Source organism: Crocuta crocuta, unplaced genomic scaffold (genome assembly GCF_008692635.1).
Source record: "Crocuta crocuta isolate KB4526 unplaced genomic scaffold, BGI_CrCroc_1.0 scaffold77, whole genome shotgun sequence".
NCBI classification, from domain to species: domain Eukaryota; kingdom Metazoa; phylum Chordata; class Mammalia; order Carnivora; family Hyaenidae; genus Crocuta; species Crocuta crocuta.
Window position 1 is genome coordinate 551,303 of NW_027532172.1, and position 70,181 is coordinate 621,483.

At 49.8% G+C, this 70,181-nt stretch overlaps 3 protein-coding genes and 1 long non-coding RNA gene across 5 annotated transcripts in view; 2 read left to right on the top strand and 2 right to left on the bottom strand.

Moving 5' to 3' along the window:
• Positions 1–2,332, bottom strand: part of MED26 (mediator complex subunit 26) — a 51,418-nt gene extending 49,086 nt beyond the window's left edge. The window contains 1 exon segment of the mRNA XM_077777129.1: positions 2,258–2,332. Within this exon segment, the coding sequence (XP_077633255.1) occupies positions 2,258–2,329 (72 nt within the window). The 5' untranslated portion in view covers positions 2,330–2,332.
• Positions 2,333–2,534: 202 nt separating this feature from the next.
• LOC144242413 (uncharacterized) lies at positions 2,535–6,323 on the top strand. The gene is made up of 3 exons (XR_013338337.1): positions 2,535–2,668; positions 3,521–3,842; positions 6,077–6,323. It is a non-coding gene; the product is annotated as an uncharacterized LOC144242413 (long non-coding RNA).
• A 13,668-nt stretch (positions 6,324–19,991) lies between these two features.
• SMIM7 (small integral membrane protein 7) lies at positions 19,992–32,587 on the bottom strand. 2 transcript variants are annotated; one of them, XM_077777288.1, is made up of 5 exons: positions 32,392–32,582; positions 32,268–32,309; positions 31,730–31,782; positions 26,545–26,635; positions 19,992–21,128 (listed from the first exon to the last, which is right to left on the bottom strand). In XM_077777288.1, exons 1-5 carry the CDS (start codon positions 32,415–32,417, stop codon positions 21,113–21,115), a joined length of 228 nt encoding a protein of 75 aa, XP_077633414.1. In that variant the 5' UTR covers positions 32,418–32,582; the 3' UTR covers positions 19,992–21,112. The 2 variants fall into 2 exon arrangements, with proteins under 2 accessions (XP_077633414.1, XP_077633413.1); XM_077777287.1 differs by lacking the exon at positions 26,545–26,635 and having other exon boundaries at positions 32,392–32,587.
• Positions 32,588–33,388: 801 nt separating this feature from the next.
• TMEM38A (transmembrane protein 38A) lies at positions 33,389–47,862 on the top strand. The gene is made up of 6 exons (XM_077777299.1): positions 33,389–33,537; positions 40,997–41,153; positions 41,360–41,544; positions 43,760–43,847; positions 45,375–45,492; positions 46,240–47,862. The coding sequence occupies exons 1-6, from the start codon at positions 33,414–33,416 to the stop codon at positions 46,477–46,479; spliced, it is 912 nt and encodes a 303-aa protein (XP_077633425.1). The 5' UTR covers positions 33,389–33,413; the 3' UTR covers positions 46,480–47,862.
• The last annotated feature ends 22,319 nt before the right edge of the window (positions 47,863–70,181 follow it).

Here is a 70,181-nt window from a genome sequence, read left to right on the forward strand (position 1 = left end):
TAACTGGTCAAGGTAGAGAAAAGCGGCTGGGTGGTGGCACTGCCTTCTTGGAGCTAGCTCACACTCACTTGAGCCCCAGTCAATCCAGAGAAACTGCAGAATTACGGACGCACCACCTCTGTCGGCAAGCTATTCTGCCACAGCTCCAGTTTCTATGTGGGGTTCACTTCAAGCCACGATCCTGTCAAAAGGTTCTAACAATGCTCACTGACGGTCACAGGCAATGGCAGCATGTAAAGGAGGCGCTTTCCTCATCACTTGTATTTAGAGACCGTTTCCCAATTCCATCCACCGCACTCACACAGTAGGGCTCTATGTATACCCACCACTGGAGTCCCCCCAGACAAGCCGTATGACAGGTGAAGGCTGTGCCATTACAGCAACCGTGGGCTTCTATGAATGTAACATTTCTGTACACACTAAACTACAAAAATCTGAGCTCTGTCTCCTCCCTCTTCTGGCTAACCCCCCTTCCTCCTCGCCCTCCTCTCCCTCTAGGAACCCTTTAGATCACAGCCTGACACAACATTGGAACCCCTGAGGTCACTGCCCCAGCTGATCTACAACATCATGACCGCCTGTCAAAGCGCCTCCTGATCGCAAAGCTGTCCTGGGTGGCATTAAGGATCAGTGGTAATATGTCAGCAGCCTCTCAGATCCTCTGAAGGCAAGCAAGCACGTGGAATTCAAGAAATTACACTCTGGACAAAAGACGCAGAAGTCACCAAGCTTACATTTTTCATGCCACTTGTTTTATTCTCTAATACTTCAATCTTGGGAACAGCAGCGGCTCCAGTTACTGCAAAAAATTCTGGAAGGTTTTATATAGCTTGTGCCTACTCCACCCCCAAAGTCATAACAAAAATGTATACAACGTTCGTTGAAGACAATTACCACCAAGTCGATCTTAATGGGGCATGAAGATCAGAGATAAGAAGATTACTTAGGATACAAAAACCGGAGACTTACAAGGATCGTAACTCCCCAATTTCTACCAAAATTATACAAGCCAATGTGAATTAATCCAAAAACACTGGGGCTAAAGCACAGTGCTAGGAGTAACTAGTCAAGATGATATAAAGGAAAAACAAAAACCATACAGTGAAAGAAACCTGAGTTACCTGGCCCAAGACGATTTTTTCTTGGACCCCCAGCATATTAAAAAGTGATCTCCAAGGCCACTTCCTGGTCTCCCAGCAAATGCAAGGGCTCATTCCATACCTGGATGCCACAACATCTTCCTACGCTCAACCTGTTCCTGCCACAGAAGAAAATGACCCCTGCTGCCAACAATCCCTTTGAGAAAATATGAGAACACTAGGAGCCTTCCCCTCCACACACGAAGGGGGGCAGATAAGATCCCTCTGCAAACAGTAGCCTCGGTGGAGGACCATCTAAGAAAGCAACACCCTGGGGTTGACCCTGACCCTCTAGGTGACAAACCACCACCCCAGACCCTCAGGTGGGGGGAAGTAATTGCCAAAGGAGAGATCTTGAAGGAACAGGAAAGAAAATAATCACCTCTGATTCACACCAAAAAGCGGGGCTCTGGCTTGGTCTGAGACGCAATGGGCATTTAGGCCCAGAAAGGCAACAGAAAGGATCCCACCCTCCCCACGATCATCTACCGTCGGCAGCGATTCCAGGAGGGACCCGGCAAAAGCAAGTCCACTGGCAGAACCAAGGGGGGGACTCTCCACGAGCCCTGGGCACCCAGCTAAGGGCAAAGTAGGCTGTGGGGGTTCCCTCTGAAGCCAGGAAGATGCTTCCAGCCGGGAGAAGAGGAAAGGAGGACTTTCCTGATCACCCAGAAAGCCAAGACACAGGCGGCACAGGCACCCGAGTCATAGCCCGGACACCAGTTGCTCCACAGCCTTTCTCTCTCCCCTCCCCCCCGCCGGGAGGACTTCCCGGGGGTCGCGGGTCCCCGGGGAAGGGCAAGGCGGGTGAGCTCCGTAAGGAGCAGCAAGGGTCGTATATCTGGAGCGGAAGAGAAGGCAAAGCTCTGGCCTCAGTTCCCGTCTGCTCCCTCCGCCCAGGCCGCACGGAAGCCTCGGCCTCACGTACCAAGCGCCGCCAGACTGCCTGACCTGCCCCCGGTTCGGGCCCGTGGGGCGAGAGACCGGGATGGCAGTGGCCCTCGGGGGCAGGTGGGCGTCGGGCGGGTTCCCCGGAGCCCCGCGGGCGAGGGGCATTGGGGAGGGGGAGGGTCCCGGGCCCACGCGGCCTCCGTCCCGGCCCGCGCACGGGTTCTTACGTTGCTCTGAGGGTCGATGGCCTGCAGCAGCCGGTCCCTGATCTGCTGCGGAGACGCCGGAGCCGCTGTCATTGCCTGGGCNCCCGGGGCCCCCCCGCCGCCAGAGGAGGAGGAGGAGCCACCGGAGCCGCCGCCGCTGCTGCCGCCGCCTCGAGAACCAAACTCCAGTGAGCTGCCCCTGCGCGGAGCACTCTGGGTAACCCGCGCCGCACGCAGCGTCGGCGCCACGCTGAGGAGGTTGGGGGATGGGGCGGGGGGGGGCGCGGGGGGGGGGCGNACGTGGGGAGCTGAGGTTTCCGACGGAAACTAGCGCTGCGCGCCGTCCTTGAACCTGGGCACTTAAGGCGGCCGCCTCAGGGTTGGCGGCGGAAGAACTCATTGGGGAGAAAGGTCTTCCCCGTACCGAAAGAGGTGACGGGAGTCGCGGGCGGGAGAAGTTGCCAAGTTTTCCTAGACTGGGGTCCCTAGCCCCTCGATCGCCGTTCCTGGAGACAAGTCCACGTTGCGATAATGCGCGCGGAAGGGTCATCTTAGAGGCGCGTAGGGACGCCCCCACCCCTCAAAGGGCGGGGGTCTGCAGTGCTTCGCGTGCTGTGATCACCAACACATGAGACAGCGAAGCGCCTCTCGGGGGAGCCGTCGCCCCAGCTAGGAAAGCCCTAAAGCCAGCCCCGTGAGCCCACCGACCCCAACGTTGCAAACGTGTGTCAACACCAGGGGTTCTCATCCTGGGCACCAATGACGTTTGCGGCCGGATCACTGTTATAGGGGCCGTCCTGTGCATTTTAGGATATTCGGCATTCTGGGTTTCTACCCACTAAACGCCAGGAGCACTCAAGTCAGGTCAACCAAAAATGTCCAGTCATTGCCAGAGGGCCCCTGGCGGGCAGAACGTCCCCCCATGTTGAGAACCACTGGTTTAAAAGACCCACCCTGCTTTGCGTGGAGATGCTGGAAAAATGAAACCCTCATTATCTGAGCGACATTTCACAAAGGAAGAAATTGAAGCCCGAGGTCACCTAGAGTTACAGGTCAAACCAAGAATTAAATGTCAAGTCTAGGGAGTCTCCTTCCTCATATCCACTTTACTGCCTTTTTCCCCTGCTCTCTGCTCGCTCTCCAGTGCGCGCTCCTACCCCCTCCCCCGCACCCCCGGAGTCTGGAAGCCCTGTTAGAAACACTGTTATAAGAAGGGGTGAAAAGACAGGCTGAGTGGATTATTAGCCACAGCCTCCAGAGAAATAACTTTTTTTGTTGTTCCAGGAAGACCTAGATTTAAAACAGGAGTGAGGCAGCTGATGAGAACCGCACACGCGCCTTGGAGCTGTGCTACACCTGTTACACTTGCATTTGTCATGCTTCTGGGAAGCGTTTTTATTTGCAAAAGCGGCTGTTTCTGCACGTGGTTGTGGCTGCCTCCTTCTGCACATGTGAAAAGTTTTACATCACCCTTGTGGGAGAAAATAAACATGGGCAGAAAACTTCTTTTTAATTTACCCCCTCTCCCTCCTCGAATGAGGCGCTTTGTGCACATGGTCCAGGTTGGAAATCAGCCCATTTGGAGATACTCTTTATCTCGCCTCAGGTAAGCAAAATAAATTAGCTGTCCCCCAAGCATATTCTGGTCCTGCCTTTCTTCCCATTTCTCACTCAGATGTACAGTATCTTATTTTTTTAATCAAGGACCACATAGACATAAGCGATTTGTTTTGCATGGGCCAGGTCACTTAAGGAAAAAATTGGAAAGCACTCAACTTACCTGCCCTTTTTAAAATTGGGAAGTTGGGGCGCCTGGGTGGCTCAGCCGGTTGGGTGTCTGACTTCAGCTCAGGTCATGGTCTCATGACTCGTGGGTTCAAGCCCCACATCGGGCTCTGTGCTGACAGCTCAGAGCCTGGAGCCTGCCTCGGATTCTGTGTCTCCCTCTCTCGCTCTGACCCTCCCCTGCTCATGCTGTCTCTCTCAGAAATAAACATTTAAAAAATAATACAAAATAAAACTAGGAAGCAACATTAAGACAACTTGGGTTCTGCAAGGGCACCGACTCCACTCAGTGTCCACATTAGAACATTGCTTATTATATGTTTGTGAAATAAGTGAATGAACATCTCACCAATACCGGACAGCTGCATACACACACCCAGACAGAGGTATTCTGATCAGTTCCATAGATGTGACACACGGTGGGGCTCCATAAATATTTAACAAATGAATGAAATATTAAGTATAATAGTATATACACATTAGGATGCACACAGACACGCAGATGAATATATAGTTTTATTCCACATTTAACATATATGTAGCAGTAAAAATTTGATCGCCACTCCATGGTAGTCTTGAAAACGTTAGCTTCTCTTAGGTCCAGGAAAGATACTACGGTTCACCTAGCAAAGGTAGTTTTAGGAGCCTGAGTATGGAGCATCCTCCGCCAAGCTTGGCGGTAAAGGGAGCGAACTCGTTTTACTGTCATGGCCCAAGCCGGATAAGCCAGGACATCACAGAAGGAAGCCGTGAGCAGGCCTGCTCACACAACTACCGAGGTCCAGTCTTCCACAGAAATGCCACACGGTGGCCAAGTAATAACATCAGGGGCTCGCCCGGCCGACTCATTCCTGCAGTGAAAGGAGGCTGTGCCCGCTTTAGACACCTACACCCCCGGGAGCTGCCCAATTTAAAGTTATTGGACTTACCCCAATAAAGTGATGTGAGGCCTTTGGTGAATAATAGGAAACATGACTGTAAGTAAACCACCACCCTGCTTGGACCCCTTCGTTCATTCTGAATTTAACAGCTGGCGGGGATTTTTTAAAAAACGCTCTCACTTGTTAGCTCCTCCAACCCTATCGATGATCTCAGAAGTACCCAGATATGGGCCTCAGAGTTCTGCTTGGCTTTGCGGCAAGTCCTGTTTACTCTAAAAGTGAAACCAATTGCAGTTGGTTTTGAACGGTCCCCTGAAAGGTCACTGCTTTCAGCAAGGGCTTCAAAGACAAACGAGAGAACTCAATTGCACCATGGCTCCAAGTAGAGGGATATACAAAGGCACGTTAATAGCACAAAGCCTGCTCTGGAGGGTTTTGAAGCCAAGCACAGGCTGTTTCAGGTTGGGGACCCAGTAATACACCATAATTGTACGGTCTGAGCGTGGAAACAGGAACAGGGAGGGCAAAGCCATGGTGGACAGGAATACTAAAAAAGATGGACAGCATTCCATATATTCATACCCTCTGACCCAGTATCCCTCAACTTCTAGAAATGTATCCAAAGAAAGCAATCAGATGTAAACAAACGTGTACATATGGGGAAGTTGAGGCCAGCATCGTCTATACAGGAAAACAATGAGAAGCAAAGCAAGCGTTCACTAAAAGGAAAGTGTGTAAATAAATGAGGGGTCGATTCGTGCAAATGGGAAGGTTATGGACAGGAAGGGATCACAACATTCTCTAATTCCACCTGGGTAGTGGTCTTGTTTTATGATATATGCAACATGTAGAAATTTACCATGCTGTACATGACACTTTCAAATACATAAAAAGATATACAGACCGATGACAGATAATCTAGCCACTGAAATCAGTGTTGAACAACATGGAATGCTCCCGATGTCAAATTAAATGTTAAAATGCAATATATAAACTATACACATTACGATCTTAATTTTGGTTTTATAAAAACCTGTGTACTTCATGCACATGATGCACAGAAAAAAACCTTGGAAGGAAAGAAGCCACAATGTTTACAGCCGTTATCTCTGACAGGCAGAATGACAGGTGGTTTTTCTTCTGACATTTGTGCCCGAAGTTCCCCATTTTCTAGAATGAAGATGTGGTGTCTCCTTGTCATCCCATCCAGTGCTGGGGTTATTCTGACCTAAAGTAGCCTCTAGCCTTCATCTTCAGACTCGGATACAAGCTAATCGGAAGCGTGCCCATAATCTCCACAATCCTGAACACCGATTTGCTATCAGGCCTCCTGATGGATGTCCATCTAAATCCCAACAGTCTGTGTTCTGCCCACTGCCCCAGTTTTGAATGATCCTTAATAATAAAGAGAATAACATTTATTGAGTCCCTAGTACGTGTCCGGTTCCACACTGAGGGCTTTATATGAGGGAGGACCCAGATGAACCCCTTTGGATAGTCAGGCCCCTGTGTCAGCCCCTCCTCTTGACTCTTGGTGGCAAGGCATGGGAGGGTGGGCGCTACAATTTGTTCTAGAGAATGCAGTGGAACCACGCTCTGCCTGGTCTAGGTTAAAGCTTTAAGAAGGTCTAGCAGTCACCATCCAACCCACTCCTCAATCTCCCCAAGAACACCGAAATCCTACACTCACACACTCGTACAGGTAAATGTCCACAGCAGGACTACTAATAGGCACAAGATACAAACACCGACTGCCCATCAGATGGTGAAGAGATAGATGAAACATACATCCGGGCACTGGAATATTATTCAGCCACGAAAAGGAAGCTACCAGAAAGGCAGCATCCACCTTTGCAGTCCTGGGAGCACAGAGCTGCCTTGTTACAACCTAGTGACTGTGCTAGAAGGTAACTTGGCAAGAGCCAGTGACCCAGGGCCTCTAGGAAGGAGAACAAGGTTCCTGGTGACTAAGAACACGGAGCCCCATATGCCTAATCCCAGCAGGCTGGGACATCTTGGGTGAGGTGCCAGGCATGTGAGCGGAGAAGCCCTTGGGGCTCAGAGCCAGCTTCACTGTGCCCCAGCCAATTTCCTGCCTGAAGAACTGTGACTCGATAGTAGAGGTTTCTAAGCCACTTAGTACTGAGGTCATTTGTTACTCAGTGCTAGCTAACAGAGACGGGATTGCTAATGTCATCCTGAGCTTAAACAGTAAGGAGAGGGGCGCCTGGGTGGCTCAGTAGCGTCTGACTTTGGCTCAGCTCATGATCTCACGGTTCATGGGTTCAAGGCCCATGTCGGGCTCTGTGCAGACAGCTCAACACAGAGCCTGGAGCCTGCTTCGGATTCTGGGTCTCCATCTCTCTCTGCCCCTCCCCCACTTGTGCTCTGTGTCTCTCTCTCTCTCTCTCAAAAATAAACAAACATTTAAAAAAATCAAATAGGCGACTCACACACAGCCACTTCACCTATGGTGCAGCTGGGAATTCCAAGCTGGATCCTTCTGATTCGGAACCATGCTTCTTAACTCCTCCACCCCTTCGGCCTCGTTGTTTGTCTTTGGCCATGAGTGTCCAGTGCTTCCGTCCTCTCCTGAACCCATGCCCTGTCTCATCCTTCTCGCTTGCTGACAGTTCGCTCCTCCGACCTGCGGCACACATGTCCAGGCAGCTTATTTTCTTTTAAGCTTTAATTACCTTCTTCATTACGCGGACCTTCATCTAAGTGCAGGGTAACAAGTACTCATACAGAAAAACAACACAGTGCACATATTCTTAACACATACACTTAGGCACGAAGAAAATAAAGGATCAATCTGTCTCTCTTTTGATTCCACTTTTCCACTGCTGCCCATGCTTTTTTCTAGTAGCTGCAGGGAACACTCCTTTAGATCTCTTTCATTTCCCTTTAATTCTTCAGAAGACGGACCGGGTAAATACACTTGTGAAACTGTAAAACCGATTTTGCCTGCTTTTGGTTTATAGACATAAAATCATTCTTGCCTTCTTTTTATTTAAAAAAAAATTTAATGTTTACATTTGAGACAGACAGACAGACAGACAACGCGAGCAGGGGAGGGGCAGAGAGAGGCGGAGACAGAATCTGAGGCAGGCTCCAGGTTCTGAGCTGTCAGCACAGAGCCCGACACGGGGCTCGAACCCACGAACCTGGAGATCATGACCTGAGCCACCCAGACACTCCTTGCCTTTTCTTTTTTAAAAAAAAGACCTCCAAGGGTGTTATGCTGAGTGAAATAAGTCAGGCAGTGAAGGACAGATACCATATGTTTGCACGTATAGGAGGATTAGGAGGAACTTGACGGAGGACCATGGGGGAGAAGAAGGGGAAAAATAGTGGGGGAGGGGGAGAGAGGCAAACCATGAGAGACTCTTGAATGCCAAGAACAAACTGANACTGCTGGGGACCCAAGGGACCTTGGGCATGTCACTTCCCTGGACCGCCTCAATGAGGAAAACGGGATGACAGCAATGCTTTGGACACCCCTTGTTGCGCCAAAGTCTAGAGGTGACGCCTCAAAAGGCCTGGCGGAAGGGCTCTGCACTTCTGCTCACGCGGTGAGAGGTCAAGTGCAGTTTAAGAAAGAGCCCCACTGCCACCTCTGACACACCACACACACCACTACACGCACAGCTCACCCACGGGGCACGTAACATGCAATGCACTGCCCACGGGCACAGTACACGCACCTGCAGCCCACACACGTCACACCACACGAGCCACGTGTACACACACAGCTCCTACAACACGTCCCACGCGTGTGCTACGCGCGCATCACACACCATGCGCGACGCACCACACCCATCGTGCGTGCCACGGGCGCACACGACACATGCCATACACAGACCCCCACGCATCAGACAACACACGCCTGTGCACANGCCTCTGACACACCACACACACCACTACACGCACACCTCACCCACGGGGCACGTAACATGCAACGCACTGCCCACGGGCACAGTACACGCACCTGCAGCCCACACACAACGTCACACCACACGAGCCACGTGTACACACACAGCTCCTACAACACGTCCCACGCGTGTGCTACGCGCGCATCACACACCATGCGCGACGCACCACACCCATCGTGCGTGCCACGGGCGCACACGACACATGCCATACACAGACCCCCACGCATCAGACAACACACGCCTGTGCACACGCAGCTCTCTCTTACACACACGTGCATACAGACACATAGGCACAAGACCAAGCTGTTTATCAAGATTCCTCCAGGCCTTTCCGGAACCTGCAGTGTCCTCTCCAAGGCTGCTGAGGCCCGCAGACTCCCAAGTGAGAGTAAAATTTTGATGCAAAGGGGTAAAATCGGGGGACCATCTGTCCCCCAACTGCACCACTCCCCCTCCCCAAGAGCCAGGGCGGGAGTGGGGGACTCCCTCCCCGCATCATCCAGGCAACTACACAGTTCATTTGTCTTTTTTTTTAAATTTTTAATGTTTTATTTATTTCTGAGAGAGAAAGACAGCATGAACAGGGGAGGGTCAGAAAGAGAGGGAGACACAGGATCTGAAACAGGCTTCAGGCTCTGAGCTAGCTGTCAGCACAGAGCCTGATGCGGGGCTCAAACCCACGAACCACGAGATCATGACCTGAGGTGAAGTCGGACACTTAACCGACTGAGCCACCCAGGCGCCCCCACAGTTCATTTGTCTTAAAGTGAACCTCAGAACTGGACTCTTGCATCAAACCGCTGGCATGAGATTCTCTTCCCTCACTCTGTAGTTTCACAAGGACAGTTCTGGAGACATGAGCAAGCAGATGTCCTATTTGAAAAGGGTCTGACCAACAGCCCCTCTGCCTGGACCTGCCTCTTCCCCTAAGAACACCCCGAGCTGTGCCTAATTCCCAGGGCCACGGAAGAGGACTGCAGGAAAGGACGAAAGTTCCAGAAGCTCTATCTGTGCCTTTTTCCTTTTTAACCTCAAAACGTGGTGGCAGTTTTCCTCACATTTCCTAGATGCTCTGATGTGTACATCTTTGTGCGTTTTTCTTCTTCCTGATTACAAGAGTAATGTTTGGTGTAGACAGTCAAGTACAGCAAAATATAAAATAAGATTTAAAAACCACGCCCTGGGGCACCTGGGTGGTTCAGTCAGTTAAGCATCTGGCTTCTGCTCAGGTCATGATCTCATGGTTTGTGGGTTCAAGCCCTGCGTCAGGCTCTGTGCTGACAGCTCAGAGCCTGTTTCAGATTCTGGGTCTTCGTCTCTGTCTCTGCCCCTCCCCCACCTGTCTCGAGACTTCTGTCTCTCTTGAAAATGAATAAACATTAAAAATAAATAAATAACAACCACGGCCTGGGACGCCTGGGAGGCTCAGTGGGTTAAGCATCCAACTTCGGCTCTGGTCATGATCTCGTGGTTCGTGGGTTTGAGCCCCACATCGGGCTCTGTGCTGACGGCTCAGAGCCTGAAGCCTGCTTTGGATTCTGTGTCTCCCTCTCTCTCTGCCCCTCCCCCTGCTCGTACTCTCTCTCTCTCTTTCTCTCTCAAAAATAAACATTAAAAAAATAAATAAGTAAAAACCATGGCCTGGGGTGCCTGGGTGGCTCAGTGGGTTAGGCGTCCGACTTCAGCTCAGATCATGGTTTCCAGCCCCACTGTCAGGCTCTCTGCTGTCGGCAAAAACCCCCTTCTAATCCTCTGATCCCTCTCTCCCTGCCCCTCCCCCACTCGTTCTCTATCTCTCTCAAAACAAATAAACTTCAAAAAAAGTGTTAAAAAATAAAATAAAAACCACTGCCTGACAGGTACATGCGAAATCACAGCACGGGTCTACCTTTGTGCATGTTTAGGATTTTCCGTAAGAGTTTAAAGACGACAGAAGAAGCCACACAGCCAGGCCTGTTTGTGTGTGTGCTGTCTGTGCCTGTTTTCACACTACAAAGGCAGAGTGGCATGGTTGAGAAAGAGACTGTGCAGTCCCGCGCAGCCTGAAGTATTTGCTGTCTGGCCCAGTGTCAGGCCAGATAACATCAACCCCCCCCCCAACCCCCGCCAGAGAGATGCTGGCCGTCACAGGGAGCTCGGAACCTGTAAACAAACTGTGATACACGGTAAGAAGGAATTAAGGCTGCAGATGGAAGGAAGGGTGCTAATCAGCTGCCCTTAAGAGAGGGAGATTATGCTGGATGATCCCAGTGGGTGGGCCCGACGTAATCACAGGGGTCCTTAAATGGGGAAAGAGGAAGCAGAAATCAGAGCGAGATGGCATCCTGCCAGAGACATGAGCAGCCACTGCCGGCCTGGATGCTGGAGGAAGGGACGGGGCCACGGACCAAGAATGCGGACAGCCTCTGGAAGCTACAGGCAAGGCAAGGAAACAGATTCTCCTCTGGAGCCTCCAGAAGAACCCAGCTCTGCCAACAACCTGATCTAGCCCGGTGACACCCATTTTGGACGTCTGACCGCCCGAACTGTAAGACACTACATCTTACAGCTGCCGCAAAGGCGAGTCGTGCAGGCGCCGGACAAGGAAAGCTTGCCACTCTCTCTTAGACGCGGCTGCCCCACTCGAGGTTTGTGCAATGAAATGCACTTGAAATGGAGCTACTCATTTGACTCAGGGGTTGGGTTTTTAATCTGAGGTCCACTGAGATGGAAACAGAAATAGCCACATGTGGAACCTCCGCCGGCGGCGCCCCCTTGCCATGCCAAATCCACACCTTGCCAAGACCCCTAGGGGATTCGTGGGGACATCCAAGTCTGAGATGCTGTGGTCAAAGCCACCGCCCCCCTTACATGCAAATACGTCACTATGGAACATTAGGAAGCCAAGTCCGTCTGTACCCATTGTCGGGGTCAGCTTTCCTGGACCACGGGGAGTTCTCTGAAGTACACTCTTAGCCAAGGACACGGATTAAGAGCTACTGAATTTCTACTATAGGGCAGACCTTTGGCCCATCTGCTTTGGATGAGCTGCGTCCTCTAAAAATTCATGTTAAAGGGGTGCCTGGGTGGCTCAGTCAGTTAAGCGTCCGACTTCGGCTCAGGTCATGATCTCACGGTTTGTGGGTTCAAGTCCCACATCGGGCTCTGTGCTGACAGCTCAGAGCCTGGAGCCTGTTTCGGATTCTGTGTCTCCCTCTCTCTCTGACCCTCCCCTGCTCGTGCTGTCTCTCTCTCTCTCTCTCAGAAATAAATAAAAACATTTTAAAACATTTTTTTAATAAATAAATAAATAAAAATTCATGTTAAAGCTTTAACCCCCAGAGTGGGGGTTAACCCCTCCCTGTGGGGATAAGTCCTTGAAAGGGGTAACTGAGGTTAACTGAGGTCCTATGGGTAGGCCCCTGATCCCATATGGCTGGTGTCCATGTAAGAAGAGAGATGTACAGGTGTGTGCACAGAAGACAGGTCATGTGAGTACACGGCAAGAAGGCAGCCACTTGCAAGCCAAGGAGAAAGGTCTCCCAAGACCCAACCATACCAGCACCTTGATCTGGGACTCCCGGCCTCCAGAACCATTCATCATTTAAGCCGCGCAGTCTGTGACATTCTGTCACGGCGGCCTGAGCAGGCTACGACACTATCTCACTTAAGCTTCACAAAACCCCATCAAGGAGGTCTTAAAAAAAACTTTTTTTTCAAATTTCTTATTTTGGGAGACAGAGAGAGACAGAGAGCAATGGGGGGGAGGGGCAGAGAGGGAGGCACAGAATCCAAAGCAGGCTCCAGGCTCTGAGCTGTCAGCACAGAGCCCAATGCGGAGCTCAAACCCATGGACTATGAGATCATGACCTGAGCCGAAGTTGGACACTTAACCGACTGGGCCACCCAGGTGCCCTGAGGTCTTTTAATAAAACTAATGACAGGTGCGCCTGGGTGGCTCAGTTGGTTGAGCATCCAACTCTTGATTTCAGCTCAGGTCATGATCCCAGGGTCGTGGGATCAATCCCCATGTCGGGCTCTGCACTGACAGCATGGAGCCTGCTTGGGATTCTCTCTCTCTCCCCCTATGCCACTCTCACCTGCTCATGCTCAAACTCTAAAATTAAAAATTAAAAGTTAAAAAACAGGTTTCAAAAAAGTAACAACAGCAACAAAAATAATACCACTTATGAATGTCTGCCACATGTGAGGCAGGTTATAGGCACTTGTCACGGCTCTCTCCTTCACTGTCCCCAGATCACAGATGAAGACATGGAGGTACAAGGATGCCAATGCACTGCCTTCCCCCCCCCATCACACACTGTAAGGGACAGAGCCTGGGTCTGGCTCAGACCCCCATCTTGCTTTCTAATATAATCACCTTTTCCACTTTTTCCTGATTCATACAGTAAACTCTAATTAAATGCACCAAAGCTTTATTCCCCTTAAAAAAAACCTTTTTTTTTTATATTTTTATTTATTTCTAGGAGAGAGAGGGAGAGAGAGACAGCGTGAGCAGGGGAGGGTCAGAGAGAGAGAGGGAGACACAGACTCTGAAACAGGCTCCAGGCTCTGAGCTGGCAGTCAGCACAGAGCCCGATGCAGGGCTCGAACCCATGAACCGCGAGATCATGACCTAAGCGAAAGTCGGACGCTTAACCGACTAAGCCACCCAGGCGCCCCAACTTCTACAACTTCCACAGCACACTCCACACCCTTGTGGCCCAAATTTACCACTAATGGCCACAACGATAATGTGAACCAAACACAGGTCAACAGGATCCACCAATTAGATGTCTTCAAAAAAAAAACAAAAAACAAAAAACTGTCTAGGGGCGCCTGGCAGTTCTGTCGGTTAAGCATCTGACTCTTGATTTCAGCTCGGGTCATGATCTCACAGTTCATGAGTTCGAGCCCTGCATCGGGCTCTGTGCTGACAGTGAGGAACCTGCCTGGGATTCTCTCTCACCCTCTCTCACAAAACAAATAAACATCAAAAAATATATATGCTGTCTAGTCTAGGGGGTCAGCAAACCTTTCTGTCAGAGTCAGACAGTAAACATGTTCAGTTTTGCAGGCCAGATGGTCTGTTACAAGGACTCAGTGGTGTCCTTGCCGCTCCAAAGCAACCACTGATGACATGTAAATGAATGGGCGTGGTGGCGTTCCAACAAAACTTTATTTATGGACAAAGAACCCACAATCTCATTTTCTTCTCGATCCCTTATCGACCACCTAAAAATGTAAAACCCATTCCATCTCGTGGGCCATGCAGACAGGTGACGAACCAGATGTGGGCAGCAGTCTGTTGCCTCCGGTCTAATCCAAAGCAACCCACTGGTCAAAAAGAAAACTACAGAGCCATACACTGAAGTACTTCTTGCCATGTTCTAACTGAAAAACATGGACTTTGCATTTCTCACTAGCTCTAGACCCCTTGTGCCCAATTCCTCGTGCAGGAATGCTCACTATTACTGAACTCTCATTTCTAGCAACTCTCAAGTACTAGAAAGGGGTTCAAAGAGGGCTAAGCACTTTTCTCTGTGTAATCATGGAAATCAAGGGAATAATGAAAACAAGTCCTAAGTAGAATTTACATCTTTTTTTAAAAAAATACCATGCTGGGGTGTCTGGGTGGCCGGTTAAAGCACCCAACTTCGGCTCAGGTCATGATGTCACAGTTCGGTTCCTGAGCTCGGGCACTGTGCCGGGCTCTGTGCTGACAGCTCGGAGCCTGGAGCCTGCTTCAGATTCTGTCTCCCTCTCTCTCTGCCCCCCCGGCCATGTGAGCTTCCCCCCTCCCAAAGTAAGCAAACATTTGAAAAAACATTTTTTAAATACCATGCCTTCTGTTTTATACACAAACAGCACACGTTTTTCATCAACACGGGAAGACGCCGGGAGGTTTGTCAAATATTTCATAAACACAAATTTGGTTAAGAAGGAGATAATGAAACGGTTGAAATGAAAAGAAAATGCCTCACTAATGACAGCCTCGCTGGCTTTTCAAATCGAAACCACTTCAGAGGAGAGCCGATCTCATTATCCTGTCTCGCTGCGGCTCGGAGAAGCTCCCACTTGCTCGGGAGAATTCCCGGGGAGCCCAGGAGCGCTCTCTCCCCGAACTATCGAGAGAAATAAAATTCCATTTTGGTCTACTAAGCACACCTCTTGAAAACGGCTGGCCTGATCTTCAGCAAATTTGAACAACATATTTGCACATGTGGTTATGAAAATCTAGACCACAAGGTGTGCGAGTGTCATGGGGGTGGGGTGGGGGTTGGGAAGGGCACCTAGAGATTCTCTATCATCCCCTAGCTCAAGGGTCAGCAAATGTGTCACACAAATGGGCCAGAAAGACAGTATTCTCAGGTCTGCGGGGCAGAAGGTCTCTGTCACATCTCAGTCACTGTAGCAGGAGAGCAGCTAAAGCAGCCTTAGACAATACCTATTCGGAGGGCCATGGCTGGGTGCCAATAAAACTTTATTTACAAAAACAAAAAACAAAAACAAACAAGTGGCTAGCCAGCCTCTGCCTGAGAACCATAGATTCTGATCTCTGCTCTGGAATAGTGGGACCTGAGGTCCAATGAGACACCCACCAATCGAGGGACGTGTTCCACTTCTCAGAGATGGCAGGGATGGAGGAAGAAGCAGAAGGGGTTTTCCAACATGAATCTCAAAGGGCAGGTGCTGCAAACTGCGGCCTTGCTTTCATTCTCAACATTCAGCTCCTCACCTTGGCCGTGACTCCACGCAACATGCTCCAGGGCAAGCAATAGTGGGCATTTATTACCTAGATGGCGGTTAAGGTTCTTAACCGTTAGCATCAGGGCAGAAAGCCAACCGGTGTGATGTCAAATAAGGTAGCTTGCACAAAGAAACAGTTATCTGGGTGGATCCTGACAACCTCGTCCTTATTAACAGGTTAAGCAAACTGAAGTCGCCTAAGATCACTCCAGGTCGAAGCTGATCGGAGTCTAGAACCCAGTTCTTGTACACATGAACACACGCACGTAGGAATCAATGAACAAACCAGACGCCAGTCAGCCAAGATATGTTTTCCTTTGGAATTTTCAGCCCAAAGCTGTCAAGATGGATCTCTTTTTATTTTACTTTTTTAAAATGTTTTTATTTATTTTTTTTGAGAGAGAGAGGAGAGACAGAGTGTGTGAGCAGGGGAGGGGCAGAGAGAGAGGTCGGCAGAGGATCCAAAACAGCCTCTGTGCTGAGCAGTGAGCCCGATGCAGGGCTCCAACTCACAAACTGTGAGATCGTGACCTGAGCTGAAGTCAGATACTTAACCAACTGAGCTACCCACGTGCCCCAAGGTAGATCCCTTTTTAAAAGGACCCCCCAAATTCATTGGGGATGATATATCGAGATGTTCATCACAGTATTATTTATGAAAGACAAAACCCAGAGACAACTCAAGTTTCCATCGGCTGGGGACGTGTTAATTTAATCATGACACATCATTACAATGATTTCTTTGCAGTTATTAAGAACGGTAACTAAAAAAAAGAGAGAGAGAAAACATTTGCAACTACGTGGATGGAACTAGAGGGTATTATGCTAAGCGAAATTAGTCAGAGAAAGACAAATATTATATGACTTCACTCATATGAGGACTTTAAGCTACAAAACAGATGAACATGAGGGAAGGGAAGCAAAAATAAGATAAAAGGGAGGGAGATGAGACATAAGAGACTCTTAAATATGAAGAACAAACAGAGGGTTACTGGAGGGGTTGTGGGAGGGGGATGGGCTAAACGGGTCAGGGGCGTTAAGGAATCTACTTCTGAAATCATTGTTGCACTATACGCGAACTAAGTTGGATGTAAATTTTAAAAACCTTTAAAAAACAAAACAAAACAGGGGTGCCTCGGTGGCTCAGTCGGTTAAGTGTCCAACTTTGGCCCAGGTCATGATCTCACAGTTCGTGGGTTCGAGCCCCGTGTCGGACTCTGTGCTGACAGCTAGCTCAGAGCCTAGAGCCTGTTTCAGATTCTGTGTCTCCCTCTCTCTCTGACCCTCCCCTGCTCATGCTGTCTCTCTCTCTCTCAGAAATAAATAAAACATTTAAAAAAAGAGAGAGAGAGAGAAAAAAGAAAGGGGCACCTGGATCGCTCAGTCAGTCAAGCATCGGACTTCGACTCAGGTCATGACCTCACAGCTCATGAGTTTGAGGCCCGAATCGGGAGGGCTCTCTGCTATTAGTGCAGAGCCCACTTCAGATAATCTGTTTCTCCCTCCCTCTCTCTGCCCCTCCCCTGCTCACGGGAACACGTGCTCACTCTCACAAGCTCTCTCTCAAAAATAAACATTAAAAAATAAGACAACCATAACTGTAGGAAAAAATACAGAAATGTATCATCAGATGAGAAAAGCAAGCTAGAACATACAAAGACACAATTTACGTCACAAAGATGTATGCCCCATACCTCTATGCACGTGCATAGAGAAAGAGCCAGGAAGATGTATCTCTTGAGGGATGCTCTCTGCGGGAATGTGATTATTGGTGGTTGTATCCTTTCGAGCAAAGTCATATAGCATAATTTTTCTACAATGAACACGCATTGGGAGTAAGCAGCTTTAAAACAGAGCAAACAACAGCCACTCAAGCTACCACAGTGGTATCTGATGCTACAGCCTTCCCAGATACTCCAGAGTCACTGGTGAAGGGAGCCAGCAAAGGTCACAACAATGGTTACAGCTGTGGTGTTTTTAAGAGTGGACAAAGTACAAGTTCAAAGCACATATGAGGGGCCAAGGTCAAAAAGACATTTATTAACACCACGCAGTAATGAAAACTGAGCACCATGGAGGGGCGCCTGGGGGGCTCAGTCAATTAAGCGCCCAACTCTTCATTTCGGCTCAGGTCATGATCTCACGGTTTGTGAGTTCGAGCCCCAAGTCGGGCTCCACCCACACTGGCAGTGCAGAGCCTGCTTGGGATTCTCTCTCTGCCCCTCCCCCACTAGTGCTCTATCTTAAAATAAATAAACTAAAAAAAAAAACAACTGAGCACCACGGAGCCTGTCTGGCAACCCAGAAAATATGGAGGAAAAGATGCCAAATGATGAACACAGTAGAACCCAAGGTGGCTTATCCACTATCAAACAACGTCATTCCCAGGCAGAGCTCATTTCATTGCACTTCGCAGATGCCGTGTTTTCTACAAGGTGAAGGTTTGTGGCGACCAGCCTCTTGGCGCGGTTTTCCCAAGAGCGTCCAATCACTTCATGCCTCTGTGTCACATTTTGCTAATTCTCACAATATTTCCAACTTTTTCATCATTAGTGTATTTGTTTTGGTGACCTGTGATCGAGATGAGGACTCACTGAAAGCTTACAATATGGTTAGCACTTTTTAGCAATAAAGTGTTTTTCAATTAAGAATGCATGTATTTTTTCTTTTCGATGTAACGCTACTGTACAGTTAATAGACTACGGTGAAGTATAAACATAACTTTTATATGAATTGGGAAACCAAAAAATTCGCTTAACTTGCCTTATTGCAATATTCGCTTTCCTGGTCTGGAACTGAACCCGCAAGATCTCCAGGGTTTGCCTGGACACCGATGCATATAAGGAAAGTGCTGGAAAGGCAGGCAACAGGAAGACGAGAAAAGGTTTTCCATGCTGGAAAACTGTTCCCAATTCTTTTTTTTTTTTTAATGTTTCTTTTCTGAGAGAGACAAAGCGCTAGTGGGGGACGGGCAGAGAGGGAGGGAGACACAGAATCTGAAGCAGGATCCAAGCTCCCAGTTGTAAGCACCGAGCCCAAAGCGGGACTTGAACCCAGAAACCGCGAGATCAGAGTCAGATGCTTAACTGACTGGAGCCACCCAGGCGTCCGTCTAATTTTTTTAAACAATACAATCGCGGGGCACCTGGGTGACTCCGTCAGTCAAGCGTCCAACTTCGGCTCAGGTCGTGACCTTGTGGTCTTCGAGTTTGGGCCCCGTATCGGGCTCTCTGCTGCTGTCAGCATGGAGCCCACTTCGGATCCTCTGTCCCCTTCTCTCTTGGCCCTCCCCCTGCTTGTGCTTTCCCTCTTTCAAAAATAAATAAACATTAAAAAAAAAAATTTAAAAAGTAACAAAAAATATAATCGCTCTTTAACGGGGTGTGTGTAGACTTCATGCACAGATGAAGTGAGAGAAAGAAAATGCAGGCAGTGAGGACACCCAGAGGTATTGAGCACTTATTAGGCACCAGGTGCTCAGTCAAGCGCCTGGCCCACATTTGAGTTTGCAGAACTTTCCAACAGCCCCAGGCAGATGGGAACTTCCGACCCATTTTAGAGACTGGAAACTGAGGCAGGGAGCAGGGAAGCAAGCGCCCAAGCTCTCCCTGGCAAGGAGCAGGGATGGGACTCGAACCCACATCTAACTGACCCAGAAGCACAAGCGCTTAAATGCTGGGCCACACTACGCACCCAAAACTTCAGTGTCAATAATCTCTGACGTTAACGAGGGCTCTGGAAAAGCTTCCTAAAGGCACACACCCACGAGATGGAACTTTTAAAATGTACGGCTGCCACCGAAGCTACACTGCTTATGGGAGCTTAACAAGGAGATAACAGTTCTCTGGGGAAAAAAATACAACTATTGAAACAAAATCTCAATGACAGCATTCTCTTCCCAGAGCACGATTCAGCCCCGTAACATAGGAATGCCTCTCCTCACAGAGACCCCAGCACCAGTCTGAATAAGGCAGCGAGGTTTCCTCGCACCACTGACACGGCTGGAGGAGTGACCGGCCAAGATCTTGGCATGTCTATCCTGGCTGATGAGGCCTGGGCGAAGCTCGATTCAGCCGCGACATTCCCCGGCTACTTACAAACCACACGCCCGGGTGTGACAAGGGAATAAATTATACAGGCGGTGAAGGAGAATGACATTGGCGGAGCAGCAGGAGTGGATCTGACCCTGGTCTGGCAGCAGCCTGCTGCTGTCACCAGCTCTTTCGATACTGCCAAGAGCGGCTGGGTCAATCCCGGCCTGACATTTATCAAGCAAAACCCCAAAAGGGAAATCTAAATATCGCCTCTTTTCTGACGTTCTGACAGCCTCCGAATCAAATCCTCAGCGTTGCCCACCGTGTGATTCCGAACCACTCGAGTGGAAAGTCAACTAACTTCTGGGTTAAAAAATGTGTGAACCAAAGATCCTTTTTAGAAATGAGCTTTATTCTCAATGCTACTTCGTTCCTCAAGTCTGCAGATTTACTTAGTGACTTTTTTTTTCTCCCGTCAGGTTTACCTATAAATCAGGATTGCAAAAACCACAACGAACAAATCAAACACGGGCAGGAGCTGGGTGCCGGCCGCCGGCATTGCGTCTTGGCGCCAGAAGACCCGCCTTGCAATGAAGCTTCCGTGCAAGATGCTCAAGTTCCTTGAGTGACGCTCACTGCTTTTCAACCTTGAAATCACTCACTTGAAAAGCAGACCCGGAATTCCAAACTTTGAGAACTAGGTCTCAGTACCCCCGCGTTAAGTCACTCTCCTTCTGAAAATGATACAATGGATGGCCCCAAAAGTGACTTTAACAGAGGGCCGCGAGGCAAGGCAAAGTTTCTCCTAACACTCACATCTGCCTCTGTCAACTATGCTGTAGCTCTCTTCCACAGGAATCGGTAATACTTCACCCTTAAAGTCCTGGGAATGACCTCAGCGACACTGGGTGGCCAAACAGAGCCCATCGAGACAGGGAAGGAACTTGGACATGGGCCCAGCAACAATGAACTTGCTTGTTATTCGTAAATACGGTCCAATAAAGAGGCTGCATCAAACTCAAAAGCCAACCTTTCTGTTTCAGATCCCTGGATAAAGAGGATTTCTTCAAAACTTGTGTAACCGGAACCAAAAAAAGACGGCTATTAAAAACTAAACGAAGGAATATCCAGAAATGGGTTTCTAGCAGAAGCTTGGAAGAAGAGGAATTCCGATCTAAAAAACAACCTAGCCATGTTCTTTTATCTGTGGGGAATGCAACGTTACCACATTCCCCTTCCGTAAACCCTCCTCAAACTCCTGAAGTAGTCAGCATTTCAAGGCAGAGACCACAGTGAAAAGATCTTTGAAAAGAAAACAAGGATGGGGCTGGGAAGTCGTGCGCAGCCTGGCGAACATTTTTTCCACCCACCACGAGCTTGGGCTTTCTGGGAAGGTCGTTGGTTTTCCAGGCAAAACCATTCTCGAAGTTGTCAGGAGCAGAGGAAGGGAGACTCAGCATCCGGGAAGGCGGTTCCTGGTTCCTGGTCACCGGGAAGGCGTAGATCTGGGGCTCAGGAGCCGAACAGCCTGGAAAAGTCAGAGGGCAGAAATGTCCATGAAGATGGGAACGAAAGCTATGGCTCTGAAAACCCTTCTAGAAAAATGTTTATGTTGCTATTATTAAGATTACTTTGTATCATTTACGGTTTTAGAAGTAATTTTTCTGTTATGCAGTGTGAATACACTTAGCACTACCAAACAGTACATTTAAAAAAAAAAAAAAAGCTACTTAACAAAGTATCTACTTCATCAGAATCCTTAGCCCATTCTCTGTTACTTCAAGTCAGTGATGACTTTCATAAATTGAAAAAAAAAAAAAGATGTTAACACTGTTCCCGTAAAGAAAATCTAGAATAGGAAAGGCTTGAAAACTGTATAAATGTCCATGAAGTTGAGAATGAGTATGTAAGTTATGACACAGCTTTATATGGTGGGGGGTGGTTGCCTGGGTGGCTCAGTCCGTTAAGAGTCCAACTTTTGGTTTTGGCTCAGGTCATGACCTCAAGGTTCCTGAGTCCCAGCACTGCGTCAGGCTCTGTGCTGACACTGCAGAGCCTGCTTGGGGTCCTCTCTCTCCCTCTCTCTCTGCCCCTTCCCTGCTTTCATGTGCGTGCACACATATGCTCTCTCTCTCTCGCTCTGAAAATAAACTTAAAACACACACACACACACACACACACACGGGAACTCTGTTACCTTTACAACATTTCTATAAATCCAAATTCTTATCAAAATAAAAAGTGTTTTTGAAAAAAAGGGCAGTAGAAGGTGCAGGAACAATGGATTAATACATGCAAAAGAATGAATCGGGATCCCTACCTCACACCATCCACAAACATTAACTCAAAGTGGATCACAGACCTAACTATTAAAATTAAAATTAAAATTAAGGGGCGCCTGGGTGGCTCAGTCAGTTGAGCATCCAACTTCAGCTCAGGTCATGATCTCACCGTTTGTGGGTTCGAGCCCCGCATCGGGCTCTGTGCTGACAGCTAGCTCAGAGCCTGGAGCCTGCTTCTGGTTCTGTGTGTCCCCCTCTCTCTGGCCCTCCCCTGCTCACGCTCTCTCTCAAAAAAAATAAATAAATAAAACATTAAAGAATTTTTGTAAATAATAAAATTAAAATTAAAATTATGAAACTCTTAAAAAAAAAAAACCTTAGGCCTACGGGTGCCTGGGTAGCTCAGTTGGTTGAGCGTCTGACTCTTGGTTTTGGCTCAGGTCGTGATCTCGTTGTTCGTGAGTTCAAGCCCTGCATTGGGCTTTATGCTGACAGCATGGAGCTGCTTAGGTTTCTCTCTCTCCCTCTCTCACTCTCTCCCTCCCCTCCTCACGTGCTCTCTCTCTCAAAATAAATAGAAAGAAAGAGAGAGAGAGAGAGAGAGAGAAAGAGAGAAAGAGAGAAAGAGAGAAAGGAAGGAAGGAAGGAAGGAAGGAAGGAAGGAAGGGGGGAAGGAAGGAAGGAAACAAACTTAGGCTTAAATCNAGAGAAAGAAAGGAAGGAAGGAAGGAAGGAAGGAAGGAAGGAAGGAAGGAAGGAAGGAAACAAACTTAGGCTTAAATCTCCATGACCTTGGGCCCGGCAGTGATTTCTTAGCTATTACACGAAAAACACAAGTGACAGTAGGAGAAATAGACTGGAGTCTACCAAATTTAAAAATTTTTGTGCTTCAAAGGACACCACCAAGAAATGGAAAAGATAACCCCCAGAATGGGAGAAAATACTTGCAAATCATGTATCTGATATGGTACTGGAATCCAAACTATAAAAAGAACTCTTCCAACTCAGTAATAACCTAACTAAAAAATGGACAAAGGATCTACATGGACATTTTTCCAAAGAAGGCATACAAATGTCCAACAAGCGCATGAACAGGTACTCAATGTCATTCACCATTGGGGAAATGCAAATCGACCTTCCCATCCCCTAGAATGGCCATAATCAAAAAGACCGACAATCACAAGCGTTGGCAAGGACGTGGGGAAACTAGACCCATCATCTGCTCCTGGTTGGGAAGGCAAACTGCTGCAGCGACTTTAAAAAATAGTCTGGCGGAAGCTCAAAAGGATAAATATAGAGTGACCATATGACCCAGCAATTTCACTCCTGGGTCTACACCAGAGAGCACCGAAACCTTGTACACAAATGTTTGTTTCAGCGATGTTCGTAACAGCCGCAAAATGGAAACAGCCCAGATATCCATCAGCGGACGGGCAGATAAACAAGCCGAGGCACAGCCATACAATGGGCGATTCTTCGGCCGCAGAAAGGAATGCAGTGTTGACACACGTCACAACGTGGCTCAACCTACAGGCCATCACGCTGAGTGAAAGAAGCCAGGCACAGAAGGGGCCACGCACTGTCACGATTCTGCGCATGTGAAATATCCGCAACAGGCAGATCCATAAAGACAGAAAGCTGGAGGGAGGGAAGAACAGGCAGGAAGTGCTTCATGGGTGCGAGGCTTCCCTTCCCTTCGGGGGTGATGAAAATGCTCTACACTTAGATCGGTTCACAACCCCTGTGTATATACAACAAAATACTGAATTGTGAAGACCAACTTGCACTTTTCTTTTTAACTTATTCACCCTTTTCCGTGGTTTGACACCCTCTTCTTCTCCTGATCTTCCTCTCCCCAGTATTTTATTATGAAGATTTCAGCGCAGAGTAGGCTTAAAAGAACAGTTCAGTGCGCACGCGCACACACACAGCACCTCCAGTCTGCAATTAACACTTGCCGTACAGGGGGCACCTATCCATCTGTCTACTTTATCTGTGACGTGTTCCAACGTTAAGTTGCAGTTGGCAATATGGATGACCCCTAAACCTTCAGGCATGTTTCTCTCTGTATTTCAAGCTTCTTGTGCCTTTTTAAAGTTTCCAAAGTAGCTCAGCTCAAGCAGTGCAGTAGTGGGTCCAGGGATGATGAACCATCCCCCTCAGGGCCTGTTAACTCCTCAGGGATCAGACCACGGTCACCTCTGGGCACAGTCACCTTCTGTGGAGTAGATCCAACTCCCTGCCTGGAAGCGTTCTCCCCTTAGACGTCAGGCATTTATTCAACGTTTACCGCGTACAAACCACAACTGAGGCCAGAGTGTGCATGTAAGTGACATCCAGCCTTCTTTGCTTTCATAACACTCCCCCGCGTAGAGAGAAACTTCTAGCACGTCCTCAGTGAGGCTGCCCTAACAGTCATACGGGCGTCCTTCGAATTACCTGACTCTTCCCCGTTCTCGGACATTTAGGTGATTTCCAGTTTCTTTTCTTTTCTTTTTTTTTTTTTTGCAGCAAAAGTATAATAGCTTTTATTATTTACAAAGCCTTCGTTACTTTTAACACATCTAAGGCCTGACTTTATTTGAGGGAGAGCAACCACATGAACAGGGGAGGGGAGAGAGGGAGGGAGAGAGAGAGAGAATCTTAAGTGGGAAAGGGGCAGAGAGGGGGAGAGGGAGAGAGACAGAGAATATTAAGCAGGCTCCCAGCTCAGCACAGAGCCTGACATGGGGATTGATCCCATGACCTGGGGATTGATCCCATGACCTGGGGATGGCGACCGGAGCTGAGGTCATTTCCGGTTTTTTAATATCCTGGGAAAGCCGGTCACTGCTTCCCCGACAGAGCCCTTTCTGAAGAGGATCGTCCCTCACTCGTGGCCCCAACCGAGAGAGCTGGCCTAGGTCAGGGGTCCGCACACTCCTTGTGCAGGAAGTCACACCTTAAGTAGTTTGGGCTTTGCAGGCCAGGCAGTTTCCATCACAAAGCTTCAAGCACTTCACTATAACCAAAAGCAGTCACAGAAATGGGTGTGGGTCGTGACAATAAAACATCAGAAAACCCAGGAAATAGGTATGGCCCAAGGGCCGTGGTTGGCTGATTCAACCTAACTGATTCTGCTGGAATCAGGATAACTCCAATCTAGGTGGACCTGGGTGACACCTAGCTAGGTCAGTCAGGCTCTGCTCCCAGGAAGCAAAATCAGGACACCAGGCTACTGACTGAGCTACCCTTGGGCTGAGCTGGAACGTCAACAGAGCCTGAGGCTACCATCTTAGTCCCAGGCCAGCAGATGAGCAGTAAAGGAAGCTATTTGGGCTGGGTGAGAGGATGATGGAAGCCGCTGGACAGAAAAGAACAAAATGATAAAAACACATGCGTTCTTCCCTGCCCCAGGACCTTTGCACATGCTGCTTCCAGGGCTACCGTGCCTCTCTTCAGCTCTGCTGATGGTAAGTCCGCCTCTCATTCTTTAGGTTTGGATTTAAACAGCACTTCTCAGAGGCTCCTCCCGACCATTTCCCAAACTGAGAGCCTCCCATTTGCCTCATGAGTTTTTCCTATTTGTTTTCTGTCCCTGTCCCATCTGCTATACTGTGTGCATTCACTGAGGGCAAGGACTATGGCTGTGTTGGTCTCAGCTATAAGCCCAAGGCACAGCCCATGCTGGATAGTTGTGAATGAATGAATGAATGAATGGGTGGGAACGTGGAAAGATCAAGGCTAGAGCACCCCCAACACTGTTCTACCTCCTGTGAATCTGAGTTATGCTTCCCACACTCTTCTGCAAATTCCCTGATCTCTTCACAAGCCCTCTTTGGACCTGGACAGGCCTCAACCAAGCTCCTAAAAAAAGGCCTTCTCTGGGCATACATCACGGTCCTCACTCCGGGCTCTGAAACACTTTTCAGTGGCACAGTGAGACCCCCCCTGCCCCGCATCTCCTAAGTCCTGGAATCATCTCAACAGCCACTGCGCTGGCACAAGGTGCCCCCAACAACCCTAAATTCAACATCTCAATTACTCAGGACAGTCGACTTCTCCTTTTCTCCTTCTTGAGGGTGATGTAAGGGATCAGCATGGACAAGAACACCAGAAATCTCTCCTACTATTTTTCCCCTGGGTCTGTTTACTAGGAGTCTCACAGTTTATTAATAGCAGCATCAAAATCAAGGCCCCGCTGCCGGAAGCAAAACCGATCCGATTAGATTTGTTAAGCCTAATGAGGCAATGAAAAATGGGCATGGAAACCGAAAAGGGTCTGAAACACACTGCTGGCTTCCAGCAGGGGAGGACACAGGGCCCAGCAGCACACCAGCCACAAACCACACTTTCCACCTCGGCAGACGCCAAGTAGACGCAAGAGGGGACAGGGCCACGGCTCGAGGGAAGGGACCTCTCGGCAGCCTTCGCCGAGGCACCAGGAACAGCCAGGGCTTGGAGAACACCATGTTCCAATCAAAGCTCCGGCCTCGAACACAGCGACACGGTTGAACCTTTGTAGACCCACGTTTCCTCTCCAGCCCGGAGAGGTCTTCTTTTGAAAGCAGAAAGCGTGAGGCAAAAGTGCCGACCACAGAGGCAAAGGATGACCGTCGGGTGGGTCAATGAGGAGAGCGGCACTGAGGATGACAATGAAGGGGACAGGCAGGCTGGACTCACACGATCATGCAGAACATCATGAAGACATTCCACAGGGCGATGAAGATCCGGAAGTATCTGAGGCTCAGCAGGAACTCCCGGATGTTGTCACCTGGAAAGTCAGAAAAGCATTCTTGCGGGCGCTGCTCACATGTCTGCTGTCAGGGTGCAGTGTGTTCTGCAGTTTCCACCCGCCCCCACCCCACTGCCTCACGTTCCAGGGGCAGCATGGCTTTCCCTGTGGGTCGCCTCCGCTCCCCCGCTTCCCATTCGGGCAGTGGCTGTCACTGACCAACCCCTGAGAGCTCCTAGCCTCCATCCTCTGATTGGCTCAGGGAGGAACATGTGACCCAAGGCTACCCAATGAGAGTCAGTCCTGGGACTTTTATCCCAACTACTGGGAAAGAGGCATTTGCTTTCTGTCCCCCTTTCTGGGCGAGGAAGTTGTCAGCCCAGCCCTTTGGGTCAGGGGTTGGCAAAAACCCCTCCCGCCTGTTTCTATGTGGCCCATAAGCCAACAATATCTTTGATACCTTTTAACGGTTAAAGAAAAATCAACAGAATATTTTGTGAGACACAAAAACTGAATAAAATTCACATTTCAGGGTCTATAAAGTTAATCAAAATGCACCCACGCCCCCTCATTTATATATAGGCAAACCCTGCAGACCACCACAATAAAGCAAGTCAAATGATTTTTTTTGGTTTCCCAGTGTATATATAACTTATGTTTATACTACACTATAGTTTATTAGGTATGCAGCACCATTACATCTAAAAAATAATGTAAATACATTAATTTTAAAAATACCACTGGGATGCGGAGGCTCAGTAGGTTAAGCATCCATCTGGCTCCTGGTTTCGGCTCATGTCATGATCTCACAGTTCGGGAGTTTGACCCCCCACATCAGGCTCCATGCTGACAGTGTGGAGTCGGCTTGGGATCCTCTCTCTTTGCCCCATCCCTTCTCTCTCTCTCTCTCAAAATAAATAAACTTTAAAAACATACATAATGCTGGGGTGCCTGGGTGGCTCAATCAGTTAAGCGTCCAACTCTGCATTTCAGCTCCAGTCATGATCTCAGGATCCGGAGATCAAGCCCCACATCGGGCCCCACGTGGAGCATGGAACCTACTTAGGCTTCTCTGTCTCCCAGGAACCTGGGTGGCTCAGTCGGTTAAGTGGCCGACTTCAGCTCAGGTCATGATCTCACAGTCTGTAAGTTCAAGCCCCGTGTTGGGATCTGTGCTGATAGCTCGGAGCCTGGAGCCAGCTTAGGCTCCTGTGTTTCCCCCTCTCTGCCCCTGCCCTGCTCGCACTGTTTCTCCTCTCTCTCTCAAAAATAAACACACATTAAAAATTTAAAAAAAAAAAAAAGTTTCTCCTCCCTTTACCCCTCCCCAGTGAGCGCACGTGCACTTTCTCTCAAAAAAAATATTGCTAACAAATGCTAACCATCATCTGAACTTTCAGCAAGTCATAATCACAGACCACTGAGCACCATAACAAATTTAACAATGAAAAAGTTTGAAAAATTGCTAGAATTACCAAAATATGCCAGACACACAAAGTGGGCAAATGCTGTTGGGAAAATAGTGCCAACAGCCCTGCCCACTCAGGGTTGCCACACACTTTCAGTTTGCAAAAAAACACCATTATCTGCAAAGCACAATGCAACAAGGTATGTCTGTATTTGCCATGGCTGCTTTCAAGGAACTGATGGGGCGCCTGGGTGGCTTAGTCGGTTAAGCGTCCGACTTTCGCTTAGGTCATGATGTCACGGTTCGTGGGTTCGAGCCCCGTGTCAGGCTCTGTGCTGACTGCCAGCTCAGAGCCTGGAGCCTGTTTCAGAGTCTGTGACTCCCTCTCTCTGACCCTCCCCTGCTCACGCTGTCTCTCTCTCTCTCTTAGAAATAAAACATTAAAAAAAATTAAAAAAATAAAAAGGAACGGAGCTGAGATGTGGCACCAGGGAAGGTGTGACCCACGGGGGCGCCTGGGGGCTCAGTCCACGTAGGACTCTTGGTTTCAGCTCAGGTCAGGGTCTCCCAGTGTGTGAGTACAACACAGAGCCTGCTTGGGATTCTGTCTCCCTCTCCCTCTGCTACCCCCCACCCCTGCACATGCGCACACACTCTCTCCCTCTCAAAGTAAGTAAATGAACACTAAGAAGAAAGAGAGAGAGAGAATACGTGACCCACAAAGCCTAAAATGTTTAGATCTGACCTTTTACAGAAAAATGCGCCAAGCCCTGGTCTAGGGCCACCTTCGTAAAAACAACCGACTCAGAAGGACAACAAGATTGCACGCAGAGCGGCCAGGAAGAGCCCTGAATCCACGTGTGCCTGAGAACAGTCTGTCCTCGGAGGGGTTCAATTTGCCTTAACCACTCTGGGCTGGGTTTTCAGTGTCTGCAGCTGAAAAAGCCACTAATTCAGGCACGTAGAAGGGGAGTTCTGCTTTGATGATGACTCACTCTAGCCCTTGAAGCCACCGAATGGAACCCAGTCCGAGAGGAAACAATCCAGTACGATAAGACTCCAGAGATGTGGGTTCCAGAACCTTCCTTCAGGGTTTTTAAGTCAATCACCCTCCCTCACGAATCCTCCAGAATGAAAAATGAGCGGGTCCATGTCGGGTAACCTGCAAGGGCGCTACCCAAGATGTCACCTACAGACCGGGGACTGTCTACTGAGTACAAGGGAATACCAGGCAAGGAGCTCAGAAACACACACAGCCACTCGACACAACAGCCACTGGGCATCGCTGTCCCATCCAAGCACCAGATGAGCACACGGTCTTGCTGAACACAGTTTAGAGGAGTCCGGTGTCATTCACCCCATGGGATATCACGTGCAGCTCAGCCTGGATGGCCCATGTCAAACACGGGGCCATCCTCAGGATGGCTGAGAGGCGCCGCGTGGCAAGGCCCTTCTGCAAGCCCAGCATTGCAAAAACAGGCTCTGCTGCCTTCGCCGCGTGCTAACAGAAGGCCACTTCTTCCGGGCAGCAGCAGCCAAGTGCCGGGGATACAGGGAGAAGCGAGACAGGTATCCCTGCCCTAAGGAGCTCACACGGAAGACAGATACCAAACAAGTAATCACACACCTGATTAGTCACCATGACAAGTGCCACAGGAGCACAGGATGAGGGCCCCAACCTAGCCCATGCTGGGAGGTGGGCGTGAGAAGCGTCAAGGAAGTGCCTAAGCTCCGACCTTAAACATGGGCAGGAGTTTACTGCCCTTCCACACAAGTGACCTGGGTAAGTCCCTGGCATATATGTGCCCCGGTTTCCTCCTGGGTAAATGGGGGAGATGGGCTCTCAACACACGCGGCCACGTCGGTATCGGGGGTCGGCCAGGCACAGGGAGAGGGGCATTCTCTGCAGTGTCAGCAGCAAGCACAAGACTATTGGCTGGAAGGAGACGTGCACAGAGCCCCTGATCACAGGGAAGCCACTGTTGTGACTGTCCTTGTCACAGACCCTCTCACCACCACCAAGCCCTTCTACTCTCCTACCCACCCCACCTCTGATCTAGATCTGTAGACCACAGTGCCAGGAGTTGGTATAGTACCTTCCACAGGGTGGGTAAGCAATATATACGGCTGCTGAATGAATGGATGAATGGATGTATGAACAAAAGAGTGAATGGATGGATAGACTAGTGACGGAGGGTACCACCTGTGGGATCTGAAAAACCCAGGTTCCGATCAGGAGGCTGTCACTTGACCACAAGCAAGTCAAGCCACAAGGCTGAACCTCAGTTTCCTCATCTGTAAAATGGGAAAATGCCCTTTACCTTTCAGGGATGGAGGTGGAGGGAAATACCCATAGGAAGTACCTAACGAGGCAGCCACCACCAGGTGGGCCCCCAATAAAAGCGAGCGGCCAGACTGCCATCAAAGTCACTGCCCCTCAGGGTTCCTATCTTCCGTAAGCAACACTCCATTGTGGCGCCCACCACCTTGGCTGCAACGCCACCCCTTCAAAGGGCCTTCCCTCCACACACCCCAGCTGAAGTAGCAACTCCGTCACTAGCCTCACCTGACGTCACCTCCATCACGGCTCGTGCCTTGTTTCGGCACTGCTTGCCCCACCCCAGAGGAGACAACTCACAAGACAGGAATCACATCTGTCTTGTTCCCTGCTGTGTCCCCAGCACAGTGGCTGACATGTGGCTGGTGCTCAGTAACGCTCGGTGAATAAATGTACGGACATAGTAGTCATGTGCACGTCTCATGTCTCAAAGAGTCCCATGGATAAATTCAGCAAAAGTGTCCATTCTAGCGCCTCCAGAGGCCAGGCGGGTGAGATGATATAAAGATGAGGGCTTGGGGGCACCTGGGTGGCTCAGTCAGTTAAGCGTCTGACTTCGGCTCAGGTTTGTGAGTTCGAGCCCCACATCAGGCTCTGTGCTGACAGCTCAGAGCCTGGAGCCTCCTTCAGATTCTGTGTCTCCCTCGCTCTCTGTCCCTCCCATGCTCATGCTCTGTCTTTCTCTCTCAAGAATAAATAAAAACGTTAAAAAAAAATTTTTTTTAAATGAGGGGGTTGGGGCTGGGATGAGGGAGAGGCAACAGGCCCTGCCTGAACGGGGTCCTGTTTTTACTCAACTTCACCCAACAGGTGCTAAGAGATTGCTTGAACCCTGAGCTGTAGGATATTCAGATTTTTCTTGAAGATTTTTCTTGAAAATTCAGACAACTGGATTTTTATGTGACATCTGATTTATCTGAAAGCTAATGTTGGCATCTGATTCAAAAAAAATTAAAAAGAAACACCAGATCTGCAGTACTCTGAAAGCAATAGCTACTCGTGAGGCTGTTCGTTCGTTCTTCATTCGTTCATTCATTCATTCATTCATTCATTTTGCAGGAAGACTGGCACCAAAAGGGCACAGAAATGGGCCCAAACAAGCTGGAGGAGGTGTGAGGGGCAAATATTAGCCACATAATATCATACATAAAGGAAAATTCTAACTGTATGAAGTTATGTGAGTTCTGACCTTTGCGGGGAGGCTCAGCAGGATAAAGAGGGCGGATAGGTGAGCAGAAGGAACAGCACATCCTCAGGCTTCTCTCTCTCTCTCTCACATACACACACACACACACACACTTAAAAAGAAAACTGAGTTAGGGCTTGGTAAGAACAAACTGTCCTCTCCGAAATGGACCAGTTTCCGAGTCCAGAAAGGAGGCCTTACCTGTGCTGGGCTCCCTCGACTCCTCCCCAAAGCCCTGCGTGTCCTTCTTTTTCCTACAAAGAGGAACAAACAGTGTCCACTTTCGGCGCTACACAAAGGCCACTCAGTCCCCTGGCCCTGACCCCCAGCTCAGAGGGCCTCGGACACCCAGTTTCAGCTCTAGCCCTGCGGCGGACTTGCTGTGTGACCTCGGGTGGTTCAACGCCCCTTTCTGGGCCACCACCTACCCGGCAATCACAGCAAGACCTGCAGCCACGAAGGTGGAGAGGTTAGTCTGTGGGTACAGAAGGCTAAGAGCTTTTGGGGGGGCGGCCCGGAGGCTCTCCAGGATGCAAGTGAGATCCCCGGGAAACGAAGAGTCTCGATTTCAAGTCACTGTGGAGCGGAGGGTCACCCAAGGACAGACCAGGATGGAGGCGTGGCCAGAGGGCTGGCTGGGCCTTGGGGGCGTGGCCTACGACTGGGGGCGGGCTCACGCTGCCGGGGGCGGGCCTACGGGTCCCCTGGGTGGAGCCGCGATCCAAAGCGGCCTACTCACAGCTTAAAGTTGAGCACCGCCCCGGCGTTCATCAGCAGCGTCCTGCGAAGGGAGAATGAGGTTACCTAGGCCTCCCCCTGTCCCTCTTATCCTTCCTACCCCAGCCTCCGGCCCCCCTAATTACCCGAACAGCAGGATGTCCCCGATCATCGTTACAGCCGAAGCGTCCGTCAGGACCGGAAGCGGAAGCCTCGAAGAGGGAGGGGACAGGAGCACAAGCCGACTAATCTGGAAGCCGCGCAGGCGAGGGCTGGTCCAATCGAAGACCAAGACATGCAGGGTCCCGCCCCCTGCAGGCCTGGCCCCTTTAGGAAAGAACAGGCGCCCCTTTTCTCCGGGAGGCCCCGAGAGTATTGAAGAAAGGGCGGGGCGATGGTGTGACGTCATCTGGGGGCGGGGTCATCTCGGCAGTATCAGGTTACGCACTGGAGGCGTGCCGCGCTGGAGAATTAACCGCAGTAGCTTTAGCTTCTGGGCTGGGGTCTCCGATGCGACTTCTGGAGAAACCGGGCCTCCTGACCACTGAGATGCACAGAGAAATGGGCCCTGATGCAGTGGGCTATCTAGGCACGGATGCCTGGGGCGGGGGTGGTTCCTCCTGGGCCCAGTGGAAGTCGGGGATCCCCACTAGGCTGGCGCTACGGGGGGCGGAGGTCCCAACTGAACTGTCCCTTCGTAGAACAGGGATCCCCGTGAGGAATGGAGATCATGACTTACAGAGCCCCATAGAGAACTAGGGTCATGACAGTTCCACAGAGAACTGGGGTCTTGACCCTCTAGGATACGGGAAGATGGGGTTCACAACTGCCCAGGCCCCGCAGAGGACGCAGGTCCTGATCTAAGGGCTCCACATGGATCCTAATCGAGTCCCATTGGACAGGGTCCTGACCGATCCGTCCCGCCTTGGTGGGCTCCGTGCTGGAAGGAACCCCTCCCCCCCCCAAGGGACAGCTACCCTGTCCAACGCACACCACAGGGAACCCTGCACCCCCCCTCGCTTGGCTGCATGGGGTCGCGATGGCCCGAGGGACAGAGTAGGGGACACCCGACTAGGCTTTGTGGGACAGAAAGGCCCCGCGACCCGCCCCGGGGCCAGGGGCAGTCCCTCCTCTCCCCCGGGGGCTGGGTTGGGACCCGGTGGGCGCCATGGAGCTGCTCTCGGCGCTGAGCCTAGGCGAGCTGGCGCTCAGCTTCTCGCGGGTGCCGCTCTTCCCCGTCTTCGACCTCAGCTACTTCATCGTCTCCATTCTCTACCTCAAGTATGAGCCAGGTGAGCCAGGGCCAGGAGCCCGCGGGGGCTGGCATTGCGGGGCGGGGGGCGGGGGTGTNGGGGTATGCCCTAGATCCTGGGGGGACAGTCCGAGGGACTGGTTCCAGGGAGCAGCAGGTGCCGGGGCCATGCGGTTCTTCCACATGGGGTGGGCGGCGGGGATGGGGAGAGACGAGGGAGGGCAAGGAGAGTAGCCCCCGGGATTGTGAGGCTGGGGGAGGGGGAGCAGATGCCGGCAAAAGGGCAGGAGAGGAACGTGATTGTTCAGAGGAGGGGGAACAGGTGCTGGGGAGGGGGCAGGGAGAGAAGGTCAGAGGTCCTGGCATGGGCATATGAACTTGGCCAAGCGGCGTAGGTCTTGGTGAGGGCGCAGGCGGGGGTCAGCGCTGCAGGCCAGTCCAGATGTCCTGGCCGCCCGGCGGCAGCCTTGACCTCCCCTCTTGCCCTTGGCGCGCGGAGCCCGAGCGGCTGCTGAGTGTCTATATAAGGGCCGGCCGTGCTGGGGGTAGTAATCCGGTTCAGAGAAAGTGACACCGATGCCCCCTCTCCGCTGCGGCCCTCGGGCAACCTCCCCTCCTCCTCCCGCGGAGCGAAGCTGGGTCTCCGCGCCCGGCAGGAATTCTCACAGCCTGGCGCCGATCCTTTCCACTTACTGAGCAGAACCGGCCCTAGGGCAGGGTGATTCGGGGTTAGCGTACACCCGACAGCTCCAGACCCCCGTGGAGAATCGCTAGAGAAAAGACAGACTCTGCTTCTTGGGTCTTTTAAAGACATTTTTTAAAGAATGGTAAATAGCCTCCTTAGAATGTGTTCTATTTTTACACAAGGCTCACCCAATGTTTCTTGTTCTCTCCTAGTGTTTTAACTATTATAGCACACCAGCGAACGAAAGGGACTAGAGAATTTAGCGTTAGAAAGGGATCAGTCATCCCAAAACTTTCTCCCACTTAGATGAAATCACTCCTATATTCTTCTGGCGGAATTGAAATAGCTTTTATTTTCAGATGATAAAAATAGGTGCTTCTGTATATTTAAAAAAATCAAGCTGAGAAACAGGAAGGAAAAAGAGATAATTACAGTGGATGTATTGTCGACCCTTCCAGACCTCTCCTCTATGCATTTATAGCCCTGTAGAGATGCAAAAGCATGATTTTATGCAAATGGGATCATACTCTGCTTGCCAAGTGTTTTTGTTCCATTTTATTTTTGCCCATCCACAAGCCAGAGCCTATTCTCTAAAAGCTGTTCTGAAATCAGTTACTTTGCAAAGCAAAATAAGCTTTGTATTGTCTTAGGCTGAACACAGGGCTGTGTTTCCTGTCCGGGCCGAATTTTTGGTGGCTCAGGCCAGTCCCTAGGCGAGTACAGAACCTGGCACACCTTGGGATATCAAAAACGTGGAAGCCAGGAGGCCCGTTAGCAATGTAAGACACAGTGTCTGGAAGAAAGAGGACTTCAGGCTGGCCAGGAGCTTGCAAGAAGGGTGGAGATGTTTTTGCCAGTCACAGAGTAAGTCATCTGAACTGGAGGTACTGGAGCCTGAAGGTTCCTGAAGATTGGGAAGGTTCAACGGTTCTGAACCCTAGCTGCTTATCAGAGGCTCCTGGGGCCTCTTAAGCCCCCATCTTGTCTCCACCCCAGATAAACTGAATCAGAAGATCTGGGAAAGGGCCCTACATGCTCATGTTTCGGGCTCTCCTCCCCAGTGATTGCTGTGCGCTGCCAAGATTGAGAACCCCATGCCCAGTTCAACCCCCTCCATTTGCAACTGGGGAAATAGGAAATAGTGACTAAGGCAATTTACATATGCAATGAGCCTATGGTCGCATGGCTGGTAGATGACAACCTTGGGATTCAAACCCAGGTCTGCCTGACCCCGGAAATCACTAGAATTGCTTCCCCTTAAAAAAGGGAGGTATTGGACCTAGCTGTTAGCCCTCCGGTTTGGTGGTCCTGCTGAGCCTCTATAAAGGTTTCTTCTCAGTGTCTAAGTGCTGATTGCAGAACCAGCTATAGAATTTTCGGGGCCCCTCATTTAGAAATTAAGAATTTCAGGACAGTGACAGCAAAGCACTAAACTGAATGTGGGGCCCTTCTGAGCAGAGGGTCCTGGGCAGCCACACAGCAAGCGCACCTGTGAAGCCAACAGCCAAGTTGGCTTTTAGGAAAAATCTCTGGATTAGGAGTCAGTTCTGCATCTACCACTGAGGAAACACCAGGCTGGTGACTTGCGCCTCTGAGAGCTTCTTCAGCTCACTCATCTATGAAATGGGCTCACTGGAACGTAATATTGGACTCTTCTGGCTGGCTGTTGTGAAGATCTATTGAGACCTATGTCAGTAGTAGGGTCTAAGGCGCTTGTGAGAGGTAGTTAGAATTATTTGTAAGGCCGTGGGATGTTGTGTTTCCTGAGATGCAGGCCTTTTCTGGGTCAGGCTTTCATGAGAATCCTGAATGAGGACAAAGCTCGGAGTGAGGTCCTCAGGTGAACAGCTTCTGCGTCCCCTGGGAGCTGGTTAAGAAATGCAGAGGGGCACCTGGTGGCTCAGTCGGTTAAGCGTTTGATTTTGGCTCAGGTCATGATCTCACGGTTCGTGGGTTCGAGCCCTGCATCGGGCTCTGTGCTGACAACCAGCTCAGACCCTGGAGTCTGCTTCGGATTCTGTATCTCCACCCACCCCCGGACCCTCCCCTGCTCACGCTCTCTCTCTCTCAGAAATAAATAAAACGTTAAAAAAAAAGAAATGCAGAATGCCAGGTACCCACGCCCCTCCCCAGACCTGCCGAATCAGAATCTGCGTAATATTTAAGAAGTGATGGTCTGGGGTTCCTGGATGGCTCAGTCGGTTAGGCATCCGACTTCAGCTCAGGTCATGAACTCGTGGTTCGTGAGTTCAAGCCCCACAATTGGCCCTGTTCCGACAGCTCAGAGCCTGGAGCCTGCTTTGGATTCTGTGTCTCCCTCTCTCTGTTTCTCCCCTACTTGCCCTCTGTCTCCTCTTCTCAAAACATGAATAAAGATCTAAAAAAAAGAGAAGAAGTCATGGTCTAAAAGAGGCAGGATCTTCTTATTAGACCCGGAGCTTCTCAGCAGGGCAGGGAGGACCAGGTCTGCTCACCTCCGGGACCCTTAGCTTATGCAGGAAGAGAAGAGGAAGCAGTGGATATAGGTTGCTTGACCGAATGATTGAATGATGAATGAATGACAGTCCTGGATACTTTAAGCCTTGACCTAGCCCAAGAACCTTCCAGACCAGTGGTTCTCAAATAAGCCTACACATGAAACTCACCTGGGGAGCTTTTAAGAATCCTCTTGTTCTTGCAGCACCCCTCCATTTAAATCAGAATCTCTGTGCATGGTCTCAATATCAGTGTTTTCTTTAAGTTCCCCAGATGAGAATCAACTCTGTGCCCCGGTATTGCCCAACCTGTGCACAAATGACAGTTAGGGCCAGGTCATTCCCCGTGGTGGAGGCCATCCCATGCATTTCAGGATATTTCACAGCATCCCTGGCTCAACCCACTAGATGCTGGTGGCACACGCCAGTTGTGACAATCAGAAACATCCCCAGATGTAACTGCCCCCAGTTAAAAGCCTGTGATCTAGACTGAGTCTCAAAACTCCAATGCTTTCAAGGGCCAGGCACGTGATAGATGGGAAGCAGTAAGCCAGCCAGGTGGGGACGGTCCCCAGGTGAGACCCAGCCACGCACATCTTCACCTGACTGGGGCTTGAACCACCGGAAGTGATTTTTCAAGGGAAGCTAGAAAGGTGATTTGCAGCCCTCTCTGTTTATACATTGGCTGTTCAAACTTTTTTTTTCTTTTTAGAAAATTAATAGACTGGGGCACCTCGGTGTCTCAGCTGGTTGAGCGTCCGACTCTTGATCTCAGCTCAGATCTCAATCTCAGTGTCGTGAGTTCAAGCCCCGTGTTGTGCTCTGCACTGGGCATGAAGCCTACTTAAAAAAATAAATAAATAATAATAATAGACTTTTTTCTAGAACAGTTTTAGATCCACAGCAAAATTAGCCTGAAGGTACAGTTTCCATCTACTCTCTGACCTCCGCCACCATCAACATTCTGCACAGACAGGTACATTTGTTATAATCAACAAACCAACGTCATTATCCACATCGCTATTGTTACCACTATACATCTTACCCACCACAGTCTATAATTTACATTAGGGTCACTTTGTGTTGTACGCTTTGTGGATTTCGACAGATGCACAATACATATCCACCATTATAGTATCATACAGATAAGTTTCATTAACTTAAAAATTCTCCAAGCCCCACGTAATCTTCCTGCCCCTTCCCCCAAACCCTGGCAACCACTGATTTTTTTTTTTTTTTTTTTGTCTCCATAGTTTTGCCTTCCACAGACCATTGTAGTATTGGGGTCGTATAGCATATAGCCTTTTCAGACTGGCTTCTTTCACGTAGCAACTTGCATTTAAGGCTCTTCCATGTCTTTTGTTGGCTTGAGAGCTCGTTTCTATTTATCGCTGAATAAGATCCCATGGTGTGTATGCACCATCGTTTCATTATTTGCCTACTGAAAGATGTCTTTGTTGCAGTTTGAACATTTTCTAGAATGCTGTGGGGCTCAAGAGACAGCTCCTTGACCCCTGTTTTGAGACCTCGGGCATAAACTGTAAGCTTTTCGAGGGCAGAGAGCTGCCTGTCCTCCACCCTTGTGACACAGGGGCTGCTGTCTGTCACAGGGGGAAAAAACCAAGGCAGGTGGCTGAGCTTGAAGACTCAGAAGAAGGCTTGCCCTTAAGTCACTGAGAGTCTGTGTCAATACATCTCTTATGTTTTGACCTCAGACTAAATAGCACAGAACCATGGCAGTGCTGAGAGTGCCCCGTGGAACCTTCCAGTGCTTCCCTGCCATCCATAGACAGGACACCGACCCCCGGAGAGGGAGGGTCATGCATGCTGCCCATCCCAGGCCAGAACGAGGGACCCAAGGGGAGCTTCCTCCTCCCTCCTAAGGCAGAGCTGATTTTTATAAATCCATCAGCTAAAATTTCCACCCACAGGTACTTTCCATTTCAGATCCAGTTCCAGGAATAACTCTTGCATAATTGCTAAGCACGAAGCAATAATTTCTTTTCGTCCTCACTGGCACCCTTTGAAATGAATAAGAGCACGGGGATGACCACCTTGCCCAGGTTCAATTGAAACAAGCATCAAAAGTCCCATGTCCCAGGAGGCCCTGGGTCCCTGGCACACCCGGAGTGGTCGGTCACTCTAGACAGCACCCCTCCCCCCCGGTATACACAAATGCACCAGTTGAGGCCCCAGAGAGAGGAGTGACTAGCCAAAGCTCACCAAGCGAGAGGAGACGCAAACCAGGATTACAGCCCACATTCTCCTGGTTCCTAATGCCGCCCCAAAACCCAGCAAGAGAAGCCAGGAAGGAATATGGCAAAGGGAAAGAGCCTGAGGGAAGGTTCTCAGCCACCACTTTGCTGTGGATCTTCAGGGTAGACCCATCCCCTATCAGCCTGCCTCAGTCTTCTCATCTGTAGCAATGGGAAGGCCCATCCTGAGATCACTAAGGTTGATAACGCTAAGAAGTATGTTGATAATCCTGCACACCGCACTGAATCATCCATACAGCTTGAGAAAGGGGTGCTCTCATCTCTTCTTTTGAAAGCAGAGGAAGCTGAGGCTAGTGGGAAGCAGTCATTTGCCCAAGGCCACCGTGGGCCTGTGACTTTTCTACCAGGACTCACCCATGGGAGCCTGCTTTACTCCCACAAAAGCCCCTCCCCCCACCCCCTGGCCTCAGTCCCTGGGATGGTCCCAGAGGGCACAAGAATGACCCTGGAAAGAATTCAACCCCTTGGGGTTATTTTTAGATGCAGAGGTATCCATTTCTGCAAAACATGGGGGCCTCACCTGACCCGGCTCCTGCTGGACCCACCAGCTGCTCCGAAGGATTAACTCTCAGCTGGCTGCATTTTAAATAGACGCCCCAGAGAAGAGGAGAGAATATTCTGCCTCAAACTATAGGACCTTTGTAAATGCTGAGACTTAGGACAACCTTGAGGGCGGGGAGAAGATGTACTCTGGGCTTGTAACCTCGGGGGAGGAGGGAAAATTCGATCCCAGCCCTTGTTAGCTGGGCAAAGGGGGGATTAGGGTTCACACCTGATAGGAGCCAGACACAGAGGAAAAACGGTTTGTCCAAAGTCACACGGTTAGTTGGTGGGGGAGGAAAAGGGAAAGGGGAGTATGTTCAAGACTTCCTCTCAAACAGCTTTTATGAGGCACGTTTCCTGATTATAAAGTGTAGTTTGTGCAAGAGAATGGATAGGGGCGCCTGGGTGGCTCAGTCAGTTAAGCGTCTGACTTCAGCTTAGGTCATGATCTCATGGTTTGTGGGTTCGAGCCCCGCATGGGGGCTCTTGTGCTGACAGCTCAGAGCCTGGCCCTGCTTTCAATTCTGTGTCTCCCTCTCTCTCTGTCCCTCCCCCACTTGTGTGCTCTCTCTTTCTCAAAACCAAATAAACATTAAAAAAAATTTTAGTAAAAAAAGAGAATGGATAAATACCTTGTGATCTATTCCTATCATGGAAGACAAAGGTGAATATTACCCTCGGGGCACCTGAGTGGCTCAGTCAGTTGGGCGTCCAACTTCGGCTTTGGCTCATGTCATGATCTCACAGTTCGTGAGTTCAGGCCCCGCATTGGGCTCTGTGCTGACAGCTCAGAGCCCGGAGCCTGTTTCAGATTCTGTGTCTCCCTCTCTCTCTGACCCTCCTCTGCTCACACTGTCTCTCTCTCTCTCAGAAATAAATAAAACATTAAAAAATTTTTTTAAAAAAACCCAAACCCGAATGGATCATTTATTTTGATTCGTCTTTTGATTAATAGATGGCTTGTAACTTTGTCATTTCACATCCACACTGAGTGGACTTGTCATTGGATTCAAGTGAATTGTTCAAGGGGAGTCTTTGGTATCTGCTCTGGCCGTGGGAGCTGAGTGGCTCTGCCTGACAACTGACTCCTAAAAGCATTATCTGGAAAATGAAACCAGTGGGGGAGGGAAGGAATCAAGATGACAAAATAGTTGTCACGCCAGGAAGCGATCACTGGACGGTGGTTATCAATGAGGATTTAAGAGTCCTTCATACAAATGTAAGCCCAGCATCTGAGACCCGGAAGTGCCTGCTAACTGGGAGCTGGTGTTACCATCGTTGCCACCTCTCTGAGCCCAGAGGAAAGAGGCCCGACCCAGCTCTGCCTTTCCTCCGTGTGACCTCAGGCATGGGTCCAGCCTCTCTGAGCCCTGGTTCTTCCTCTGAAATGGGCGAGCTGCAAGGCATTGGGCGGGCGCTCTGCAAAGGCAGATGAATTAGGAGAAGCTGACCAGAGGGCATGGGGACAAAGCATGCCCTTGGCAGCCTGGTGATGGTGGGGGACACCCCCCTTCCCCCCAGGAGCAGTCGAGCTGTCCCGGCGCCACCCCATGGCATCCTGGCTGTGTGCCATGCTGCACTGCTTTGGGAGTTACATCTTGGCGGATCTGCTCCTCGGGGAGCCCCTGATCGACTACTTCAGCAACAATTCCAGCGTCCTGCTGGCCTCAGCCGTCTGGTAAGCACTGGCTGGTGGGGTGTGGGAGAGCAGGGCCGGGGGCAGGGGTGGCCCAGCCACCTGGGAGGTGGAAGGCGGAGGAAATAGGACGCATCAGCACAACCTCCACTGTGGACCTGAACACACTGCTCTTCGGGTCTGGACATAACCTCCCAGGGACCCCCACGGTCTGTCTCCCCCTGACGCTCCGCATTCTCTCCCCAAAGGTACTTGATTTTCTTCTGCCCCCTGGACCTCTTTTACAAGTGTGTCTGCTTCCTGCCTGTGAAACTTATATTTGTGGCCATGAAGGAGGTAGTGAGAGTCCGAAAGATCGCCGTGGGCATCCATCACGCCCATCACCACTATCACCACGGGTGGTTCGTCATGATTGCCACTGGCTGGGTCAAAGGTAAGCAGGACCATGATAACGACGGAAAAATCACCTCAGTTGAGAAGCCCTGGACATTGGTCCAGGCTAAGGGGTGTCAGGACTGTTGTGCAGGCCAGTCTCTTTAGTCAATACCTTTATTTTTTTTTTTAATTTTAATATTTATTTATTTTTGAGAGAGAGAGACAAAGCACGAACAGGGGAGGTCAGAGAGAGAGGGAGACACAGAATCTGAAACAGGCTCCAGGCTCTGAGCTAGCTGTCAGCACAGAGCCTGATGCAGGGCTCGAACTCACAAACCGTGAGATCATGACCTGAGCTGAAGTCAGACGCACAACCGGCTAAGCCACCCAGGTAACCCCTAGCCAACGCCTTTAGAGTAAATGGGAAGATTCTTCCAGAATTTAACTATCAAAAAAAAAAAAGACTCTAACTGTCAAAGATAAATAGGACAACGAGACAATGACAGCTATCTCTCACACAGGTTTCCTCAGCTGTAACGCTATTGATATTTGGTGCCAGATCACCCTCTGTGGTGGGTGGCATGCCCTGTAACATGTAGAGCAGCATCTCTGGCCTCCTCCCACCAGATGTCAGTGGCACTCGCCAGCGTAACAACCAGAAGTATCTCCAGATGTTGTCAAATGCTTCCGGGAGAAGAAATCACACCCTTGTAACTATAGGGGTTCTTAACCTTTGTGGACCATGGCCCTTTTTGAGTCCAGGAAAGCCTTATGTTTTTAAGTGCATAACATAAAATATATAGGATGATAAAAGAGGTCCACTATTTCAAAATGGTTATCAAAAAAAGTTTTAATATGGCATAGTAATCTTATACATCTCTACCAATGCATTAAATAACAGACCACTCACTAGCGCATAGGGAATTCTCAAACTTTTGGAGTGCTGTACTGCACAAATGATATTATGAAACCATCTGCAACAATGGGAATGTGAAAAGGAAATAAATCTGTGAATTCTGTTGGTGATGGAGTCACAGACTTGCCCACGGTCACACAGCTAAAGGAGTGCAGCTGGGTCTGACTCTAGGTCCTCTGAATTCAACCTCCACATTCTTAACTACTTTGAAGCCCTCCTTTTCCCTTTCCTCTAGCTATGCTAAGAGGCAGACCAAGATAGACTTTAAGGCAAAAAAATGTTACTAAAAATAAAAAGGAGCACTTTATAACGATGGGTCAATCCACTAGGAAGATGTAACAATTATAAACATATATGCTCCTATAAACACCAAAATATACAAAGAAAAAACTGAGAGATGTTAAAGAAGAAGTAGACAATTTGACAATAATAGTTGGAGAGGTGGACCAAGGAGTGAAAGGAAGACAGGGAAAGAAGGCTCAAGCAGGTGCTAACACCACTAGACACTTCATCCAGTGATTCCTGATGCCAAAGTGTGTACTGTCAAAATGCCAGGGCCTGGAATCACCCTCCACTGAGCTCCAGTGTACTCTGCACCATGGACACATGGGGCTGGATCATGCTCTGAGGTGGAGGCTGTCTTGTGCTTCATAGGATGTTGAGCAGCATTCCTGGCCTTAGCTGACCAGTAGCAGCCCCCTCCCCACTTGCAACAGCCAAAAATGTTTCCACATATTTCTAAATGCCAAATGCCTTAGAGGCAAAACCACTCCAGCTGTGAACCCCTGGTCCAGTGGTACATACCAGGCACCTCAATTAGCACAGCCACTCCTGGAGTGGGTGTCCAACCTCTTTAACTGATACATTTGGGGTAAATGGAAAGATTCTTCTAGAACTGTAATCATTTATGTCTTCATATGGGTCTCCTTATTTACTCTTCAGGAAGCCTGTACTACAGAGCAAATTCCCTAGGGTTATAGTGTTGTACCTGGAGGGCAAGTGGCTTAAGAAAGATTGAGAGTTCAGAGCCCTGAGGAGGAGAGAGACTGGGATAGGGAGCCTTCTGGAAGCCTTATGCACAGCTCAGGATCCTGGACTCCCTCGGGACATCAGGGCAGACAACCAAGATTTGTCCCAGACCTACCTCGCAGGTGGGATACGACCTCAATTCCTTCATGCTAGTTTTGCATCAAATATACCATGTGACCCTCTCTGAGCCTCAGTTTCCCTGCTGCAACTGATGATCATACACCCAGGCTCCGTGTCCCTCTGGAGAAGCTGCTTTCTTGGGAATTCAGCCAAGAGGAATGGGGGAGCCGGAGGTGGCAGGCTCATTCAGGAACACCCTGTCTCGTAGGCTCTGGCGTCGCCCTCATGTCCAACTTTGAGCAGCTGCTCCGAGGGGTCTGGAAGCCAGAGACCAATGAGATCCTGCACATGTCCTTGTGAGTATCCCATTTCCGCCCCTCATTCTTCCTGTACACACAGGTGCCTCTTGGGCCTGACCCTGGGTTGGATACTCCTGGTAACTCGGAAACCTCAGCCACTGATTCTGTCTTCCAGAAGCTTCCAGAGGTCAAGGCTGAAGGGGAGCCAGGGCTCTTCCTGGCGGGGGGGCAGTGGGGGCAGGCAGAGCTGCGGGGAGATGAGATACTCGACTCGAGTTATGAAGAGTGAGTAGGAGTTTTCTGGCAAGGGAGGAGCCTCTGGACAGAGGCCAGCATGTCTGCCACCTGTCAGATCAGAAAAGAGCAATGATTCTGCCCAGCTCCTCAGGGTCAGGGTGCAGAGTATGGATGGGGAGTGAGGAGTACAGAGCAGGGGGTACAGAGCATCAGTAGAGAGAATATGACACAGCGTGTGGGTGGGGAATGTGGCTGGTACGAGATGGGCAGAGCCCGATGGCTGCCTCCAGGACCCAACCTAGGACCATGTAGCCTATACATTATTGTTGTTTTTTTAAGATTTTATTTTTAAAACCCAACACGGGGCTCAAACTCACAACCCCAAGATCAGGAGTCACACATTCCACCAACTGAGCCAGCCAGGCACCCCTTTAGCCTATACATTTTTAAAAGACCTAACTGGTTTGGGCTAGTTAAATTTTCTCCCAATCTACAACAAATAAAGCCATGGCCATTAAAATACGACAACATCGAAAGGCTCCCCCATATGCCAATGAAAATCACTTCCCATTTCACTCCTCGGAAAAGAGCAAGATCTCACTTCACCACACATGGGGTCTATTCCCACCCTCAGTTCACCAACAAGGAAACGGGGGCCCAGACAGCTGTGTTACCTGCCACCAAGTGGGCAAGTGGTTTCCCCTCTTGGATTCATTTTCTGCCTCATCAGCTGAGGATGAGGACCCCAAAGAATTACACGGGTAGACTTGCTGGCCCTGGTACCTGGCGGGTGAGTGCGTTGGAAATATCAAGCAGAATTACCATCATTAAGGACAGCCGTGCTCAACAGACATTAGGCTTTTTTTTTAATAGTTTTTATTTATTTTTGAGACAGAGACAGAGCATGAGTGGGGGAGGGGCAGAGAGAGAGGGAGACACAGAATCTGAAGCAGGCTCCAGGCTCTGAGCTGTCAGCACAGAGCCTGACGTGGGGCTCGAACCCACGGACCGTGAGATCATGACCTGAGCCGAAGTCAGATGCTTAACCGACTGAGCCACCCAGGCGCCCCAACATTAGAAACGCAAGTCACGGGTCTGTCTTCTGTCTTCCGCAACAAGTTAAAATATTGAAAACCTATCCTGTAAGGAAGTTAAGGAAGAAAAACCTCTCTTGGGGCCATGTTAACCCTTTACTGCACAGGGAGCCACCACCTTACCCACACCATGCGGGCATCTTCCCCCCTCACACTCAGGAGAAGCTGGGATGTGAGCTGGGGCCGGCAGCCGGCAGGCGGGGTCTGGGCTGCATGGCTGGCGCCTCGCGGTGACAGACGCTGCCCCCTGCAGCCCTACAAAGGCCAGCCTGTATGGAGCCATCCTCTTCACCCTTCAGCAGACCCGCTGGCTCCCGGTGTCCAAAGCCAGCCTCATCTTCATCTTCACCATGTTCATGGTTTCCTGTAAGGTAGGTCTTCCTGCTCTGCCCCACCCCAACCCCCACCTCCCAGGCCAGGAGCTCCGGCTTAGAGTCTTGTGTTCCAGAAAGGACAGTCCTAAGGCAGGAGGCTGGGGAAGGGGGTGCCCAGAGGTCCGTGCATCGGAGGAAGGTCTGATAAGAGGAGTGTCCAGCAGGTGGGGGCTGGGTAAGGAGAATAAGGCCTTCTGGGCACAGGGCCCAGCCTCAGAGTGGGGTGGGGGTGTATGGAATCCATTTGGAGAATCAGGGGGGCATCGTGCCTTGGCAGTGGAGAGCTGAGGGACAAGACTCAGGGAAGGCACACCCAGGATACCAGGGACCCAGGCTGGACTGGGCGTGGTGCTCATCTGGCCTTCAGGGACCACACTGCCTTCCCCGTGCATCTGGGGAGCTTGGCTCCTGGCTGGCTGGGAGGAGACCCATAGGCCATTGAAAAGGGGAAGGGAGTGAACAACCTCTTTGCACCCAGATGTGGGGGGGCCCCTGAGGCAAGCAAGAGATCACCCGTCTATGTGTGCCCGATGCTATCTGGGTTTCAACACCGGAAGTTCTGTATCCCGGGAAACCTGGGAGAGTTGATCACCCTCCAGGGGGTGCATAAAGCCAGAGGGGTGGGTCCAGGCTACCTCTGACCTTCTCTCCCCTCTTCCCTTCCCCCACCCCCACTTTGCTTTCTGCCTCGGTCTCCCTCTGTCTCTCTTGCTGTCTCCCTGCCCCTCTGCCACCCCATCTCAGGTGTTCCTGACGGCCACTCACTCTCACAGCTCCCCGTTTGATGTTCTGGAGGGCTACATCTGCCCTGTGCTGTTTGGGGCTGCCTGGGGGGGTGACCATCACCACGACGACCATGGTGGGTCCCACGGCGGGTCCCACGACGGCAGCGGGCCTGGCTCCCCGCACTCAGCCCTGCCTGCCAGGTCCAAGGAGGAGCTGAGCGAGGGCTCCCGGAAGAAGAAGACCAAGAAGGCGGATTAGCGGGTGGCCCAGAGGCCTTGCGGGGTGCCGGGGAGAAGATCCAGACCCAGGACCCTCAGAGCTGGTGTGGGGGCATCCTGGGCTCAGCCCTCCGCTCTCCGGGCCTCAACTTCCCAGTCTGCAAACTGGGGCCATCAGCCCGCCCTCCAGGGCTGATGTGGGGGGTTAAATGAGATACGGGGCTGAGGGGCATTTGTAGGAATGGAGGGGTCCCTCTCTTCCTGCCAGGCCACCATAGCAACCCAGCTTTATTTGGGGGGTGGGGGAGGCCCACAGAATCCTGACAGTGGCTCCAGCCAGAAACTCTAGTGGTATATTCTTGGCTCTGTTATTTCCTCTCTAAAATGACATCTTGACTCCGAAGGAATTTCAGGTCAAGCTGAGAGTCACGAATTTGATGGACATTTCCAAAGTACCTGCTGTGAGACAGCCGCTATGACTTCCACCTCGCTTCTTGCTGCCTCCTCCTGGATGGCACCGGGCAGACTGCCTCCTCCGAGGCTTCTGGTCCCCATCTGTATGGTGGGGACCCTCAGCCCTCCTCCCCATGAAGTGTCAGTGCGCGCCCGGATGTGAGCCAGCCTTATAAACCCCTTAAGCACCACGCAGTCGGGAGGGGAGGCCTTGACGGACCTTCATTGTGCTTGAGAGCGGCTTTGCATTTTAGATGATTTGTGTCTGTGGATCGGAGCACCCCACAACTTACCTGGCACAGAGAGGGCTTCAGTACACACATCTAGGCCAGTCTGCAGAGCTTGGAGGGTGCGGGTGGCTTACTCTGATCTTTGGGTTCAGGCTGGAGCTAAACCAAAGAAATGCAGCTGGCCGGTCGGGGGTCCCAAGATCCAGCTCTGTCAAGGGCCTCTGAGCCCCTGCTCTGGGGCCCCAGAAGCATCAGGCCTCCCTTGTGCTGGCACCTCCGCTGCTCATTCAGCCCATCAGAGGAGTCGGCTTGCTCTGTGCCAGGCATTTTGCTGCCCAGCGGCTGGGCAGCCCGGAACATGCTTCAGGGTAAGTGGGGGGAACAGTAGCTGAGCCCCCCCCCACCTTTCCCCCCGGCCATCTTCATCTCAACCTGTATCACCGGGACATCCAAGCAGGGGCGGGTAGATTAGGTGTGGCCTGTCTGCGGCAGGGTTTGGGGCCGGACTGGGCCGGCTTAGAGCTGTCCTCTGCACGTGGGTGCTCCGGGCACCCCCCGCTACCGCTGCGTCAAGATCCACATGGGGCCGGCAGGGTTGCAGATGTTGCCCAGCTGTCGGGAAAGTGCCTTGATTCTGTGACACCCGGGAGCTGGGTGAATCCTGAGGCTCCGAGTTCATCGTCTTGCATGTTTATCAAGGCTCGGCATGAAGGTTCGGCAAATAAATCTGTTTGAAAGAACCCCGTTGGCTCGTTTGATTTATTCCTGGTCTTTTAGGCCTTAGGACACAATGGGGTCTTATCTCCTTACAGACACTCAGTGTTTCCAGGAAAAGGGGGCTCGTGGCAGCCCCAAATTGAGATGGAGCCTCTGGGTGAAGTCTGGGATTTGGAGTCCAGATATTTACAGTGCCATCAACAGGTCGTGGGGCCTTCCCTCCTCCAAGCCAGTTTGCTTTTGGGGGAAAAGAGCGTGATGATTATCACTGTCCTTTATAGATAGATGGGAAAATTGATGGGTGATTGGGGTTTGCAGCTCAATCTGTACAGGACCCTGTTAAGAGCACAACTTGGATATCACACATCTGATAACGGCATTGTATCCAGAATATATAAAGAATTCTCAAAACTCAAGAAATATCCTAATTAAAAATGAGCAGAGGATTTGAATGGACACTTTGACATTGAGATGACATTGACATACACAGATAGCACACACAAAAGAAAGCACATGAAAAGATGCTCAACATCCTTAGCCATCAGGGAAATGGGTGGGAAGATACCCAGTTCACACTCTCTAGGAGGGTTAAATTCAAACAACTGCACAGGGCCCCTGGGTGGCTCAGTCGGTTAAGGGTCAGGCTTTGGCTCAGGTCATGATCTCGTGGCCTGTGAGTTTGAGCCCTGCATCGGGCTCTGTGCTGACAGCTGGGAGCCTAGAGCCTGCTTTGGATTCTGTGTCTGTCTCTCTGCCTCTCCTCTACTTGCACACTGTCTCTTTCTCAAATATAAATAAACATTTAAAAATTTTATTGAAAAAAAAAAAAGACTGCCCATACGAAGTGCTGGTGAGGATGTGGAGCAAGAGGAATGCTCATATTCTACAGGCGGGAGTGGAAAATGGTGCGGCCACTTTGGAAGACAGGGGCAGTTTCTTTAAAACTTAAGGGTTTGGGGGGCACCTGGATGGCTTAGTCGGTTGAGCGTCTGACTTTTGCTTAGGTCATGATCTCGCGGTTCGTGGGTTCGAGCCCCGCGTCGGGCTCTGTGCTGACTGCCAGCTCGGAGCCTGGAGCCTGTTTCAGTCTGTGACTCCCTCTCTCTCTGACCCTCCCCTGTTCATGCTGTCTCTCTCTCTCCTAGAAATAAATAAAACATTTAAAAAAAAAAATTAAGGGTTTGGGACGCCTGGGTGGCTCAGTTGGTTAAGCGTCCGACTTCGGCTCAGGTCATGATCTCACAGCTTGTGAGTTCGAGCCCCGCGTCGGGCTCTGTGCTTACAGCTCAGAGCCTGGAGCCTGCTTCAGATTCTGTGTCTCCCTCTCTCTCTCTCTCTGCCCCTCCTCCACGTGCTCTGTCTCTGTCTCTCAAAAATGAATACATGTTAAAAAATTTTTAAAGAAATTAACTGTTCACTTCTCATATACCCCAGGTATTCTACTCAGGTACTCACCCAGGAGCAATAAAAATATGTCCATATAAAGACATGTACACCAGTGTTCACGGCGGCTTTGTAATAGCCCCAAACCGGAAACAACAAACAAGTGTCCATCAGAAGGTGGGTGGATGAGGGGAACCTGGTGGCTCAGTCGGTTCAGCACCCAACTCTTGACTTCGGCTCGGGTCATGATCTCACGGTTTGTGGGACTGAGTCCCACATTGGGGTCTGTGCTGACAGTGCGGAGCCTGCTAGGGATTCTCTCTTACTCCCTCTGTCTCTCTGCTCTTCCCCTATTCACACTCTTGAGTTCTATTTCTCTCTTAAAATAAATAAACTTAAAAAAAAAAAAGAACACATACTCTATGAGTCCATTTATATATAATTTTAGAAAAGGCTATTTAACTTACAGTAACAGGCTGATCAAAGGATGCTTGGGGGGAGGAGGAGTGGAAGAGGAAGGTGAGAGGGATGGCAGAGAAGCTTGCAGAAACTAGGTGATGGAAATCTTAACTATCCAGACTGTAGTGATAGTTTCACAGGTCTATATGCATGTTACCACTTATCAAACTCTATGCTTTAAATATGTGCAGTTTATTGTATGTCAATTCTATCTCAGTAAAGGTGTAAAAATTTTTTCAATAAGAAAGGAAAAACCCCTGGGGCACCTGGGTGTCTCTGTTGGTTGAGCGTCCAACTCTTGATTTTAGCTCAGGTCATGATCCCAGGATCATGGGATCGAGCCCCACATCGGGATTCTCTCTGTCTCTCTGTCTCTCTGTCCCTCCCTGCCTCTCCCTCTCTCTATATATATATAAAAAAAAAAAAAAAGGAAGGAGGGAAGGAAAGGAGGAAGGAAGGAAGGAAGGAAGGAAGGAAGGAAAGGAGGAAGGAAAAAACTCCATTAAAAAATGGGAACAAAAAATCCAAACACTCAGTTCACCAAAGAGAATATATGGATGGCAAGTAATCGCATGAAATATACATCAAAACAACAAAAGGCTGCCACGTATCTGTTAGGGGCTGAATCGTGTCCCCCCAAAATTCATAGGTTGCAGCCCCAATCCCCCATACCTCAGAACGTAACCATTAAGGTCTTTAAAGAGGTGATTAAGTGAAAATGAGCTCTTTGGGCAGGCCTTGCTCCAATGTGATGGGGGTCCTTATAAGAAGAGGAGATTAGGACACAGACACGGGCAGAGAAAAGACCACATAAGGGAGGGCCCAGGGAGAAGGTGGCCATCCACAAGCAACGGAAAGGCCTCAAAAAACAAAACAAAACAAAACAAAACAAAACACATTGCGGCCAATGTCTTTGTCTTGGACTCTCCGAGGCCAGAACTGTAAGAAAATAACATTTCTCTTATTTAAGCCACTTTGTCGTCATGGCAGCCATGGTAGGTTACGATAGGGCTTAGAATGGATGAAATAAGTCTGGCTAACTATGCCAGGTGTTGGTAAGGATGTGGAGCAACTGGAACTTTCACAAAGTGCTGGCAGGGAACAGCTGAGCGGTCTCTTGGGAATTAAACACCGTGTACCGCATAATGCCGCAAGTGAAACACAAGCTTGTGTTCACCCAAGAGATGTTAAAAAAAATTTTTTTTTAGTGTTTTATTTATTTCTGAGAGAGAGAGAGAGACAGTGTGAGCAGGGGAGGGTCAGAGAGAGAGGGGGACACAGAATCTGAAACAGGCTCCAGGCTCTGAGCTAGCTGTCAGTACAGAGCCCGACACGGGGCTCAAACCCACAAGCTGTGAGATCATGACCTGAGCCGAAGTCGGATGCTTAACCAACTGAGCCACCCAGGCACCCCTTTTTTTTTTGAAAACCGGAACCATCCCAAATGTCTCGCAGCTGGTAAATGGATGAACATCACCAGTGTTCCATCACTCCATCACGCGATGGAATAGTACTCAGCCATGAAAAGGAACGAACTGCTGATAGACACACACAGCCGTGACGCTGAGTCTCAGATGCATTTGGTGAGCGAATGCAGCCAGCCTCAGACTACACTGTGTGCTCTCATTACAGGATATTTTAGGAAGGCTAGAATTATAGGGGCAGAAAACAGATCAGTGGGTGCCAGGGCTGAGGAGTAGAAGGAGAGAATTTCTTCAAAGGAGCCAGGAANAAGACAGTTCTGTATCTTGACCTTGGTGGGGAATCCACAACCGTCTGTCTTTGCCAAAGCTTACAGAAACGCATGCTGGGAATTCCGCCTTAATCCAAAGAGAAAAGAAAAAGCCGAGTCCACTGCAAAGCTTCTCAGACCTGTTCACACCCTGGCTTTTCATCTGCGGCATTGGGCAGAGCAACTCCCCTTCTCTGAGCCTCGGTTTCCTCTCAGGATGACTAGCAGGCGTGTCTGGAGCCGGAGTCCCGAGGCCAGCTCTGTAATTCCCCAGAGCACCTCTGCTCAGTTTCATCCAACACCTGCCAGGTGTTGGGGATAAGCCGGCTCCCTACCTATTTTGGGAAGGGGGTGGGTAGGCCACTGTCTGGCCGCCCTGTGAAGGTGTAAGAAGTCTGAAGGCCAGGCTCTCAAGCCCAGACTAATTTTAGCTACAGGAATCAGGCTCTGTAGCTTCCTTGGTCTTGGCTTGAAAGAAATGTCCTTTTATTATTATCACCATCGCCACCGCCATCATCATCGTCATTATTACTATCACTCTGAGAAAATATACAACATAAAGCTTTCCATCTTAACCATTTTTATATGCGCGGTCCAGATGAAATATGGTCGCGCTGATGTACCGCCTTGTGCAGCCACCGCCGTCCATCCCCAGGACTTTTTCATCTTCCCAAACTGAACCTCCCCCAGCCCCTGGCGCCCACCATTCTACTTTCTGTCTATGAATTTGACTCTTCTGGGTGCCTCATATAAGTGGGGTCATGTAGTAATGTAGTATTTTTCCTTTTGCGACTGGCTTATTTCACCGAGCATAATGTCCTCAAGGTCCATCCATGTTGTAGCCTGGGACAGAATTTCCTTCTCTTTTTTTAAAGTCTATGTATTTATTTTGAGACAGAGAACATGAATGGGGAGGGGGGAGAGAGAGAGAGAGAGAGAGAGACTCCCAAGCTGACTCTGAGCTGTCAGCGCAGAGTCTGACACAGGGCTCAATCCCACAAACCGTGAGATCATGGATGATCTGAGCCGAAATCAAGAGTCAGACGCTGAACCGATAACCCACACACACACCCCAGGCACCCCTGGGTTATTTCTGCCTTTTGGCCCTTGCAGACAGTGCTGCTATAAACATTTGTTTGAACACCTGCTCTCAGTTCTTTGGGTTATATTCTTTGGAGTGGAATTTCTGGGTCATAGGTTTTTACAGCCCAATCTTGGAAAGGACATTCCATCACCCCACCTCCCATTTCGAGCGTACCATTTAACCAGTTTTGACAAATGTATACACCCATGTAATCACCACCATAATCAAGACAGGGAACATTTCCATCATCTAAAGAGTTTCCTTGTGTATTCTTTCGGCTATATACTCAGATAAATATCGAGAAGTAGAATTTCTGGATCATATGGTGATCGCAGATGTAGTTGTCTGAGGAACCACATTCTACTACCTTTTTTTTTTTTTCATATTCTGTTCATGAAAAGCAAATCCCAAGTCCTCTACACTCAAGCGTAGGGATTACACAAAAGCGTAAATACCAGGGACCACCCTAAGGGCCAACCACTCTGTTGTGAGCGAATCCAAGCCACAACTGCATCTGGAAATCTCAATTAAGTGCTCACAACATGCCAAGCAGGTGTTTTACAAGCAGTTGGTCTTTGAGGTGGGTTGTTCCTCCCGTTTTATAGGAAAACTTTGAGGCTCAGTGGCAAAGTGACTGGCTAGCAGTCACGCAGAGCTCTCGGCAGGGCGGAATGAGGACCCGGGTCTACCTCATTGCAAATCCTCCTCTTTTTCTCTTTATACTTCACTTCTCTGAGTCTGTTTAGGGAAGCATAAGATATATGCGTGGGAAGAATATAGCAGAGTCTCTGACGCTAAGAAGGTAAGGCAAACCACCGATAGTTACCTTAGACATGGGTGGTTATGAGCGCATTTACGTTGCACTTTCTGGTTGGTACCTGCCCAGAGGCATCTGGGAAAAGCCCCCGCTCAATTAGTGGAGGAAAGTAAGTTTAATCGAGCTAAGAGGTCAAAGCGAAGGCACAAAGATAGGATGTTGGCAGGCCTGAGAGTGAGTTCTGGTTTTGCTCCTAACTTCTCACGTGACCCTTGGCCAACCCCTCCTTGTTAAGTGAAAACATTGGATTAGGTCAGAGGTAGGTAAACTGTGGCCCACGAGCCCCATCTGGCCTACTGCTCGGGCTTGTAAATAGGGTGCTGTTGGCACACGACCATACTCCTTTGTTAACACATCCTTTATGGCTTCCCCAGCTGCAACAGCAGAGTTGAGTCATTACAACAGAGATCATCTGGCCCACACAGCTGAAAATATTGACTCTGATTTTTCACGGGAAAAGTCGGCCAACCCTTGGACTGGCTGATTTTTTTTTTTTAATAGGCTCCACGCCCAGCATGGAGCCCAGTGCAGGGCTTGAGCTTGTGATCCCGAGATCAAGACCTGAGCTGACATTGAGTCAGAAACTCAATTGACTGAGCCACCCAGGTGCCCCTGGGTGACTTTTTTTTAATTTTTTACTGTTTTATTTACTTTTTTTAATGTTTTTTAAAATATTTTTATTTATTTCTAGGAGAGAGAGAGAGAGAGACAGCGTGAGCAGGGGAGGGTCAGAGAGAGAGGGAGATACAGACTCTGAAATAGGCTCCAGGCTCCGAGCTGGCAGTCAGCACAGAGCCCGACGCAGGGCTCGAACCCACGAACTGCGGGATCATGACCTAAGCGGAAGTCGGACGCTTAACCGACTAAGCCACCCAGGCGCCCCCTGTTTTATTTACTTTTGACAGCCAGAGCAGGAGCAGGGGAGGGGCGGAAAGAGAGTGAGACACAAAATCCGAAGCAGGCTCCAGGCTCTGAGCTGTCAGCGCAGAGCCCGACGCAGGGCTCGAACCCATGAACCCTGAGATCATGACCTGAGCTGAAGCCGGACGCTTAACCGACTGAGTCACCCAGGTGCCCCAGCCCCTGGATGATTTTTAATACTCTATCTAGCTGTAAAAATATGATACTACATAGAAGAAAGGAACAATACAATTAACTAGGTAAAGCCGAGAGAGCTGTATTGAATTCTGTGCCGCACTGCAAATAAACATCTTCTCATCTCTTGTGGTCACGTTTTCTCAGAAAGAGCAAACCACAATCAGGTGTCTTAGTTCAGGCTGCCCTAACAAATTAGCATGGGCTAGAGGGTCTTAAACAACAGACATTGCTCATAGTTCTGGAGGCTGGGAAGTTCAAGATCAAGGTGCCGACAGAGCTGGTGTCTGGCGGGGGCTCTCTTCCTGGTTTGGGGATACCCGCTCTCTCCTTGGCGCCTCACACGGTGGGGAACAGAGAGATTCTGTGCCTTCTCCTCTATGTATAAGGGCATTAATCCCATCATGAGGGTTCTACTCTCAGGATCTAATCTACCCCTAATCACTTCCTAAAGGCCCCGTCTCCAAATGCCAATTACACTGGGAGTTAGAATTTCATTTTTGGGGTGGGGAGAGGGGGGAGGAAGAACACAAATATTGAGTCTATAAATCAGAAGGAAGTGCCATGGGGGATTCAGAGGGGTTGTGGAGGGTCAAGAAGGGCTTCCTGGAGGAGAGGGATTTGTCTGGTTTCTTAAAATACCCAGGGAGGATTAAAAGATGCCAGGAAAAACGCCCCAGACGTACACCACAGCACGGACACAGGCTGGGGTGTGGGAACATGTGGAAAACACGCATCCAAGGACTCTCTGGCTGGACTGGTTGTGAAGACATACCTGCTCCGCCAGGTGTTGGAGATTCCCTCCTGGCTGACCCATCCCCCACTGTGTTTGCCGTCCAGCATCTCACCTTTGTCATCCCTTCTGTGGGTTACACGAAACACAAAAGCCCTCTGGGTGTGTCTCTGCTGCTGGAAAGGTAGGGAAATGGTTATTAAAGACTCAGACTGGGGGACACCAGGCATCCTATAAGGGCCTCAACAAGGAGCTGAAAGGTTTATGTTCTGGCACCGCCCCCATTGTATCCGTCAGCTGTCGCTGCATAATAAGACACCCCAAACCATAGCAGCTTTAAAACCGCAAATATTTCTTCCCTCACATGGTTCCCAAGCATCAGGAATCCCAGAGTGGCTCAGCTGGGGCGGTTCGGGCTCAGTCTCTTCCAGAGAAGCAGTCACTGGAAAGCCTAACTAGGTGGAGAATGTGCCTCCAAGACCATTGCTCTGCCTCTTCCAGGCCTCGGCTGTTCATTAGCTGATGGATACAGGCTTCCGTCGTCACCACAGGGCCATTCGCGATGGACCGCAGCTCCTTCCCCGAGGAGGAGCCACCCAAGAGAGGAACTAGGTATTCGAGAGAGTGCTCGAGATGGAAACCACAGTCTTGGATAACCTACTCCCCTGACTTCTGCCCTGTTCTACTGGAGGTAGAGATCACTGGGGGCCATCTCAGAGGCCGTCCACCACACAATGACTACTGTGTAGCTGCTGGTATCACCCACCCACCCTCAGCCTCAGTTTCTCCATCTGTGCACCCATCTGAGGCCTGCCTGACAAACAGCGAGGGATGGTTTCTTTTCTAACTCATCACTCTGACCACCTCCAACTCTGACTCAAACCCCTCCAGAATGTTCCAGGAACTTCTAATGCAAAAACATTAGAAAAATGCAAATGTCCGTGGACAGGAGGATGGACAAATTGCCTTTTCTATTCACCACAGAGCAGTAAAAATGAGCAAACCAGAGTGTGGATAAATCTCCTAAACATGTGGAGTGTAAACAGCAAATTGTACCAGAATACCAATAGCATTGTTCCCCTTTATAGGAAGGCCAAAAACATACGAACCTAAAGACATATTGTTTACCTAATCGTATGGTAAAACCGTCACATAAACTAAGAGATTGTGAACACATGATACAAGATCAAGGCTGCCCTTTGTCAGGAGAGTGAGAGAGACAGCCGGAAGGGGTACAGGGAGCTTTCACATACTGGGAATAGTCTATTTCTTAAGCAAGATCAAGTTTGCCCGATTTTGTACGACCTTCGAGCTAAGAATGGATTCATTTTTTTTTTTAACAGTTGGGGAAAAAAGGAAGACTGTTTCATGATATGTGAAAACCAAATGCAATTCAAATTTCAGTGTCCGGAAATAGTCATACTGCACACATTTGTGCCCATTTGTTTAGGGATCGATCGTCTGTGGCTGCTTCCGAGCTATGGTGACAGAGCTGAATAGGGGAGCCAAAGACTCTCTAAACTACAAAGCTGAAATATTTACTATCTGGCCCCTTGGTAGAAAATGTTTGCAGGGCGCCTGGGTAGTTCAGTCGGTTGAGCGTCCAACTTGGGCTCAGGTCACGATCTCACAGTTTGTGGGTTCGAGCCACGCGTCGGGCTCTGTGCTGACAGCTCAGAGCCTGGAGCCTGTTTCGGATTCTGTGTCTCCCTCTCTCTCTGCCCCTCCCCTGCTGGCACTCTGTCTCCCAAAAGTAAAGAAACATTAAAAATTTTAAAAAAAGTTTGCTAGATGGTGGGTCCGTGGGTATCTATTTTTTTAAATTTTTTTCTTAATGTTTTATTTTTTTCCAGGAGAGAGAGAGAGACAGCGTGAGCAGGGGAGGGTCAGAGAGAGAGGGAGTCACAGACTGAAACAGGCTCCAGGCTCTGAACTGGCAGTCAGCACAGAGCCCGACGCGGGGCTCGAACCCACGAACCGCGAGATCATGACCTAAGCGAAAGTCGGATGCTTAACCGACTAAGCCACCCAGGCGCCCCCATGGGTATCTATTTTGTTAGTTCCTATAGTCTATATCTACATTTCTTTTATGTAATATTGAACTGCATCAAATGATTTGCAATTCCTAGAATACAGCACGTTCTCTGATTCCCGGGCATTTGCCCGTGCCATCCTCTTCAAGGGAGGGTCTGTCTTCCAGCTTTGGTGGCTCCACCCCTCCAGTCTCTGCCTTCTTTGTCACATAGCCTTTTACTCCTCTCTGTCCATGCCTCCTTCTCTCCTGATTCTTCTACTGGACACTTGTCATTGGGTTTAGAGCCCATCTAGGTAATCCAAAACTGATCTCATCTTGAGATCCTTAACCTAATCACACCTGCAAAGACTGTTTTCCAAATAAGATCGCACTCGAAGTCTCTAGCGGGTAGGACCTGAATATGTCCTTTTGTCAGTCACCATTCAGCCACCAATACTTGGTCACACTAACAGCTATTGGTCTGTCTTGCAGTCCGAATGGACCTTCTACATGGATTGTAACATCGTGCATCGGTCATCGGGAAAATAGCAGTTCACTGATCATGCAGAGGCTTTCGGATTTCATTAGTCAGTATCAGAAAGTCCCATTCATTAATATCACCACCCATATTATCAGAAACGCCTTTCTTTACGTATCAGAAAGCAGTCAAGCTCACGGCGACAGATGCACGTTTTCCAAACTTCATATTTTCCCTGGAAAGCTTGAATTCTATCATTGGCAACAGAACGGAGTTGTTTTCCCTGAAGTGACAGGCTCATTTTGTTCACTTTTGAGAAAATGCCTGCCATGCTGCCACGTCTGAATCACGGTTGGTCAGATATTTCAAACGAAAATGATGTTCTCTGAAAAAAGATCCCAACGTTCATTTGTTCAATCGCTCGTCCCTAGAGATGGCCATTGAACTTAACTCTCAGAAGGGCTTTATATACACTCACCCCTTATGGTACAAATCGTGTCCCCCTAAAAGGTATGTTGGGGTCCCAACAACCTTCAGCACCTAGGAATGTGACTTTATTCAGAGACTGGGTCTTGGCACGTGACATTGAGTTAAAATGAGACCCCAGGCTGGGCCCTAATCCAATATGATTGGTATCTGGGATCCTCCCCTAGAGCCTTTGGAGGGAGTGTGGCCTTGCTGGCAACTTGACTTCAATTTCTGGCCTCCAGAACTGAGAGAGAATCCATCTTGATTGTTTGAAGCCACCTCTTTCATGGGACTTTGTTATGAGAGCCCCAGGAATCCAATCCACCAGGCACCCATCTGGGCTCCACCATGATGTGACCTGCTATTCAGCAAGCTCTGTGTCTGTCTTTTTTTTTTTTTTAATTTTTTTAAAAAATGTTTTCATTTATTTCTGAGAGAGACAGCATGAGCAGGGGAGGGTCAGAGAGAGAGGGAGACACAGAATCCGAAGCAGGCTCCAGGCTCTGAGCTGGCCGTCAGCACAGACCCTGATGCGGGGCTCGAACCGAAAAACCGCGAGATCATGACCTGAGTGGAAGTCAGACGCTTAACCGACTGAGCCACCCAGGCGCCCCTCTGTGTCTCTGTCTTGAGCTGCTATAAGAAAATACCGAAGGCTGGATGGCTTCAACAGCAGACATTTTTTTTATTATAGAGTGGAGGCTGGAAGTCCAAGGTCAAGGCACCGGTAGATTTGGTGCCTTGTCAAGGCCCAATTCCCCAGCTCACAGTTATCTTCTCAAGTGGATTCTCCACTGTTTTCTTCCTCTTATGAGGACTCTAATCTTAAGAAGATGGCCCCACCTTCTTGACCCAATAATCTAAACCAAATCACCTCCCAAAGGCCCTTTTTTCAAATATCAACACTGTGAGGGTTAATTTAAATGGCAACTTGATTGGGCTAAAGGATGCCCAGAAGGCTAGTCAAACTTGATTTCTGGGTGTGTCTGGGGTGGTGTCCCTGGAAGAGATTAGCACTTGAATTGGTGAATGGAGTGAAGTAGTTGACCCTCCCCAGCATCCAGGGAGAGGAGGGGGGGAGAGGAGGGGGCCCATCATCCAAACCGTCAAGGGCCCTACTAGAACCAAAAGAAAGGACAAATTCCCTCTCTTTGCTGGAGCTGAGATCTACATCTTCTTCTCCTGCCCTTGGACATCGGGCGCTCCTGGTTCTTCCCAGACTCAGATCGGAACTTACACCTTCAGCCCCCTGATTCTCAGTCCTCAGGACTTAACTTGAATAGGCGATTGGATAAATAAATTACAGCCCATCCACTCAATAGAATTCTAAGCAGCCATTAAAATGAATGAACTGGGTGTCCGGGAGACTGCCACGAAAAGGTGCCTGTGTTGTATTATTATTATGTGATAAAAACAAGGTGCCAAAGACAGCGTGAAAACAGGTAAAACTTACTCCCCACATTTGCTTATGTGTGCATAATAAAAGGACTGTTCATAGTAGTGATCTCTTGAAGGATCTCTGGGTTTCCATGGAGATGGCGTATCTCCTTCACTGGAATCCTGGATGCAGGTGGGGTGCGGTGGACAGTAGTCAAGGTTTTGTGGCCATGAGAAAATCCCAACAGGGAGCCAGATGGCCAACTTCATACTTTAACGACCAGGTGTGAGTAAAACACGCGCTGTTGTGGCTTGAATTGCATCTCCCCAAAGTTTGTAGGACGAAGTCCTAACCCCCAGTGCTGCAGAATGTGACCTTATTTGGAGACAGAGCCTTTTAGGAGATGATCAAGTTCAGGGGCACCTGGGTGGCTCAGTTGGTTCAACATCTGACTTTGGCTCAGGTCATGATCTCGCAGTTTGTGGGTTCGAGCCCCATGTGGGGCTCTGTGCTGACAGCTTGGAGCCTGGAGCCTGCTTCAGATTCTGTGTCTTCCTCTCTCTGCTCCTCTCCCACCCCGCTCCACTCAAGCTCCGTCTCTCTCAGAAATAAACATTAAAAAAAAAATTAAGGGCAAAGACTTTTGTTCGTACATCTTTCAGATTTTTTTAATTATAAAAATAATACAGTCTGGTTGTTAAAAATGGAAACTACAGGGAGGTGCATGAAGAAAAAAAGAGAGAGGGAGAAAAAAAGACTTAACTCTTCTCACCTACAACCCACCATCCCAAAGTTAGTCACTCTGAACAGTCCTTTTAATTTTTACATATAAACACTCAGAAAGTGACAGCTGGGTTTGGCATATGTCTCTTCTGTATGCAGGTGAGTGTCTCTTTAGTAACATAATTATGTCTTTGGTTTTTCCTTAGACAGTTGAATCTCAGAGTATTTGTTTAACTTTGAGCTTCTTTATGTTTATTTTTGAGAGAGAGACAGAGAGAGCGCTAGCGGGGCAAGGGCAGAGAGAGGGAGACAGAGAATCCAAAGCAGGTTCCTCACTATCAGCGCAAAGCTCCATGTGGGGCTCAGACTCACAAACTGTGAGATCATGACCTGAGCCGAAGTCGGACACTCAACCAACTGAGCCATGCGGGTGCCCCCTGACTTTGAACTTCTTACCCAGGACTTCATTAGCCCTGCTCCGATCGAGGACAGGGGTAATTCCAAGCTCTACAGACTGCCTGGGACTGTGAGCAAAATTGCGTGTACATCTCATTTTCTAGGAGGGGGTCCAGAGCTTCCATCAAGGATGTCAAAGTGTGGTCCACAACCCTGAAAAACTTACCAAACCAGTGGGTAAAAATGAGGCCAATTGTCGATTTCCATTAGGCAGTTATTCTGAACCCTCCTGTAATTCAAAATACAGTTGATAAGGGCACCCCAGCTAGTGCACATAGTTACTAGCTGTGTGACCAGGGGACTCAGCCTCCCCATCTGTAATAAATATTTTTTTCCTATTTAAATTTATTTTTTAAGATGGACATAAAATTCGCATAACCATAAAATAAATAATTTTAGGGGCACATGGCTGGCTCAGTTGGTAGAGCGTGCGATTCTTGATCTCCGGGCTGTGAGATGGCTTACAAAGAAAATCTTAAAAAAATAAAAAATATAGAAAAATAAATGATTTTAAAGTGTACAGTTCAGTAGCATTTCGTATGTTCGCAATGTTGTGCAGCTATCATTTCTATCTCCTTCCAGAACATTTCCGTCACCCCAAAGGAAACCCCAACCCCATTGGCAGTCACTCCCCATCACCCCTCCCCCACCAGCGCCTGGCAACAGCCAGTCAGCTTTCTGTCTCTGGATTTGCCTGTTCTGGAAGTTTCATATAAATGGAATCCTACCCTATGTGGCCCTTTGTGACTGACTTCTTTCACTCAGCGTAAAGTCTTCTAGGTTCTTCTACGCTGTAACGTGTGTCAGTGTTTCCTTACTTTCTATGGCTGAGTAACATTTCATTGTATGGATTTACCACGTTTTATTTACCCATTTACCTTCTGATGGAAATTTTGGTGTTTCCACATTTGGCTACTATGATTAGTGTTGCGCTGAACATCCTTGTACAGGATTTGTCTGAACACCTGTGTTCACTTTTCTTGGGTCTATACCTAGGGATGGAATTGCCGGATCATATGGTCATTCTGCGTTTAACTTTCCGAGGAAATGCCGAGCTGTTTCCCACAGCCCCTTGCGTCATTGTACATTCCCACCAGTAGTGCATGGGGGGTCCAGTTCTTCCACATCCTTGCCAATACTTGTTATTTTCTTTTCTGATGACCCGGTAGGTGTGAGATGGTATCCCGCTGTGGTTTTGATTTACAGACAATAATATTTTCAAGTGATATTTTATAAAAACAAAATCCACACAAAATATCCGTGCCTGAACAAATCATCAGAATTTTTTTTTAGTTTAATTTTATTTATTTTGAGAGAGAGAGAGAGAAAGAGAAAGTGAGGGAGAGGCAGAGAGAGAAGGAGACAGAATCCCAAACAGGGATTCAGTGCAGAACGTGACACGAGTCTCAAACTCAGAAACTGAGATTGTGACCTGAGCCAAAGTCAAGAGTCTGACGGTAAACTGACTGAGCCACCCAGGCACCCCACAAATCCTCAAAATCTTAATGAAAATAGGATCCAACCCTGCCTTTATATACTCACCTCACTTGCCTCACTCTATTTTATTTTTTTAAATATATTTTATTTTATTTATTTCTAGGAGAGAGAGAGAGAGAGACAGCGTGAGCAGGGGAGGGTCAGAGAGAGACAGGCGAAGGTCAGAGAGAGAGGGAGATACAGACTCGGAAATAGGCTCCAGGCTCTGAGCTGGCTGTCAGCACAGAGCCCGACGCGGGGCTCGAACCCACGAACCGCGAGATCATGACCTAAGCGAAAGTCAGACGCTTAACCGACTAAGCCACCCAGGCGCCCCAGCCTCACTCTATTTTAAAGTGTGATATTTCAGGGTGCCTGGGTGGCTCAGTCAGTTAAGCGACTGACCGTAGAGGGTGAGTTCAAGCCCCACATCCTGCTCTCTGTTGTCAGTGCAGAGCCTCCTTTGTATCCTCTGTCTCCCTCTCTCCCTGCACCACTCTCTCTTTTTCTCGCCCTCTCTCAAAAATAAATAAAAGTTTGTTTAAAAAATAAAATAAAATTGTGATATTTCATTCATTGTGGATTTTTTTTGCATTTTGTTTTTTAAATATTGCTTTGAAGTATTACTTACACTTTTATCACCATCAAAAGGGAAAATGGTATTTAGTTTTAGTGCTTTTCTTGTGTCCTCCCCCCAAAATGTTGCACCCCAGATCTGCCCACACCTCACCCGCTTCCTCCTTCCACCCTTCTCTGCGTTCAAGGGACTTCTGTCCGTTCACGCGGCAACTCCTGCTCTGACCTCCAGGGGGCGCAGCTTCCCTGCTCATCTTCAGCCAACGCATCTCCAAGAGGTTGATCTGATTTATTAACCTCTCCCAGCTGGATTCCTCTTCCGTAAGGTAGGCGGGATAACGTTAAGCAAAGAAGGTATGAAAATACCCTCGCTTATGGCTCAGCCCCTCCCCAACACATAGTAACCACCACATAATTGTAATCATTTTTTCCCTTTTATTTATTTTTATTTATTTTGAGAAGGAGAGAGTTAAGTGCGAGCAGGGGAGGGGCAGAGAGGGAGAGAAAGAATCCTAAGCAGGGTTCACACTATCCGTGCAGAGCCCGAAGCAGGGCTCGAACTCACGAACTGTGAGACCACCACTCCAGCTGAAATGAAGAGTCAACCTAGCCACCCAGGCACCCCTCATAATGGTAATTATAACTCTTCCCTAAGAACAGGTATGGAAGAATATATTACACTTTTACTGCACAGAACTTCAAACCCCAAAGGAGGCAGAATGATATCATGAACTGCCAACCCCGGGTCTGACTGCTGTCACCCCCTGGCCAACCCCACCCCATCCACCTTGTCATCTGGGGTTATTTCAAAGTAAATCCCAGTCACTCTAGAAATCTTACTATTCTATAAAATATTTTATTGCACATCTCTAAAAGATAAAGACATTCTTTTTTCAAAAACACCTTATACCACGATACTATTATCACACTTTAAAAATGTTGCCAAGGGACACCTGGTGGCTCATTTGGTTAAGCAGCTGACTCTTGGTTCTGGCTCAGGTCAGGAGCTCACGGTTTGTGAGTTTGAGCCCCGTGTCAGGCTCTGTGCTGACAGCTCAGAGTCTGGACCCTGCTTTGGATTCTGTGGCTCTTTCTCTCTCTGCCCCTTCCCCCGTTCTCTCTCTTTCTCAAAATTAGGTAAACATTAAAAAATAATGTAAAAAATGTTACCAAGAATTCTTGAAAACCTACAGATTCCAATGTAGCTGACAAATGTTGGGGTTTGAGGCTCAGCCCTGTCACTTCCTTGCCAAGGGACCTGGGGCAAATTGTTGAACTTCTCTGAAGCTTCTTTTTATCATTGGGAAACCAGGGTAGTGAAATGAAGCTCCCAGTTCCCCCAGGAAAACTGGGGCCAGTACGTTATATTATCATCTGAAGCTAAGAGTTTCTCAGAGCGTAATAACATGATGATGGTAACATGAATATAGTGGTTCTCAACCAGAGGGTGGAGGTGGGGATTCTGGTCCCCAGAGGACACTCGGCAATGTCAGGTGCCATTTTTGGTTGTCATGATCGGGAGAGATTGGTGCCATTTGCATTTAGTTCATGGAGGCCGGGGTTATAGCCCAATAGCCTACAGCACACGCGAGCTTCCCGTGTGAAATCTGAAATCGGCCTCGATACTTGGAGGGCGGGGAGAGACCAAAGAAGGGCTGGCCACTTCGGATGAGTAGGTGGCAGGTTTGATAAGCAAGGGCACTTACAAGGCTTGTCCTGAGTGGCCACAGACAAGTATGTCGCTACCCCTGCTAGAATCTTATAATTTTTAGAGTGGCCTTAACTGGGTTCAGTCTCATACGCAGCCCAGATGGTCCTAATATCACATCACTATCTCAAGGCTGTGTCCTTGAGGAGCCTCTAGTGCGGGGGAGGCGGGTGGAGCGAACACTCTGATGACAGAGGAGGGGAGCCTCCCATTGCCCAGCTCCAGCTGGCAGGTCAAACCTGCAGTCACATGTCCCTGCAGACCTCTTCCAACATGCACTCCCCACCGCAGCGGGGGCTCTGGTCCCAAAGATTAGCAGGGCTGAGACTGAGAAGGCCTGCTCCAGAAACGTGCAGCTCGCTAACGCTTCCTGGGACATCGACATTGGGTGCTCTGATTCCTGACCCGGCCACTTGTTGGATGAGACTGGAAATACTGGGAATTAATCACGGCTGACATGTCACGGGCCCTTCGCATGCCCCAGGCGTGCTGCTCGGCTCACCGTGGAAGGGGATTTCATGGTCTTACCAACCTTGGAGTCTGTTAAGAAAACTTAAGCCCAGAGAGGTCAAGGGGCCCATGCACAGCGCTTCATCTATCTGGACCTCATTTTTTGTTTTTCTTCATCAGTGGGACAAGATCTTAATATCTGCCTCTCGGGCACACTGCCCACGCAAGATGCCAACCAGCTGGCACCTCGTGGACACTTAACAAGCGGCCTCTGCTCTGAGGAGTGCATTAGCCCGGCACACAATGGTTAACCATCAAGTCTGGCTGAGTGCCCCGCTAAGCCAGGGCCTGACGGCCACACAATCTCGTCCATTCTCCTGGTTGCTGGGTGAATTGGCAGGGAGAGAGCCGGGAAGTGCCTAAAACAAAGGTTACCAGGATCACCGGGGGCTTGTCTTCCGGGCGGTGCTGCGCCCAGAAAACTCTCTTCTCCGGCCTGCTTCCTCAGAGGACTTTCAATTGGCCCTTCCACCACCAGCAAGAGCGAGAGAGAGGCCAGAGCCCCCGAGGAAAAGCAGAAGGTGGGGCTGCCAGGGGCCTCTGTCCTTCCTGGGGAAATCCAAGCTTGCTTCATTGCCTGCAGTGACTAATAGACATCAAGGAAGATGGACGGTTGTGGATGAGCTCGTTGATGCGACAGTCATGTAGTGAGCGCCTAGTGCCAAGCACGTGACCTTGTGACCACGTGCCAAGCAGGTGACCGTGGCACTCACACTCTTGTGGAGATACAAGTGGTGAACAAGCAAGACGAAACATCAGCTGGTGGTAAGTACCATGCCTAGAATTAAAACAGGGCAAGGCAGGGGCACCTGGGTGGCTCAGTCGCTCAAGCATCTGACTCTTCCTTTCAGCTTGGGTCATGATCTCATGGTTGGTGAGTTCGAGCCCCACGTCAGTCTCTGTGCTGTCAGCACAGAGCCTGCACGGGATTCTCTCTCCCTCTCTGTCTGCCTCTCCTCCTCTCATGCACGCGCATGCTCTCTCTCTCTCTTAAAATAAATAAGCATTAAAAAAAAATACAGCGATGGCATTGAGAGTGACTTGGGGAGGAGAGTCATTGAGTGATGCGATGGTCAGGGAGAGCCTCTTAGGAAGTGGCGTGGAAGCTGAGGTGTGGATGGCATGAAAGGATCTGAACTGCAGTCTGAATTGGGGAGTTCAGCAGCAGCACGTGCAAAGGCCCTGAGGCTGCAATAAGCTGGTTGTCTTAGACCAGGGGTTCTTGAGTAGGCAGGATTCTGCCCCCTAGTAGACCTTGGCAATGTCTGGAGATATTCTTGATTGTCACAGCATTGGCGGGGGTGGGGAGCCCTGCTGCTGGTATCTACTGGGCCAAGGCCAGGCTATTCCTCAACATCCTACAATGCACAGGATGGCCCCCACTGCAAGGAATGATCTGCCACCAGGTGCCAGGAGTGCTGATATTGCAAAAGTCTGGGCTACAAGAATAGAAAGAAAGCCTGGTGTGAGCGTCAAGGTCAAAACCTTCCGATACTCCTATAGATGTGAGGAGGTGGTAAGCAAGGGAACGTGGCCATATGCTGCAGTGGGGTAGAGTTCAAGGGGTCTTTGGAGACTGAGATAAATGGAGGAAGGAACAGAGATTTGTCGGGAGGCAAATTCAAGGTCGGGAGATTGGTGAGGAGGTGATAGGGACCTAGAATGGACCCTGGGGTCCAGAGCTGGGGCCTAGTGAGGTCAGCAGAGGGCAGCTAAATCAGAGGGCCTGGGTGGGTCATGGAAAGGAGGCTGGATGGCCAGGCTGGCTCTGAGGGTCCCTGGAGGAGAAGGGGCCAAACCAGCACTCCCTCCCCACCGGGCCCTTCCAGGCTAGTGAAAACGTTCTCGCTCTGATCCTCAGTTTTCTCATCTGTGAAATGGTGATAGTCGATAATGTCAGGAAAAGTTAATTCAGCAGGCCTGGGGTGCCCACACTCTGCACGTGAAAACTTTGTCCTTGACCGGCTCCTAGGAAGCGCCCTCTAAGCCCTTGGAATGTCTTTCCTGAGAGGAGTGTGTTTGTTTATCCGAGGGCCTTGGAATAGACCAGAGAGTCTATGCTAATGATGTGGTCTCTGGGGGGCCCTTGGGCCTCGGGCTCTGGAGGTCAGCCATGTCTGTGGGACCGATGCCCAGCAAAAACCCGGGCACCTAGGCGCAGCCGAGCTTCCCTATGGGCAGCCCTGCGTGCCTGTTGTCACACAGCGTTGACGCTCGCACAGCCGCTGGGAGCGGACACGGGAGGCCCGAGCCTGTAGTCCCCAGGACGCCTCTTTCCCTGGCTGACCTTGATCTCTGTCCTTTCACTGTGATGCACTGTAGCCATGGGAACAGCTTTTCCCGAATTCCGTGAGTCCTTCTAGGGAATCCTCACATCTGGGGGTGGTCTCGGGGACCCCCCTGGAAAGCAGACTCTTTTCCTAAGTGGACAAGGCAGGGAAGGGAAGTTGAGGCTGAGAAGGAAAAGATGTTGCAAAAGTTCTGGCTGTTTGGCTGAGCCGACACCAGAATTTCTCAAATGCCCATATGTAAGGTGGGGACTGGACGTGTGAACTCCCGGATGCCTTGCTCACGTCGGGTCCCGCGTGGGTATGTCTGCCGTTCATTTTGCTTTTCAGGCACATCATGCTTCCTAGTGTGCTATCCTGAGGGGACAACCTCTCTTGCCTTACCCTATCTCGCCTCCAAGTGGCTGTCACTCCCACTTCACAGATGCTGTAGCCGATGTCCCAGGAAAGAGGCCACTTGCTTAACTTCCCCAGGACAGCGATGGACGGACAAGCATTCCAACCAGACCCATGGACTCCCAGGTACATACATTCCTTCTGCCTGCGGTTTGTTAATATCCAGAGGTGGGTGCGCAGCACTCAGATCACTGGGGTGTTTCTTTTTTTTTANAAGCAGGCTCCAGGCTCCGAGCTGTCAGCACAGAGCCCAATGCGGGGCTCGAACCCATGAAGCGTGAGATCATGACCTGAGCGAAGTCAGGCACTTAACCGACTGAGCCACCCTGGCACCCAGGGCATTTTCAGTAAGGTCGAGTAATGAGGAGGTCTTTTCCGGTCATAGAGGCCATGTTTTTGGTTAATCTTTTCCCCCAGCTGTACTGACAGATAATCAGCATACATAACACCGTGTAAAATTAGGTGCTGACATGTTGATTTGATGCCCTTACATCTTTTTTTTTTTTTTTTTTTTTTTTTTTTTATTTCTAGGAGAGAGAGAGACAGTGTGAGTAGGGGAGGGTCAGAGAGAGAGGGAGTCACAGACTGAAACAGGCTCCAGGCTCTGAGCTGGCAGTCAGCACAGAGCCCGACGCGGGGCTCGAACCCACAAACTGCGAGATCATGACCTAAGCAAAAGTCGGACGCTTAACCGACTAAGCCACCCAGGCGCCCCTGATGCCCTTACATCTTGCACAAAGGTTACCGCAGTAGCGTTAGCTAACACCCCCAGCATGCACATAATTACTATTTCTTTTTAGCGGTGAGCACCTTTAAGATCTATGCTGTTAGCGACTTTCAAGTATATAATAAGGTATTATTAACTGTAATCACCATGCCGTGTGTTAGGTTCCCTGAGTCGGTCTTCGTCATCTTTTAACTGGAAGTTTGTAATCTTTTGACTGACATCTCCCCATTTCCCCACCCCTTTTCCCTCGGAACCATCTCTCTGTTCCTAGGAGTTCAGCTTTTTTTTTTTAAGATTCCACATATAAGTGAGATCTTACGGTTTTGTCTTCCTGTGTCTGGCTTATTTCACGGAGCACAACGCCCTCAAGATCTACTCATGTGGTCACAAGTGGTGTTTGTTTTTTTTTTATCATTTCAAAGAGCACATCTCGCTTTGATATGGGTTGGTCCTGCTCATCTCCCTTCTTCTCTGAGAGCACTGGGTCCACGCCTCCTGCAGGCAAGGAGATCCGGCTAGAGTGGATTCAGGTTCCCGGCACTGCTGACGTTGGGGGAACGGATCGTTTTCTCCGGCGGGGGCTGTTCTGTGCATGCCAGAGTGCGGGGCAACGTCCCTGGGCTCTACCCCCTCGGTGCCAACAGCCCCCACCTACCCCGATCGTGACAACCAAAATGTCACCAGACAGTGCAAGTGTCTCCTGGGAGGCAGGATATTCCCCCGCGTTGAGCCCGGCTTGTTTAATCAGTGCACCCAGTGCCTGGACCTCTGTGGAGGGGACCGTGAGTGCAGGATGAGTGGAGGGTCCCACTCGGTGTCCTTCTGGCCTGACCCGCCTGCACGGGTGTGACTCCCAGCATCTGACACCTGGGCCCGCGCTCACCTTTCACGAATCCCCAGGGCAGCCAGGTGTTCCAAAGGCTGGCTGGTCCCCAGGCCCCAACATCGGGCTCCAGGAAACCGTAGTTGCTGTGGCGACTGCTGAGCTCCTGGGGTGAGGAGCCGGCTGGTTGAGGGGCAAAAGCTTCCAGTGCCTGGAGGAGCCGAAGACACCCAGGGGCCTTGCCTGGGAGGCTGCTGTCCAACGTCCCCCCCTCACCCCCCCGCTTGGCGCTTGCAGATCAGGCAGAGTCTGCTTCGGCTCCCCAGGGACGCTGAGCGGGTGAGGTGGCTGCCCCACTCCAGATGGCCCTGCCTGGCCGTCCTCCCAGGAAGGCCACCTGGCCTCTGGCTTGAGGTCTCCGAATCCCAGGCCCTTTCCTGGGGAAGGGTCATCCAGGTGGACAGGCAGCATGAGCGGGGGCCCCCTCAGCCCGGGCACCCGCCGGCGGCTTCTCCAGGGCCTGGGAGGCCCCCTCCCAGCACCTCTGTCCAGCACGGTGGCCATCTTCATCAGCTCCACGATCTCAGGTAAGGGGCAGGGACAGGCTGGGGGTTAGAGGCAAGTAGGCACTCTTGGGGAGGGGCGAGGTAGCCAGGGCATGGCTCATGGTGTCCTCTCAGAGACCTGGATGAGAACGCACCCTGGCCAGTGAGCCACCTGGGAACCGACGAGGAGGAGCCTCCTGGACCCTCTGTTTCCTCCTCGATAGGCCGGGCTGAGAGCCTGGCTTGATAGAGGTGCTGTGAGTGGCAAATCATAGGGCAACATTTGTGATGAATGTACTATGTGCCAGGATTAAAGCATGTAGAGAGACGCCTGGGTGGCTCAGTCGGCTGAGCGGCCGACTTCGGCTCAGGTCATGATCTCACAGTTCGTGGGTTCAAGCCCCGCATCAGGCTCTGTACTGACAGCTCAGAGCCGGGAGCCTGCTTCAGATTCTGTGTCTCCCTCTCTCTCT

What these genes read in the sequence shown, in the direction of transcription:
- SMIM7 (XM_077777287.1), bottom strand. Translation starts at nt 32,417, where the DNA reads ATGATCGGGGACATCCTGCTGTTCGG. An exon ending in GCGGTGCTCAACTTTAAGCT is followed by an intron (nt 31,783 to 32,267) that starts GTGAGTAGGCCG and finishes TCCTCTTTGTAG; the next exon opens with GAAAAAGAAGGACACGCAGG. An exon ending in GTCGAGGGAGCCCAGCACAG is followed by an intron (nt 21,129 to 31,729) that starts GTAAGGCCTCCT and finishes TGACTTTTCCAG; the next exon opens with GCTGTTCGGCTCCTGAGCCC.
- TMEM38A (XM_077777299.1), top strand. Translation starts at nt 33,414, where the DNA reads ATGGAGCTGCTCTCGGCGCTGAGCCTAGGCGAGCTGGCGCTCAGCTTC. An exon ending in CTACCTCAAGTATGAGCCAG is followed by an intron (nt 33,538 to 40,996) that starts GTGAGCCAGGGC and finishes CCTTCCCCCCAG; the next exon opens with GAGCAGTCGAGCTGTCCCGG. An exon ending in TGCCACTGGCTGGGTCAAAG is followed by an intron (nt 41,545 to 43,759) that starts GTAAGCAGGACC and finishes CCTGTCTCGTAG; the next exon opens with GCTCTGGCGTCGCCCTCATG.